Below are 71039 nucleotides of genomic sequence, written 5' to 3'. Positions count from 1 at the left end.
ATCTGCTTGCTTGGAAACAAACCCCAGTAAACATCCCTTTGTCTGCACTTTGGACTTCTGGTCTTTTGCTGCTTGCTGTCTGCATGACAAAAGCCAGGGAAGTGGAAGGGAAAGCCCTCTAACAATGACTCCTTGTTCCTCTCCCTCCAGGCTCAGGGATGGGCAGGACTCCAGGCTCTGCTTGAGGGATCCTAGCACAGGGGCTGGTGGGGGAGAAAGGACTGTAGATTCTGACCTGCACTCTGGAGAGGAGGTAATAAGTGAAGGGGGCATTTTTGATTCCTACACTGCTTTAATGTCCCCAGGACTAGAATTCTGCATTCCATAGGGCCAAATGAGGGGTTGAAGTCTTTTGGGTAATGAAAGCCAGTGCTTCAGGGGAGGCTTGAACTCACAACCTCAGCATAGCTCCTCTCAGCGCTGCTCTATAAGTACTGTGCGCTAACCAATTGTGCCACTGGAGCACTAGCTTCTCAGTATCCTAGGTTGATAAAGGCAAGGAGTCACCCCAAAACATTCTCAGCAGGGTTAAGAGCCAGTATCAACAAGCATTGTAGTTGGTGGTGATGCCAGCACAGGGTGCCCAAGGCAAGCAACAGCGGGGTTCGTTGCCCAGGGTGCGTAGCGCCAATAAACACACCAGGGTGGAGAAGCAAACAACCAAGTTTATTTGAGCTCAAATAAGGTGCAAGGGAGAAATAACAATCTCAGATCCTGCACCCCTAAAACATGCAGTTTCTTCCTTTTATATCCCAGTTGTTTACTACAAAACTTTTTCTTGCTGACTAGCTGATCTCTCACTCCCCCCTCCTTTCCCATCCAGCTGCAGTATCTTTTCTCATTCAATCTTTTGTCTTCCCCCTTTCTCCCCGCTCTCCACTGCTGAGACATGTATACAGTATTCAAAAACGACCTTGAGCTCGCTTCAGCGTGTTACAGCAGAAAACTGGCTGTTACAACCAAAAACTAACTGCTAACACTACATTTTTGCAGCTATTAGTACATTAGGTTACACTAGGTTACACAAAGTGTTTAACATGGAGGAACAATGGTTCATTGAGGCCTGAGCAGGAGGGCTTCATCAGCACTCATGATCGTCCATCCTCCTGAGCTACCGAGATTTATGCCTAGTGACACCAACAACTCCCTCCTTTGAGAATACTCAACAAACTTTTGGCTGAGTGTTCTCACATTCAAAGGATAACACACGATTAAGCTCTAAGGAGCTGGAGTGCTTTACAGCACGCAAGCAAGAGAAGAGTAATGATACACAACACCACACCAGTGATCAGGAGGCGAACAATGCCTTCCCCTAGTTTCCCCAGGTTGAGTAACCAGCCCCAGAGGGAATCAGAAATAGTGGGTTCTCTTTCCTCGGCTTTCCACTGTTCAAAAGTCTGTTCAGCTGACATGATGTGCTTGTTAATATCGTGTGCGTTTTCTGGGACATAAGTACAGCATTCATCCCCTATAAGGGCACACACCCCGCCCTGTGAAGCCACACTTCCACCCAGAAAGTGTCCAAGTATGTCTCCATAATCACAGATCAGATGGTATTCCTGATGCATCTGTAAGGGCAGTGTGCCAAGTCTCGTACTCAAGATCACTTCAAATGGCCATCAGCTGGTTATTCAGGAAATCCTGAATTCCTACACATACTAGATCCCACTGCAATGCCTTGCCAGCCTCAGTGATATTCAATACCATCTTTCCTTGGTGTAGTACTATAATACACCTGTTATTTAACTATTCTCAGGTACTGTCAAAAGGCATTAACGTTAATAGCATAGGAGGGGGTTACATTATTAGTCACTGGAATGATTTCAATACGGGTAAAATTTCTAGTGGCAGAACAAACTCTTCGGGTACTTGTTATTTAAAATCCAATTAGAGAGAGCAATACATGCTGAAGGATTTATCCAGAACACAGGGCACAGCCTGTAGAATAAACCCCCAAACCCAATCAATACCACATTTCCAAGCATGGGTCCCACAAATGTCCTCCGGCCAGTGTATAATTCTTTGTTTCTTCACCAGGGTCAGTTCTTAATGTCCTTTCTAGTCAGGAATTCCTGGACTTTGGCAATTTCAGTGGAGCGAGTGTTTCTATTTCTTTCCCAAAAACAGTCGTGGTGCAGCATCCTACAGGGGAGAAGTTACCAGCACATCACCCTGTAATGGTTTTGCTTTTTCTAGAAAAATTCAAAGGCACAATAGATCTGTCAGTGAACAAGGGAGAGGTTACTAGCACTTCACCTTGTACTTTTTCCCTGCTGTCCAGAAGGCACAGTGGAGCTACAAGGCGAAATAGGCTAATCTTCAGAAGGAGAATTCTCCCAATGTGGAGGGGTCTTTTTGCAGTGAGAATCATGGGTACAGGCAGTCAGTCTTCGGCACTTCACAGTGGTGTTGGTAGTCGGCAGGACTTAATAAGGGCCTTTCCAGCATGGAGCCAAGGCAGTCTTTCGTTGGTGGACCTTTACATCAATCCAGTTTCCTGATTCCAAGGAGTGGCAGGGCTGCTAGGGTCTCTGGGTAACGCTTCTTTACCTGTGGGAAAAGAAACCTAACACATTTCATTAGTGCCTGGCAGTGTTTTGCAAACCTTATAGCTGCATGGGCAAATTCACGCCCTCCTTTTCCTGGTTGTTAGCCAAGTCTTAACTGTGAGCAGTGCCCTTGAATGGAGTCAGTGTTTTATCTATAGCCTGAGCTTGCTAGCTAATTCTTTTTTTCCAGTTAACTCATTCTGTTCTTTTTCCTTTTCCCCTTTTTGGCTTCTTTTAACCTACAAAGGAAACTTCCACTTTTCACTTATACACCTTTTTCCAACAATGAACACATAAATATTGCCATTATACAGTACATTAGTCTTATTATTTAATGAATGTATGCCACATATACCCCTCCACTAAAATAACTTTATTACAGAGCTTTGGAGCAACAAGCCAGGACAAGCACACCCACTTTGAGGAGTTCACTTAATACAACCTCGAGTCCAATAGCTTCCCACCATCCCCAGCCCTCTGGCTAGAAATCTCAGGTAGCCAGAAGGATCCCATGTACAATGTGGGGAGTGGGTTAACTTTTCATGTCCTTGCTTTCAAAGACTGTTGGTATGCAAATTTTAATAACAATTTTTAATTAAAAGATTTGGCCAATGAAGATCCCTTTTCTTACTTAAGGAAATGTATTAGACTTTAGTATATCACATTCTCCTGATTCCAAACCAGACCATCCCACAAAAACACCAAACACAACAACTCCGGCCACGAGACAAACACCACAAGACAGAACACAAAACACAAAACACAATTCCCATTGTGCCAGTAAATGCATGGTACGTTGAATGCTGTTCAGCTGACATCAGTTTTCTCTGATTAACTGAAAGACAAAAAAAAAACAAAAACAGAGGTCTACCCCTTCTGGGCAGACAATCATTGCTTAAAATATACAAATACCCTTGTTGACTTCAGGCAAAACAGAGGAATTCCCCATTCTTTTTTTGGTATGTGTTTCATAGGCAGCCCAGGTTTCAGTGGCTCCTACCTTATCAGTTAGATAATTTGCATTAATACAGATGCTTTCTGGCTTGCTTTTTACTTTTAACTCCTGCTTTCAAACACTGAAAGAAAACATCACCACTTATAGTGCCCTTAGAGCCTAATAAAATTTCAATTACATAGCACTGTCTACATTCTTCAGTTAATTCAACTAAATTGTTCATAGCCAAATGATTGCAATCCAATAATTTCTTTGCCTGAATTTATTAACAAACATTTCAAAGACATCAAGAACTTTCCTCTTTAGCATTTTTACAAAGTTCAACTACTGTTCCCTCCTGCAACTACAGAGTTAACTTCTCGGTCTCCCTTAAATCACTTGCTTGTCTCCCAATAGCCACTTTTATCAACTCAAATCACCATTCCAAGTAAGTCCTGGGTATTTGAAATGCTCATGCTTACACTTACTGACTCCTTCCTTCCACTACACCCTCAAAGTATTTCAACCTGTTTTCCAATCTCTCTGTCTGTTGCCTGCCCGCCTGGGCCCGATCCTGCCTTTCTCGCTGAACCGTCCCTTCCATGGGCACCAACTTGTTCCACTACCAGTTTAGCTAGGAGGGTAGGTTTCTCAACTAGCCCCCACCCCTCCTGGTCTCTTCCCTTAAACATTCTTACTCACAAGACTACCCGAGTCCTTCCTCGTGAGGCTTGCCACCTGGACAAAAACACATGGCCCATTGGGCAAAGGCCATGTATTTAACATATAATCCAAACCCCTTTAGAGGGTTTACCCAGAGACCCACCCATCTGTCTGCTGACTCATAGACTCATAGACTCATAGACTCTAGGACTGGAAGGGACCTCGAGAGGTCATCGAGTCCAGTCCCCTGCCCTCATGGCAGGACCAAATACTGTCTAGACCATCCCTGATAGACATTTATCTAACCTACTCTTAAATATCTCCAGAGATGGAGATTCCACAACTTCCCTAGGCAATCTATTCCAGTGTTTAACTACCCTGACAGTTAGGAACTTTTTCCTAATGTCCAACCTAAATCTCCCTTGCTGCAGTTTAAGCCCATTGCTTCTTGTTCTATCATTGGAGGCTAAGGTGAACAAGTTTTCTCCCTCCTCCTGATGACACCCTTTTAGATACCTGAAAACTGCTATCATGTCCCCTCTCAGTCTTCTCTTTTCCAAACTAAACAAACCCAATTCCTTCAGCCTTCCTTCATAGGTCATGTTCTCAAGACCTTTAATCATTCTTGTTGCTCTTCTCTGGACCCTCTCCAATTTCTCCACATCTTTCTTGAAATGCGGTGCCCAGAACTGGACACAATACTCCAGTTGAGGCCTAACCAGCGCAGAGTAAAGCGGAAGAATGACTTCTCGTGTCTTGTTTACAACACACCTGTTAATGCATCCCAGAATCACGTTTGCTTTTTTTGCAACAGTATCACACTGTTGACTCATATTAAGCTTGTGGTCCACTATGACCCCTAGATCTCTTTCTGCCATACTCCTTCCTAGACAGTCTCCTCCCATTCTGTATGTGTGAAACTGATTGTTCCTTCCTAAGTGGAGCACTTTGCATTTATCTTTATTGAACTTCATCCTGTTTACCTCAGACCATTTCTCCAACTTGTCCAGATCATTTTGAATTTTGACCCTGTCCTCCAAAGCAGTTGCAATCCCTCCCAGTTTGGTATCATCTGCAAACTTAATAAGCGTACTTTCTATGCCAACATCTAAATCGTTGATGAAGATATTGAACAGAACCGGTTCCAAAACAGAACCCTGCGGAACCCCACTTGTTATACCTTTCCAGCAGGATTGGGAGCCATTAACAACTACTCTCTGAGTACGGTTATCCAGCCAGTTATGCACCCACCTTATAGTAGCCCCATCTAAATTGTACTTTCCTAGCTTATCTATAAGAATATCATGCGAGACTGTATCAAATGCCTTACTGAAGTCTAGATATATCACATCCACCGCTTCTCCCTTATCCACAAGGCTCGTTATCCTATCAAAGAATGTTATCAGATTAGTTTGACATGATTTGTTCTTTACAAATCCATGCTGGCTATTCCCTATCACCTTACCACCTTCCAAGTGTTTGCAGATGATTTCTTTGATTACCTGCTCCATTATCTTCCCTGGCACAGAAGTTAAACTAACTGGTCTGTAGTTTCCTGGGTTGTTTTTATTTCCCTTTTTATAGATGGGCACTATATTTGCCCCCTTCCAGTCTTCTGGAATCTCCCCCGTCTCCCATGATTTCCCAAAGATAATAGCTAGAGGCTCAGATACCTCTTCTATTAACTCCTTCAGTATTCTAGGATGCATTTCATCAGGCCCTGGTGACTTGCAGGCATCTAACTTTTCTAAGTGATTTTTTACTTGCTCTTTGCTTATTTTCTCTTCTAAATCTACCCTCTTCCCGTAAGCATTCACTATACTAGACATTCCTTCAGACTTCTCAGTGAAGACCGAAACAAAGAAGTCATTAAGCATCTCTGCCATTTCCAAGTCTCCCGTTACTGTTACCCCCTCCTCATTGAGCAGTGGGCCTACCCTGTCCTTAGTCTTCCTCTTGCTTCGAATGTATTGATAAAAAGTCTTCTTGTTTCCCTTTATTCCCATAGCTAGTTTGAGTTCATTTTGTGCCTTTGCTTTTCTAATCTTGCCTCTGCATTCCTGTGTTATTTGCCTATATTCATCCTTCGTGATCTGCCCTAGTTTCCATTTTTTATATGATGCCTTTTTATTTTGTAGGTCACGCAAGATCTCAAGGGTAAGCCAAGGTGGTCTTTTGCCACATTTTCTATCTTTCCTAACCATTGGAATAACTTGCTTTTGGGCCCTTAATAGCGTCCCTTTGAAAAACTGCCAACTTTCCTCAGTTGTTTTTCCCCTCAGTCTTAATTCCCATGGGACCTTGCCTATCAGCTCTCTGAGCTTACCAAAATCCGCCTTCCTGAAATCCATTGTCTCTGTTCTGCTGTACTCCCTTCTACCCTTACTTAGAATTGCAAATTCTATGATTTCATGATCACTTTCACCCAAGCTTCCTTCTACTTTCAAATTCTCAACAAGTTCCTCCCTATTTGTTAAAATCAAGTCTAGAACAGCTTCCCCCCTAGTAGCTTTTTCAACTTTCTGAAATAAAAAGTTGTCTGCAATGCAGTCCAGGAACTTATTGGATAGTCTGTGCCCCGCGGTGTTATTGTCCCAACATATATCTGGATAGTTGAAGTCCCCCATCACCACCAAATCTTGGGCTTTGGATGATTTTGTTAGTTGTTTGAAAAAAGCCTCATCCACCTCTTCCGCCTGATTAGGTGGCCTGTAGTAGACTCCCAGCACTACATCACCTGTGTTTTTTACCCCTTTTAGCCTAACCCAGAGACTCTCCACCCTTCCGTCTCCTATGTCCATCTCCACCTCAGTCCAAGTGTGTACATTTTTAATATATAAGGCAACACCTCCTCCCTTTTTCCCCTGTCTATCCTTCCTGAGCAAACTATACCCATCCACACCAACATTCCAGTCGTGTGTATTATCCCACCAAGTTTCAGTAATGCCAATAATGTCATAGTTGTATTTGTTTATTAGCACTTCCAGTTCTTCCTGCTTATTACCCATACTTCTTGCATTTGTATAAAGGCATCTAAGATACTGGTTTGATTTTGCCTCCCAGCTTTGCCCTGACCCTCCTTCCTCTCTGCCATTATAGCCCGTGCTCCCTCCTGCTTCCAACCCATCTCCCAGGTCTTGTTCCCCACTTTCCTGTGGGCTTTGCTCACCTGTCCCCGTCGAACCTAGTTTAAAGCCCTCCTTACCAGGTTAGCCAGTCTGTGCGCGAATAAGGCCTTTCCTCTCTTCGAAAGGTGAACGCCATCTGTTCCTAGCAGTCCTTCCTCAAGTAGCATCCCGTGGTCGAGGAAGCCAAAGCCCTCCTGGCGACACCATCTTCGCAGCCAGGCATTCACCTCCACAATGCATCTGTCTCTGCCCGGACCCCTACCTTCAACAGGAAGAATTGAAGAGAATACCACCTGCGCTCCAAACTCCTTAACCCGTACTCCCAGAGCCCTGTAGTCACTCTTGATCTGCTCAGCATCACACCTCGCAGTATCATTTGTGCCCACATGGATGAGTAGCATGGGATAGTAGTCAGAAGGCCGGATAATCCTCGACAAAGCCTCTGTAACGTCTCGGATACGGGCCCCTGGCAGGCAGCATACCTCCCGGGATGAACGGTCAGGGCGACAGATGGGTGTCTCCGTCCCCCTCAGCAGAGAGTCTCCAACCACCACTACCCTACGTTTCTTATCAGTGGTGGCAGCAGACCTCCCAGCCTTAGGGGTACGAGGCTTCACCCCCTTAACTGTTGGGGGTGATTTCTTCTCTCCTGTATCTTTTACCACAACAGGAGGGTTCGCAGCAGTGGTGGAGCACTGCCCGCTGCTAGAAGCAACCAGCTGGCTGTGTCCACCCTGAGCCTCCTCCTCCACTGGTGTGTCAGGTACACCCTGAGGCATCTCCTCTTCCACTGCAGTGTCAGTAGTCCCGTCAACTGGGACAGCACCATCAGCTGTCTCCACATGGATACTGTCCAGGAATTGCTCATGGACATAGATGTTCCTCAGCCAGGCCACCTCCTCCTGTAGCTCTCCCACCTGCTGCCTGAGAGATTCCACCAGTAGGCACCTTTCACATTGGATGCCACCCCCAGCCTGGATATCAGTAAGTGGAAATTGCAAATTACAGTCTTTGCAAGCCCACACCAGAATCTGGGTAAAAGCATCCATGCTTTGGTGCTCTGTCTGGCTACAGGCGCAGGTGGAGGAGACAGAAGCAGTGCTGGCACGGTGTTACGGGTCCTCCTCACCATTTTAAGCCTCCCGCTGTCAAAGTCTCAAATTCCTGTCTACAGCTCTCTGTCCGCTCCTCTTTGCTGTGAACAGAAAGGTTTTCGATGTGGCTCAGGTTATGGGTTCAAGGGACCAATGGGTCACAGATGAGACCGACAAGGGACCCCCCCCCCTTCCTACTCCCCTTCCAAACTCCCTTGCAAAACTCCCTGTTAGCAGCTCCTGTTTGGAAAGCTCCCTGGTCGCTTGTGCGCAGCTTTATAAAGCCCTGGCCTGAGTGAATGCCCCGCCCACTGGTTAAGGCTCAGCCAATTACCAGAGGCTTCTAGCTTTCAAACCTTCCTAGTAGCTCCACCTCCAACTGCCAGCTACAGCACACGGTCCTTCAAACAAACAAACCAAACAGACTGACAAACACAAGCTCAGCACACAGCAAGTAACCCCCAAACACACACACAAACCCAAACACTGCAGACAGTCACTTACCCCACAGATGCTGTCTGTGCTCCTCCTTCACCTGGAGAACTCCCTTGCAAAACTCCCTGTTAGCAGCTCCTGTTCGCTAAGCTCGTTTAAACAGACATTTAAACAGAAAAGAGAATTACACAGAGAGCAGAGGGAATTACAGTTTAAGCCAGGTTTTCCCACCTCTATACACTGACCACTACAGGGGACGGGACAGAAGGATCTCAATTCGACCTCAGAGCTTCCTCGCATGCATGGCTTCCACTCAGAGGAATTACGAACGAGAGGTTCAGTTCCGCCCACACTCCTAACGCCCAAATGAACAGAGCAGAAAAACAACAGTAACCGGTTAAACAGACCAGAACCAGAACCAGATAGCGTTTCCTTATACTATTAGGGCTCACTTTTAATCATGCTTTTCTCAACATATAACATCAACAGTACCAAGCAAAGGAAACATAAAATAACAAGGGTAAAACAAATAGATGGTGCAAATTCTGCAGGGTTCCCCCCTTCTTAATTGCTCACCAAACTGTAACAAATTCCTGTTACCAATCTATCCCTCGTGTCAGGTGATCAGGCTGACACTACAGGATCATTGGGAGAAGATAAAGAAAACACACCATATAACTGAATTTTAAAGCTTCATTAGTCAGGAAAAACATTAATGCCCCAAGCCTAAGCCCCTTTCATACTCACATACATATGTCCAGACTGGCCACTTCTGTGTATAATGTTCAGAGAAGGGAGAGAGGGGGACGGGAGATTATCCTGTATACAACTTGTCCAGAATTTCCAAAATGCTTCCACTCTTGGGAGGGCTGTTCTCTTACACCCTGGAATCTCCTGCGGTGTCTCTTTCAGAGATTCCAGTCCAGGTCAGCTGCCTGTGGTTTCTTTGGTGTCACCAAGCCACACTGGCTCCGGGGTCACAAAGGCATACTGTTGGATCTTACTGGACAGTTAAGCTTTGCAAATGTAATCTCAGTTCTGTAACTTGTATTGCCTTTGGTTCACCTCTGTCAATTTTCCTTTTTCAACAGCAGCTGGGGCCGAAAGCAGTTTTTCTTTGTACTTAGCATAGTCTGCGTTGACTCTTGACCTTGAACGCAGAGCAACTTTCTTTTTATCCCTGGGCCAAGCTGAATTTCAAATTAACCTGTTCCTTTCCTCAATAGACAAATTTGCTCACGCTGTGTCAGGGCTTTTTGGTGATTAAACGCTCCTCTTAGATGTATGATCTTATCTAGATTGAAGTACCTTCTAGTGGGCGTTGTTTAGATGTAAATATTCCAATTCTCTAAATACCTGCAGGTTGTTGAACAATAATGTACATACATGTAATATGCGGGGGTACCCTTAGGGAGTGAGGTGGAATGTTTAGACTTCCCCCCTCCCATTTTCCACTTACACACACAGGGAGGGTGCCCTCTCTGCGCTAGCGGCTCATAAACTAAGGACTTTTCCCTACAGGGTACTCACACAGGAGAGGCTAACGAGGATTTCCACGACCCTCCTACGCCTCCCTTCAGCAAAGAGCGTCGGCTAGTCTCTGGGAGATGGTGCCGCTTACTCTATTTGCATCCAGTGAGATGATCAGAATGTCAATAGCCCACATGGAAAGGAAAAGGGAAGGGAAGATGGGTACACACACTCCTAGACCCAGGTAGCTTCCTCACTGGACGATGCCAGGCCGAGTCAGCCCACCATGAGTCAGACCTCCTAAAGATCCACTAGTTACCGGGCTTGCGTTAGAGTAGTCCTGGTCACAAGCTTTTGCTTCACAGGGTACTCTGGGCGTCTTCCGGTAACAGTCACTCACACTGGCCCCCAGTACCATTCTGCATCTGATCTTGCTTTGCCTTTTTTTCAGTTTATGCTTAGTCATCGGATCCGAACCAAACACCTTCCAATTCACTAGAATGCATTCTAAGAGTATACACTGTACCTGGCAACCCATACCATGCCCTTGACCCATTATATGACGCTCTATTGTCTAATGGGAATTACAACGACTGGGCGTCCCCAGCATCGGGGAAAGGTCCACACTACTGAACTGTTCCTACCTTATCCAAGGGACCGGTTCCCCACTGTCGCCCACAGCCAAAGTCCAGACCACTGGACTATTCTTACCTTATCCAAGGGACCGGTTCCTCACTGTCGCTCACAACTGCTTCTCCACTATTCGAGCACGTTGCACCTTTGTGCCCTCTGGGGTCAGTCGAACTGCATTTCCGACGAGCCCCTGGTGAAGTCACTGGTGTTCACTGGGCATCGGGTCATCGCCACAATCTGTTGACCACCAGGAAGGATCCAGGCAAGGCAAATTTTAGCCTCGAGTCCACCCAGGGATTCCAAGAACTGTGCCAGCATAGATAGTGCCCGAGGCCAACCAAAGCAGTTCTTGGCCCGGTGTGCTCGGCTCGAATAAACACACCAGGGTGGAGAAGCAAAACACAAGTTTATTTGAGCTCAAATAAGGTGCAAGGGAGAATACAATCTCAAATCCTGCACACACATACAAGCGGCTTTTCCCTTTTTAAATTCTTTTTTCTTCCCCCCCCCTTTCCCTGTAGCAATTATGAAAGTGAAGGTTCATTAAGTAATCTTGGCTGCGGCAGCTCATTAGTAAGTTTTTCTTCTGCAAGTTATCTTGTCCTTCAACACGGAGGCCTTATCACTACTGCTTTAGACAAGTTTGACCTGTGCTGCAACTGACAGCTTTCTAGGTCGAGTGGAGTTCAACATGGAGGGGCTTTGGTTCGCTTTGACCTAGAACAGGAGGGCTTCATCGACACTCATGGCCTTCCACCCACCCGAGTTACCTAGGGTTATGCCTAGTGACACCAACACTCCCTAGCTCTGAGAGGGAACTGGGGAGCGGCCCTTCCTGTGGAGGCGGGGCGCTGGGTTCCTTCCCCACCTCTGCAAGGGAAATGGTGAGCGGCTATTCCTGCGGGGGCAGGGTGCTGCCTTCCCTCCCCAGCTCCGCGAGGGGACTGGGGAGCAGCCATTCCTGCAGGGGAGGGGTGCTGGGTTCCCTCCCCAGTCCTGCCAGGGGACTGGGAAGAGGATGTTCCTGCGGGGACGGGGCGCTGCATTCCCTCCCCGGCTCTGCGAGGGGACTGGGGGGCGGTCGTTCCTGCGGGGGCAGGGCACTGCCTTCCACCCCCATTTCTGCCAGGGGACTGGGAGCATTCGTTCCTGCAGGGGCGGGGTGCTGCCTTCCCTCCCCAGCTCTGCGAGGGGACAGGGGACCAGCCGTTCCTGCAGGGGCGGGGAGCTGGGTTCCCTCCCCAGCTCTGCCAGGGGACTGGATAGTGGCCATTCCTGCGGGGGCAGGGCATTTCCTTCCCTCCCAAGCTCTTTGAGGGGACTGGGGAGTAGCCGTTTCTGCGGGGCTGAGTGGCTGCCTTCCCTCCCCAGCTCTGCAAGGGGACCGGGGAGCGGCGTTCCAGCGGGGGCAGGGCGCTGCCTTCCCTTCCCAGTTCTGCCAGGGGACTGGAGAGAGGCCGTTCATGCTGGGGTGGGGCACTGGGTTCCCTCCTCAGCTCTGCCAGGGGACAGGGGATCGGCCATTCCTGCGGGGGTGGGGCGCTGGGTTACCTTCCCACCTCTGCCAGGGGACTGGGGAGCGCCCGTTCAGGTGGGGGCAGGGTGCTGACTTCCCTCCCCAGCTCTGCAATGGGACTGGGGAGCAGCCATTTTTGTGGGGGCGGGGCTCTGGGTTCCCTCTCCAGCTCTGCGAGGGGACTGGGCAGAGGCCGTTCCTGAGGGGATGAGGCACTGAGTTCCCTTTCCACCTCTGCCAGGGGACTGGGAAGCGACCCTTCAAGCAGGGGCGGGGCATTGCCTTCCCTCCCCAGCTCTGCCAGGGGACTGGGGAGTGGTCGTTCAAGCAAGGGTGGGGCGCATGATTCCCTCCCCAGCTCTGTGAGGGGCCTGGGCATCGGTCGTTCCTGCGGGGGTGGGGTGCTGGATTCCCTCCCCAGCTCTGCCAAGGGACTGGGGAGCAGCCGTTCCTGCGGGGGTAGGGTGGTGCCTTCCCTCCCCAGCTCTGCCAGAGGACGGGGGGGCAGTCATTCTTGCGGGGGCAGGGCGCTGCCTTCCCTCCCAAGCTCTGTGATGGGACTGGGGCATGGACATTCCTGCGGGGGCAGGGTGCTGTGTTCACTTCCTAACTCTGCCAGGGGACTGGGGAGCGGCCGTTCCTTTGAGGGGCGGGGCACTGCCTCCCCTTCCCAGCTCTGTGAGGGGACTGGGGAGCAGCCGTTCCAGTGGGTGCGGGGCGCTGGGTTCCCTCCCCAGTTCTACCAGGGGACTAGGGGGCGGCCGTTCCTGTGGGGGAGGGACGCTGGGTTCCCTCCCCAGCTCTTGGTGGGGCCTGGGGAGTGCCTGTTGAGAGTGGGGGCTGGGCGCTGGGTTCCCTCCCCAGCTCTACCAGGGGACTGGGGGGCGGCCGTTCCTGCGGGGGCAGGGCACTGCCTTCCGCCCCCAGCTCTGCCAGGGGACTGGGAGCATTCGTTCCTGCGGGGGCGGGGTGCTGGGTTCCCTCCCCAGCTCTCGGTGGGGCCTGGGGAGCGCCTGTTCGAGCGGGGGCTTGGCGCTGGGTTCCCTCGCCAGCACTGGGAGGGGACAGGGGAGTGGCCATTCGAGAGGGGGAGAGGCGCTGTGTTCCCGACTCAATTCTGGGAGGCGACAGAGGAGGGGCAGTTCCATCGGGGGTGGGGCGGTGGCTTTCCTTCCCAGCTCTTGGAGGGGCCTGGGGAGTGGCAGGTCCAACGGGGACGGGGCGCTGGGTTCCCTCCCCAGCTCTACCAGGGGACTGGGGGGCGGCCATTCCTGTGGGGGCAGGGCACTGCCTTCCGCCCCCAGCTCTGCCATGGGACTGGGGAGCAGTCATTCCTGCGGGGGCGGGACGCAGGGTTCCCTCTCCAACTCTTGGTGGCGCCTGGGGAGTGCCTGTTCGAGCGGGGGCTTGGCGCTGGGTTCCCTCGCCAGCACTGCGAGGGGACTGGGGAGTGGCTGTTCAAGAGGGGGCGGGGCGCTGTGTTCCCGACCCAACTCTGGGAGGCGACAGGGGAGGGGCAGTTCCATTGGGGGCGGGGCGGTGGCTTTCTTTCCCAGCTCTGGGAGGGGCCTGGTGAGTGGCGGGTCCAGCGGGGGCGGGACGCTGGCTTCCCTCCTGTCATAAACAGACGTTTAAGGGTTAATGTCTCTTTTACCTGTAAAGGGTTAAGATGCTCAGTGAACCTGGCTGACACCTGACCAGAGGACCAATTGAGGGTCAAGATACTTTCAAATCTCTATGGAGGAAAGTCTTTGTTGTGTTGTTTGTTTTGTTCTTTTTTTACTCTTGGGGCTAAGAGGGACCAGACGTACAACCAGATTTTCTCCAATCTTTCTGAATCAGTCTCTCATGTTTCAAAATAGAAAGTATAGCCAGGAAACGTGGATTAGTCTTATGTTTGTTTTCTTAGCTTGTAAATGTGTCTTTTGCTGGAAGGATTTTTACCTCTGTTTGCTGTAACTTTGAATCTCAGGATAAGTCCGGGAGAGGTCTCTCTAAGCTATATAAATCTGAATACCCTGTAAAACATTTTCCATCCTGATTTTACAGAGCTAATTTTTACCTTTTCTTTCTTTAATTAAAAACTTTCTTTTTTAAGAACCTGATTGATTTTTTTCCTTGTTTTAAGACCCAAAGGCATTGGGTCTGAACGCACCAGAGATTGGTGGGGGGAAAAGGAGGGGAGGGAAGGTTAATTCCTCTGTTTTAAGATCCAAAGAGTTTGGATCAGTGTAGCCTCTCAGGGTAACCCAGGGAGGGGAAAATCTGGGGTGAAAAAGAGGAGGGGGGAAGGCTAATTTCTCCTTGTTTTCAGATCCAAGGGATTTGGGTCTTGGGTTTCCCAGGGAAGGTTTTGGGGGAACAGGAAGTGTGCCAAACCCTATATTTTTGGCTGGTGGCAGCGTACCAAATTTAAGCTGGTGATTAAGATTAAAAGTGATCCTGCAGGTCCCCACTTTTTGGACGCTAAAGTTCAAAGTGGGGAAAGAACCTTCAAACCCCCCCAGAATGGACCTTGCCTGGGCAGACTCGCTGTGGGAAGCGCACGGAGGGTCAGAGGATGCTGAATGCTCCAAGGAGAGACCCAGGAGGTGAAGATGTGTGAGCTTCTTGCCCTAAAAAAGTCTGCTCCAAGGGAGAGGAGGCTCCTCAAAGTCCTGACTGGATTGGTGGGGAGCAGTTCCAGAGCATCGCTCGGTGACTCCATGACAACTGGTGGCAGAGGTGGGATGTACTGCACCCCGTGAATGGTGCTGCTTGCAGTAAGTGACTGGAGAACAGTGATACAAAGGAGGGATAATAAGAACCAGGCGTGCTGATGGCTCAGAGAGGGATGGTTTCAGGGAGCGGTTAACCTCTGGGAGTGTGTGACCAGTGAGAAGGACTGTTGGAGTAACAGGGTCCCCCTGAGGAGTGCAGCGGACAGTCTCAGGGGCAGAGGAGCTTGCCGCTCTACCCTGGGAGAGAGGATATTTGCAGTAGCAGGGTCCCCCTGGGGATTTCAGGAGCAGTTCCAGAGGTGGAGGAGGCTGCAGCTCGACCCTGGCAAAGAGGTGGTGACCACGAGAAGGGCAGGCACACCAGGGGTTCTTCTTGGAAACCATGGGGGAGCCAAGAGCATACAGGCCTGTGAGTCCCAGAGCCACTTGGGAACGGTAAGGTAATGGCCTATCACCATCTCCTTGAGAAGGACATTGTGATCCTGTGCACAAAGAGAGGGTTACGGGCGGGGAAGTTCACCAAGGCACAGTTAATCGTGCAGTTGGAGGAGGAGAACCCCTCTGAGCAGCAGATTCCTGATCCAGATGGAGCTACAAGAGGATTTGGGAGCAGCTGGAGCAGCAGCCAGACATCCCCGAGAGTCTGGTCTCCAACCAGATGAGAGTTTTCAGGATTGGGTTCCCCATCAGGGGATCGGAGACGGATGGGATGGGAGCAGAGTCCGAGAGAGCAAGAGGACCATGAGAGAGAGCAAGAGCCCAAGGAAAAGCTGCAGGAGAAACAGTAGCAGCATGAACTGGGGATGGAGGAGCGGATAGACATAGGGGGCTGCCCAGGGGTCAGTGGGGAGACACGCCTGGGGTGGCGAGACCCTGGGACAGAGAGAACTGTGGTGGTGCAGCCGCAGAAGCTGAAGGGCTGTGGACCTGGGTGAAGGTCCCCAGGGTGAAGCCCCTCGTCCTGCCTGTGGCCCAGATCCCTGTGCAGACACAGGAGGAGTCGGGCTGGCTGGTCGTTGGGGTTCTCCAGGATATCGGCTGGGATGCCCTGTTGGAGAGTGACTGTGTCTCTTTGGGACAGGATCCAGGCCCTGCTCCTGTAATGGCCGAGGGTTTGAATTCAAATCCAGGGAACCAATTGGCTAGGATGGAAATGGTCAGTGAAAATGCAAATAACCTGGCTGGCACGGGGGAGGGGCTGCTGGGCTCAGGGTACCTGCCTACCTGTAACCAGCCCCTTGGGGCTGAGTGGGAGGGAGAGATACTCTGCGAGAGGACTGGGGAGTGGCTGTTCCTGCAGAGGCGGGGCGCTGGGTTCCCTCCCCAGCTCTGTGAGGGGACTGGGTAGCGGCTGTTCCTGCAGGAGCGGGGCCCTCCTTCCCTCCCCACCTCCGCCAGGGGACTGGGGAGTGGTTTATCGTTCGGGGTTGGGGTGCTGCCTCCCCTTCACAGCTCTGCTAGGGTACTGGGATGTGGTCTTTCCTGCGGGGCAGGACTCTGGGTTCCCTTCCCAGCTCTGCCAGAGGACTGAAGAGCGGCCGTTCAAGTGGGGGCGGGGCACAGCCATCCCTCCCCAGCTCTGCAAGGGGCCTGGGGAGCAGCCGTTCCAGCGGCGGAGGGGCGATGCCTTCCCTCCCCAGCTCTGTTAGGAGAATGAGGAGTTGCCGTTCCTGTGGGGGTGGGGCGCAGGGTTCCCTTCCTAGCTCTGCAATGCGACTGAGGAGCAGCCATTCTAGCAGAGACGGGGCACTGGGTTCACTCCTCAGCTCTGCAAGGAGAATTGGGAGAGGCCATTCCTGCGCCTGCGGGATGCTGTATTCCCTCCGCAGCTCTGCGAGGGCACTGGGGAGCGGCCGTTCCTGCGGCGGCGGGGCGCTGTGTTCCCTCCACAGTTCTCCGAGGGAACTGGAGAGCGGCCGTTCCAGTGGGGGTGGGGCGCTGGGTTCCCTCCTCAGCTCTGCTAGGAGACTGGAGAGTGGCCGTTTCTGCTGTGGCGAGGCACTGGGTTCCCTTCCCAGCTCGGTGAGGGCATTGGGGGTGACCTTTCCAGCAGGGGCGGGGTGCTGCCTTCCCTCCCCTGTTATACGAGGGGACTGGGGAACGGACGTTCTTGGGGGGGCAGGGCGGTGCCTTCCCTCCTCAGCTCTGTGAGGGGAGCGTGGGGCCGCTATTCCATAGGGGGCGGGGCCCTGCTTTCCCTATCCAGGTCTGCGAGGGGACTGCGGACCGGCCGTTCCTGCGGGGGTGGGGCGCTGGGTTGTCTCCTCAGCTCTTCGAGGGAACTGGGGAGCAGTTCCAGTGGGGGTAGGGCGCTGCCTTCCCTCCCCAGCTCCGCCACGGGACTGGGCAGCGGCAGTTCGTACGGGCGCGGGGCACTGGGTTCCCTCCCAAGCTCTGCGAGGGGACTGGGAAGCCTCCGTTCCTGCAGGGGCTGGATGCTGCCTTTCCTCCACAGCTCTGTGAGGGGACTGAGGAGCGGCCTTTCCTATAGGACGACCGCTCCCCAGTCCTCTTGCAGAACCGGTGAGGGAAGGCAGTGCCCCGCTCCCGCTTGACCGGCCGCTCTCCAGTCCCCTGGCAGAGCTGGGGAGGGAACCCAGCGCCCCACCCCCTCAGGAATGGCCGCTGCCCAGTACCTTGGGAGAGCTGCGAAGGAAAGGCAGCGCCCCGCCCCCGCAGGAACGGCCACTCCACAGTCCCCTCGCAGAGCTGGGGAGGGAAGGCAGTCCCCCTCCCCCCTAGAATGGCCTCTCCCCAGTCCCCTGGTAGAGCTGGGAAGGGAACCCAGAGCCCCACCGCCTCTTCAACTGACTTTCCCCAGTCCCTTTGCAGAGCTGGGGAGGGGAGGCAGTGCCCCACCTCCACAGGAACGGCCACTGCCCAGACCCCTCACAGAGCTGGGAAGGAAACCCATCGCCCTGCCCTTGCAGAATCATCTGCTGCCCAGTCCCCTCACAGAGCTGGGGAGGGATGGCAGCGCCCTGCCCCCGCTTGAACGTCTGCTCCTGTCAAAGTTAGACTCAGGACTCACAGGGTATGGCTATACTTGAAATTTCAAAGCGTTGCCGCGGCAGCACTATGAAATGTGAATGTGGTTGGAGCTCCAGCGCTTGGATAGAGCTCTCCCAGCGCTGCACGTAAACCACATCCTCTACGGGTGTAGCTTGCAGCGCTGGTAGCTGCACTCCGAGCGCTGCTGCACTAATTACACTGAGGCTTTATAGCGCTGTATCTTGCAGTGCTCAGGGGGGTGTTTTTTCATACCCCTGAGCGCGAAAGTTGCAGCGCTGTAAAGTGCCAGTGTAGCCAAGGCCACAGTTTGTCAGACTACTCTGTTTTATTAGCACAGCTCTCTGCTAATAACATCCAGATAATGTGAGCACCATGCAAGACACAAGCTATCTTATTTATACAGATAAAAGAGCGGTAATTAGACAAAGGGACAAAGAAAGGAAAACAGTAAAATTCAGCTGGGGCACAGCATGCATATCTACTTCCTTACTAACTCTTATCGATCTAAGGCTAATACTTCACCAATTGCCCTTAAACGGTGCAGTTGTTCTATGTTAATGTCTGTATTCCTGACACCTGGATTGCAGCATTCTAACAATTTTGCTTAAAGGTACAGACAGCATTTCTTTAATCCTTTCTATTTTCACAATATAATTCATTCTACTTTCACAATCCCTCCTTTTGGTCAAGAGCATGCCATGACCAACAATTACTGGGTTCCACAAATTAACCATTCCTTATCTCTTTGTTCATCAGCGATATTCAAAATCTTCATATTAGGCCTCCCTGAAACAACCAGTTTCCTATGCCAGAGAAACTGAACAGGTTACTTAGGCATTTCCATAAAGAACTTGGCTCTACTTGGGGAAGATATGCGATTTGTTCTAAGTGGCTAGTGCGATCTATTACTTCATTGCTATCATCAGGTATAAACAGATAACATTGTTTTCCAATGAGAGAACAGGTCCCTCCTTTGGCTGCCAGCACTATGTCTAATGCCTGACGGTTTTGGAGGGCCACCTGTCGGATCGCCCCTGTTTCTTTGGCCAGGGCTCTTAAACTTTCTCCGGTTTTATTTGCCATTATTTTAACTACTGCTTGTAACCTCAGGAGCCTTTTTGCCTGGTCTATTACTCCCCCAAGTGGGATAAAGGAACTGCCAATAGCCTCTTCCCAGGTGTCATGACTGTTCCATATTGTGTTAAACGGACAAGGTCCTCCAGTGAGGTCTGGGGAGTTGAATGGGATAGCCAGGACAGTAACACCAGTTTGAGAATGGGCTGGGATGTGGCTGCAGACCCAGCATTTAGAAATAATAAGGGTCTGAGCTATCCAAACTTGCTGCTGGATAAAAGAATTGTCATTGTTGTGGACTCCCCAGACCTTAAGACACCAGCAGTTGAGGAACAGGCACCACCAGAGGTGCATGTTGGAGGCTGGGCTCTTCTGGTTCTGACAACCTCAACTGAGGAAAGCGCAGTCACAGTTTTAAGTCCACCAGGCAGCAGGTGCTAGGCTCACTACTGCTTCTTCTTGGGCCTTACTTTAGGTTGTCGTCTGCTTCTGGCAACCCTTATGAGAAAGTAGATTGTAAAGTATTGCAGGCTGTTCCTCTACGTCTTCTTCTGGAGTCACAATTGACTGCGTGGTCCTGAGGTGATGATTGGTTCACTGAGGGTGGTGCATTTTTACACGGCGAAGCATGTATCCACTCTGGGATGCCAGACAGTTTAACAGCCGTCGGGGTAGTAAGCAGTGCCTGGTGATTCTTTGATGTTATTTAAATCTCTTTACTACTTCTTCCTTGACTCTGGCTATAACAATGGCCTTCACACCTTATCTTTTCCTGATGCATACATTCCTCATTCACACAAATAAATTGAGAATACAAACAGTAGTATTTTATATCGAGCAAAAAAGCAGTGCAAATTAAACCTTGCTAAGTTTTACAATTAATAACCAAGACAATTTACATCGAGACCCAGGCCTTCAATCTTTCTCTAATTTACTTAACATAGACACAACAGAGAATCCTGTCTCTTACTACCTAAATTGTAAAACAAAGAGTTAGAGAGGGTCCAATTTGTAATGTATATGGGAAAACAGAATCTTATAGTCCCAGGGGGTCATTTCTTTCTGCTATTTAAAAAAGGTGAGTAGCAGGATGAAATCAAATTATACTTTAATTCTTATGGGACATTATAAAATCCTGCTCCTACAAATCCCTCTATTGACACTAAGATTATTAATCGCCAGTGTCACTTCCTATTTAGTCCACGTAATAGAAAATACTGAAAGGTGATTTGGGCCTGTGGCTTTAGCTTTGCATACATTTGTTTTATCCACCAGCACATTTGAAACATTTCAATTAAACACATACAATTTAAAACCAAAAACAATTAGGGGTAGTAACATTAGTATGCCAGTAGTTGTGGGAGACCATCCAGTAAATATGTTATACCAATGGTAGGCTGTTATGTTTTTCTGCAGTGGCAATTCTTAACATGTCCTCATTTGCGTGTATAATATGAATGGTCCAGTTTTCCACATTTTTTTTTCTAGGAACTATGTTACCTTTTAACAGATGATTGGTAACTGTTTGCCATTCAATGCCAAGATTGATAGAGAACTCAACTAAATCAGTGCTTACAGTAAGCTGAGACTCTTTTGTTGTTGTTGTTGTTGTTGTTGTGGCAAATAGTAAATGTGATTATTGGTAAACACAGTACTTACACTACATTTACATTTGTCTTCTGGTGCATTGCTAACACTTTTTAAACACTTTTCCCCAAGAATTAACACATACACATAGCCCATGATACAGTACTTTGGATTATCTGAAAGACAAAAATAACATTTTTCTACCCCTTTTGGGGTGGCATTGATTATTACTTAAAAGATTTCTTTCTTTTACAAATACCCTTGCTGATTGCAGGCAAAACAGAGGAATTACCCCCATTTTTTTGCGTTTTTTGTTCTATAGGCAGGCCAGGTTTTAATGGGTTTTACTTTTTAAGGGTTATGTGGAAATTATTCCACTGTTTAGTTACTAAATTTATGAGGTGGTGTACCTCCAGTTTTATCTCTTATATAGCAGACCAAGTTTGTAATGTTTTTTCCTGCTGTGTTAAGCTTTAAGTTTATTCACAGGTAATAGCTGAGAAGCATCATTACCATATTACTTTAAAGGATTTTTCCAAAAATCATACACACTACAAGTTGTTACAGGGGTTTTTACTAACATTAAAGTTATTTTAATGTTTAATATTAACAGTAACATTAGCATCAAATCTATTAAAGGTATGTTGTTATACCATGCCTTTTATGTAGGCAATTTGTTTGCTGACCAGATATTTTCTTTATTTGCAGCTGCTTTTGTGCTGGCAGTTCTCATCTTTCTTTATCAGTTAGGTAATTTGCATCAACACAGGCTTGGCTTTTGGATTCAAAGCCATCAGCAGAGCTCAGAGACTCTGTCTTAACACACAGGGATCTGAAAAATAAAACACAGTGTAGAACTGATAAATGAAATTGTTTTCAATTGTTCACTTTATTAATGTAACTTCTGTTCACCATTCACTACACTTGCCTATACTGTAACTTCTGTTCCATATTGTAATTCAAACCCCATTTTAAAACACTCACTCCATTTTGTAAAAGCTTCCTCCAACCTTCATTTTTGCAAACCCTGCTGTAATCTTATTAGTTTAGTTTAGATGTGTGAATGAGGTATGTATGAATGACGGAATCAACCTCCAGTCCCAGCCTGTCCTGATGAGATAAAGTTCAAATACCAACAGCTGAAGACCTAGACAGCAGCCCTAAACAAAGTAAGAAGCATCCACCCTAAAAAGAAAAGGACAGCAGAACAACAGAAAGAAGATCAAAGCCAGGTCCAAGGCTGAAAGTCACACCTGCAATTGATGGGTGATCAATCTAAATCCAGAGGCAGCGTGACACAGCAAGACCTATAGACTTTGAATCCAAACTAAAAGCCTATAAAAAAGAAGGGTGAGATGAGAAACTCTGGGTAACATTCTGCTGCCAACATGGAAGAACATCGGTGTCTGCCCAACAGAGATCCAGCTCAGCCTTGTGCCCAGCTTTCCTGGCCAGTTAGCTGCCACAAGCTACGAACCCAAGCTGCAAAATCAAGCCATGAACTTAAGCGATCTTCAGGACTGGTAACTATGCAGCAGCTGCAGAACACCTGATGGATGTGTGTGTGTGTGTGTGAGAATGTGTGTGTGTGTGTGTATGTGTATAGGTAATAGGTATAATGTGTGTGTATAAGAATTAAGATATTAGTTATTAGTCATAAATTGTTATCATAATAAATGTGGCATCTTTGTCTTGTTCCCTTTAATAAGATCCTGCTGGTTTTTACTGGTCTAATATAATTGGTATAACAACAGCCTATTGCGGCTCTTTTTGGAGCCCTAATAGGATTTTAATTCAGCAGCAAGTTTCATTTGCATTTTTTTTTACCCCTTTCTACAATATACACTGCACATGTTCTAGGGAAAATGCACATTCCTTCTATACTATAACTTATTAAAAACATTAGCCATATTAATTTTTACATAAAGTGTAACTGTTTCTTTTGTTCTTACAGAGTTTTCATGTACCCTTATCAAAGTGACAGTCTGATTACACAGAGCCATTTTAAGGCTCAGTGTTTTTAACATTGCTTCTTTTTGTTTTCTGCACCTCACCTCTGCTGTTGCTTCAGAGGGTCACTGTTAATTTCTTATTCTTTCATGACAGCTCTTATCTGCTATTGTTACCAAAAAAAAACCCCAAACAAACAAAAAGACTCCAGAATCTCTACCAATTCTCCTGATTTTGACTGCCCTATTGCAGCCAGGACTTGATCTTTATTTAAAAACATTTTAATTTTGTGAAGAATCAAGTTACCCCTTAAGGGTTAAATGCTAAATCCCAAAGCCAAACAACACTAATTACTTGTGTCTTGCAAAAAGATTTGTCAGTTTTGCAATTTTGAATTAAAGAGTCAAATGAATTTGTAGTGGCATTGAAAACAAAAACAAAATCAATTTATCTTACACCTACAAAACAGGAGTTTTACAAACCAGATGTGCTGGTTTAGATTCTTAGAACTTTACATATTTTCACAGACAAGTAGATACATACACATTTTCTTTTCCTTAACATTCCTTTACACTGCTTTGTTTTTACATAGCTGTATATATATTTGGATTATTTACAGTCATTCTTCTGGAAAAGGGCCCATTTTCCCTTCAGAATGGCTGCAAAGAAACCACGAATTCTCTCTCTTTAATATGGTCCTTTTTAACATTTTCACAAAGTTTAACTGCTTAATTCTCTCCAGCCTCTGTAGAGTTAACTTTTCACTCTCTTTTCTTAAATCACTTGTTTATGTCCCAAAATGACACCTTTATCACCTCAGATTTCACCATTTTAAGTATTGTTCCAGGGGTTCATACCTGCACTTACTGTTTTTTTTTACTGCTGACACTATTCCCTTAGGGCTTTCAACCTCTTTCTTTATCTGTTGCTTGCCTGTTTGTCTGGGCCCAATCCTGCTTTTTCCAATGAATCGTTTGTGAGTGATATTGTGGTCATTTCACAATTTTGAAAGAAATGTTCAAGGAAAGGGACAAGAAGGGTGGGGGCTAGTTGAGGAGCCCACCCTCCTTGCTGAATTGGTAGTGGAACAGTAAAGAATCAGTTTTTGAGGCAGACAACAAAGGGGAACAGAACAAGGGGCTTTTTGTCCTTTTTACAATGAGATGGGAGTATGAAGGGTGTTGGATCGATCTGGGGTTTGGAGAACGGGGTAAAGGGGAGTGCTCGGTCTGGTGGTGGGAGAGGAGGCTTTAAATAAAGCTTTTAACTTGTTATTTGAATAATTGAGAGAGGCAAGTTTTGATTTTGTCCACCTACGATTTGCCTCTTCCCACCACTGCATGAAACAATTAACCTCTCCTTTAGCCAATTTAGTTTTAGGTTGGCCGAGTTTGTCTTTTAAGACGTCCGCTCAGTCTTTGTTCCGAGATTTTAACAGTGGCCACTGAGTTTTGGGATCCCCCTGAGTTAGCCTACACCATTTTTCCAGAAATTTATGGGAGTCTGGACCCTTTTTACAGGAGTCGGGACCCATCCTAAATACATAAAATGAGCCAGCGTTCATTTAGGGAACTGTCCCGACTTAGACGTCTGGTTACCAATACAGGAGGACTTCACACACCAATCACACAAGAAGGAAATTCAGGTTCATCAGAGCGATGCCTGCTGCAACACACAAAAGGAGCCCACAGGCTACTGCCTCAATTGCCCTTGCTTTCACACTAGGGGTTTCACCCAAAGTGTGGTGTGGCTGTGATTGTGCAGATTCCACTCACTCAGACCGGGAGGACAAGTACCCCTTGGTCAGTTGATCCCCAGACAGAGACGGCACCCAGACTCAAACACTCCACAAGAGGATGGATAGACACAGCGACAGGACAGTCCTCAGTCCGGACAAAACACAGAAATAATTACCTGACCAGATTCCTGATGTCAGATCCCGGAATCCCTAACAGAACAGAGTGCGAACCAACAGGTTCGATGGCGTAGATTTCACTGTGGTCGTGCGCCTTTCTGCCCTAGTGGAGGACCGCTCGGGCCAAATGCCCAGGTGCCGGCTGCCACGGTCATCCTACAAAAACGGTCAGGAATCACATGGCCCCAGTGAAGACGGTTGCCATCTCGGTGGAACCTCCAAATTGTCAAAGTTAGACTCAGGACTCACAGTTTGTCAGACCACTCTGTTTTATTAGCACAGCGCTCTGCTGACAACACCCAGATAATGTGAGCACCATGCAAGACACAAACTATCTTATTTATACAGATAAAAGAGCAGGAATTAGAGAAAGGGACAAAGAAAGCAAAACAGTAAAATTCAGCTGGGGCACAGCATGCATATCCTACTTCCTTACTAACTCTTATCGATCTAAGGCTAATACTTCACCAATTGCCCTTAAACGGTGCAATTGTACTATGTTAATGTATGTATTCCTAACAGCTGGATTGCAGCATTCCAACAATTTTGTTTAAAGGTACAGACAGCATTTCTTTAATCCTTTCTATTTTCACAATATAATTCATTCTACTTTCACACTCCCCTGGCAGAGATGGGAAGGGAACCCAGTGCCCCTCCCCCGCTTGAACGACCGCTCCACAGTCCCCTCGCAGATCTGGAGTGGGGAGGGAGTGCTCCGTCCCCGCAGGAACGGCCCCACCCCAGTCCCCTCGCAGAGCCGGGGAGGGGAGGTAGCGCCCTGCCCCCACAGGAACGGCTGCTCCCCAGTGCCCTAGTAGAAGCGGGGAGGGAAGGCAGTGCCCCACCCCCGCAGAAACAGCCGTTGCCCAGTCCCCTCATAGAGCTGGGGAGGGGAGGCAGCGCCCGACCCCTGCTGGAATGAGCGCCCCCCAGTAACCTGGCAGAGCTGAGGAGGGAACCTAGCTTCACAACCCTACAGGAACGGTCGCTCCCCAGTCCCCTGGCAGAGCTGGGAAGGCAACCCAGTGCCTATCCTCCACAGGAATGACCGCTGCCCAGTCCCCTCAGAAGGCTGGGGAGGGGAGGCATCACCCCGTCCCAGCAGGAAAGGCCGCACCCCAGTTCCCTCGCAGAGCTGGGAAGGGAACCCAGTGCCCCACTCCCTCTTGAACTGCCGCTCCCCAGTCCCCTTGCAGAGCTGGGGAGGGAATCCAGCGCCCCTCACCCGCAGGAACGGCTGCTCCCCATTCCTCTCCAGAGCTGGGGAGGGAAGGGAGCATTCCATCCCCGCTGGAATGGCTGTTCCCAGAACCCCCGCAGAGCTGGGAAGGGAAACCAGTGCCCCGCCCCCGCAGGAACGGCCGCTCCCCAGTACCCTAGAAGAGCCGGGGAGGGAAGGCAGCACCCGTCCCCCACTGGAACGGTCACTCCACAGTCCCCTCGCAGAACTGGGGATGGAACCCAGCTCCCTGCCCTGGCATGAACGGCTGCTCCCCAGTCCCCTGGCAGAGCTGGGGTGAGGAGGCAGCTCCCCGCCCCCGCAGGAACTGCAGCTACTCAGTCCCACTGCAGAGCTAGGAAGGGACCCAGCACCCCACCCCCACTTCAACGGCCGCTCACCAGTCCCCTCATAGAACTGGGGAGGGAACCCAGTGCCCCGCCCCGGTATGAATGGCCACTCCCCAGTCCCCTGGCAGAACTGGGGTGGGGAGGCAGCTCCCCGCCCGTGCAGGAACGGTTGCTCCCCATTCGCATCGCAGAGCTGGGAAGGGAACCCAGCACCCCACCCCCGCTTGAACTGCCGCTCCCCAATCCCCTCGCAAAGCTGGAGAGGGAACCCAGAGCCCCGCATCTGCTGGAACGGCCGCTCCCCATTCCTCTCGCAGAGCTGAGGAGGGAAGGCAGCATCCCACTCCCGCTGGAATGGCTGTTCCCAGTCCCCTCGCAAAGCTGGGAAGGGAACCCAGGGCCCCGCCCCCGCAGGAAAGGCCACTCCCGAGTCCCCTCGCAGAGCTGGGAAGGCAACTCAGTGCCCCACCCCAAATTAAACTGCCGCTACCCAGACCCATCGCAGTGCTGGGAAGGGAACCCAGCACCCCACCCCCGCAGGAACGGCCACTCCTCAATCCCCTCGCAGAGCTGGGACGGGAACCCAGCGCCCCACCCCGCAGGAACGGCCGCTCCCCAGTCCCCTCGCAGAACTGGGGTGGGAACCCAGCGCCTCGCCCGCCCAGGAACGACCGCTCCCCAGTCTGCTCGCAGAGCTGTAGAGGGAACAAAGCGCCCTGCCCCCACAGGAATAGCCACTCCCCAGTCCCCTCATAGAGCTGGGGAGGAAATCAAGGGCCCCGCCTCCGCTGGAAGGACCGCTCCCCAGTCTCCTGGCAGAGCTGGGGAGGCAATCCAGCGCCCCACCCCCGCAGGAATGGCCAATCCCCAGACCCCTCACAGAGCTGGAGAGAGAAGGGAGCGCCCTGCCCCCGCTGGAACATCTGCTCCCCAGTCCCCTTGCAGTGCTGGGAAGGGATCCCCGTGTCCTGCCCCCTCATTAACGGCCGCTCCCAGTCCCCTCACAGAGCTATGGAGGGAAGGCAGCACCCCCCCAGGAATGACTGCTCCCCATTCTCCTCGCAGAACTGCGGAGGGAACCCAGCACTCCACCCCCGCTGATACAGCAGCACCCCAGTCCCATTGCAGAGCTGGGGAGGGAAGACAGATCCCTGCCCCCCGCAGAAACAGCCGCTCCCTAATCCCCTCGCAGAGCCGGGGAGCGAAGGCAGCGCCCCGCCCCCGCTGGAACGGCTACTCCAGAGTCCCCTTGCAGAGCTGGGAAGGGTGCCCAGCGCCCAGCCTCCGCAGGAATGGCCACTCCCCAGTCCCCTCACAGAGCTGGGGAAGGAAGGCAGCACCCAGCTCCTGTGGGAACGGCCACTCCCCATTCCCATCGCAGAGCTGGGGAGGGAACCCAGCGTCTCACCCGCCCAGGAATGGTGGCTGCCGAGGCCCCTTGCACAGCTGGGGAGGGAACTCAGTGCCCCGCCCCCGAAGGAACGAGAGCTGTCCAGTCCCCTAACAGAGCTGGGAGGGGAACCGAGTGCCCTGCCAATGTAGGAACGGCCACTCCCCTGTCTCCTCGCAGATCTGGGGAGGGAGCAAATAGCCTCGCCCACCCAGGAATGGCTGCTTCCCAGTCCTCTCGCAGAGCTGGGGAGGAAATCCAGCGTCCCGCCCCCGCTGGAACGGCCGCTCCCCAGTCTCCTGGCAGACCTGGGGAGGGAACCCAGGGCCCCGCCCCCACGGGAACGGCCGCTGTACAGTCCCCTGGCAGAGCTGGGAAGGGAACCAAGCGCCCCGCCTCCGCTGGAACGGCCGCTCCCCAGTCCCATCGCAGAGCTGGGAAGGGAACCCAGTACCCCACCCCGGCAGAAATGGCCGCTCTTCAGTGCCCTTGCAGAGCTGCGGAGGGAACACAACGCCTCGCCACTGCTGGAATGGTCGCTCCCAAGTCCCCTCTCAGAGCTGGGGAGAGAAGGCAGCGCCCCGCCCCCACTGGCACAGCAGCACCCCAGTCCCCTCGCAGAGCTGGGGAGGGGAGGCAGCACCCCAACCCCGAAGGAACTGCCGATCCCCACTCCCTTTGCAGGACTGGGTGGGAATCCAGCGCCCCACCCACCCAGGAACAGCCGCTCCCCAGTCCCCTCGCAGACTTGGCGAGGGAACCTAGTGCCCCATCCCCGCTGGAACGGCTGCTCCCCAATCCCCTCGCAGAGCAGGGGATGAAACCAAGCGCTCCGTCCCAGCAGGAACAGATGCTCCTCAGTCCCATGGCAGAGCTGGGGAGGGAAGGGAGCGCCCAGCACCCGGAGGAATGGCCGTTCCCCAGTCCCCTCGCAGAGCTGGGGAGGGAACCCAGCGCCCTTCCCCTGCTGGAATGGACACTCCCCAATCCCCACGCAGAGGTGGGGAGGGAACCCAGCACTCCGCTCCTGCAGGAATGGCTGCTCCCCAGTCCCTTAGTAGAGCAGGGAAGGGAACCCAGCACCCTACCCCCTCTGGAAGGGCCGCTCCCTAGTCCCCTTGCAGAGTTGGGGAGCGAAAGCAGCACCCACCCCCGCTGGAATGGAGGCCCCACAGTCCCCTGGCAGAGCTGGGGAGGGAACCCAGTGCCCCACCCCCACAGGAACGGCAGCTCCCCAGTCCCCTCGCAGAGCTGGGGTGGGAAGGCAGTGCCCCTCCCCGCAGGAACGGCTGCTCCCTAGTATCCTTGCTGAGCTGGGGAGGGAAAGCAGCACCCCGCCCCCACTGGAATGGTGGCCCCACAGTCCCCTGGCAGACCTGGGAAGGGAACCCAGCGCCCCACCTCCGCAGGAACGGCCGCTCCCTAGTCCCCTCGCACAGCTGGGAGGGAATCCAGTGCCCCGCACCCACAGGAATAGCTGCTCCCCCTTCCCCTTGCAGACTTGGGTAGAAAAAGCAGCGCCTCACCCCTGCTGGAATGGCGGCGCCACGGTCCCATCGCAGAACTTGGGTGGGAAGGCAGCAACGCGCCCCACAGGAACGGTTGCTCCCCAGTCCCCTCACAGAGCTCGGGAGGGAAGTCAGTGCCCGGCGCCCGCAGGAACGGTCTCTCCCCAGTTCCCTCCCAGATCCGGTTAGGGAACCCAGCGCCCCGCTCACGCTTGAACGTCCGCTCCCCAGTCCCCCCAGAGAGTTGGGGAGGGGTGGCAGCGCCCCAAACTCCGAAGGAACAACCGCTCCACACTCCCTTCGCAGAACTGGGGGGGAACCCAGCGCCCCACCCACCCAGGAACGGCTGCTCCCCACTCCCCTCGCAGAGCTGAGAGCAAACCCAGCGCCCCGCCCCCGCAGGATCAGATGCTCCACAGTCCCCTAGCAGAGGTGGGGAGGGAACCCAGGGCCCCGCCCCCGCAGGAACGACTGCTCCCAGTCCCCTCACAGAGCTGGGAAACGAAAACTGCACCCTGCTCCCGCTGGAATGGAGGACCATCAGTCCCCTCGCAGAGCTGGGGAGGGAACCCAGCATCCTGCCTCCACTGGCATGGTGCCGCACAGTCCCCTCACAGAGGTGGGGAGGGAAGGCAGCACTCCGCCCCAGCACGAACTGCCGATTCCCCAGTCTCCTGGCAGAACTGGGGAGGGAATACAGCACCCTGCCCCAGCTGGAACGGCCGCTCCCCTGGGCCCTTGCAGAGCTGAGGAGGGAACCCAGCGCCCCGCCCTCACTGGAACGGCCGCTCCGCGTTCCCCTCGCAGAGCTGGGGAAGGAAGGCAGCGCCCCGCCCCCGCAGGAACGGCCGCACCTCAGTCTCCTGGCAGAGCTGGGGAGGGAAGGCAGCGCCCCACCCCCTCTGGAACGTCTGCTCCCCAGTCTCCTCGCAGAGCCGGGGAGGGAAGGCAGTGCCCGGCCCATGCTGGGATGGCGGCTGTGCAGTCCCCTCGCAGAGGTGGGCAGTGAAGGCAGCCCCCAGCCCCCCCAGGAACGGCCGCTCCACAGTCCCCTTGCAAGCTGGGAGGGGAACCCAGAGCCCCACCCCCGCTGGAACAGCCGCTCCCCAGGCCCCTCGAAGAGCTGGGGAGAGAACCCAGTGCCCCACCCTCACAGGAACGTCCCCTCCCCAGTCCCCTCGCAGTGCTGGGGAGCGAACCCAGCACCCTACCCTCACTGGAACGGATCTCCGCAATCCCCTCGCTGAGCTGGGGAGGGAAGGCAGTGCCCCGCCCCCACTGGAACGGCCGCTCCCCAATCCCCTCGCGGAGCTGGAAGGGAACCCAGCGCCCCAACCCCGCTGGAATGGCCACCCCCCAGTCCCCCAGCAGAGCTGGGGAGGGAAACCAGCACCCTACCCGCGCTGGAACGGCCGATCCCCAGTCCCCTGACAGAGCTGGGAGGGGAACCCAGTGCCTGGCTCCCGCAGGAACGGCCGCTGCCCAGTTTTCTGGCAGAGCTGAGGAGGAAACCCAACGCTTTGCCCCTGCAGGAACGGCCGCTCCCCAGTCCCCTGGCAGAGATGGGGAGGGAATGCAGCGCCCCACCCCTGCAGGAATGGCTGCTCCCTAGTCCCCTGGCAGAGCTGGGGAGAGAACCCCGCACCTGCAGGAACGGCCACTCCCCAGTCCCCTTGCAGAGATGGAGAGGGAACCCAGAGCCTCACCACAACAGGAAAGGCTGCTCCCCAGTCCCCTCATAGAGCTGGGTAGGGAAGGCAGCGCCCCGCCCCCGCAGGAGTGGCCGCTCCCCAGTCCATTGGCAGAGCTGGGGAGGAAACCCAGTGTCCCGCTCCTGCTCGAACAGCTGCTACCCAGTCCCATCGCAGAGCAGGGGAGGGAAGTTAGTGCCCCGCCTCCGCTGAGACACCCGCTCCCCAGTCTCCTTGCAGAGCTATGAACGGAAGGTAGCGCCCCACCCCTGCTGGAACAGGCTCTCCCCAGTCCTCTCGCAGAACTGGGGAGGAAGGGAAGCACCCTGCCCCCACAGGAACGGCCACTCCCCAGTCCCGTCGCAGAGCCTGGAAGGGAACCCAGTACCCCGCTCCCACAGGAATGGCTGGTCCCCAGTCCCCTGGCAGAGCTGGGGAGGGAAGCCAGAGCCCCGCCCCAGCTTTTACAGCAACTCCCCAGTCCCCTCCCAACCATTGGGGTGATCTGTAGAGGTATCCCTCTTTGGGGAAGCTGAGGAACTTGCTGGCCACAGTGCTGAAAACCCCCTTGGGGAAGGCTGCAGAGACAGAGTCCTGCAGGAGAAGGGATTCCTGTACCGGGAATGGGCTCCCCAATGGGAGTAGAACTGGGGGGAATCGAGAGGCAGCTGGTGATGTCCCAGGAATCCACAGGGTTCTTCCCTTTCGAGCTGCTGGACGGGAGGAGAGTGAGGGAACCCCTGAACCTGGAAGGGAAGGATTGGGAGGAGAAAGGGGAAGACCCCCTGGGGGATCTCTTCCCTGAGGTGGGACCCAACCTCCCCGTCAGGTGTTCCCTGTTCATAGTCACTGGGAAAGCAGCCCAGAAGCTGAAAAGAGAGGTCAAGGACATGCTGCCTTTAAATGTGATCCAGCCATTTTACAGCCCATGGGCCTCACCCGTGGGGCTGATCCCCAAGGGAGACAGGATGATCTGGTTTAGTGGGGACTATCGAAAGCTTAAAGCCATCACAGTGTCCAATGCCTACCCCATCCCTAGGCCTGGGGAGATTCTAGACAAGCTGAGGGGAATGGAGAACATGGCCCTGGCATACTATGACATGTGTGTCTTTAGCCAGACCTGGGAGGAACAGGTGTCCCAGCTGAAGAGGGGGCTGGGCTGCCTCAAGGAGGCAGGACTGACGGTAAAAGCTGAAAAGTATAAGGTGGGCACGGCACAGGTGTTGAATCTGGGCCAACAGGTGGGGAGCGGCTGCCCAAAAGCAAAGCTGGCCAAAAGCCGAGAAGGGGGGCTCTTAACCAAGAGAACCCGAATGGCAGCCCAGAGTGCTGGTGTCATAAACAGATAAGAAAAGTTAATAGCACAGAAGTACTTTATATCTCTTTGACTGTAAAGGGTTAACAAGAACAATGAGCCTGTCTGTCACCTGACCAGAGGACCAATCAGAGGACAGGATACTTTCAAATCTTGAGGGAGGGAAGTTTTTGGACTGTGCTGTTAGTTTTGGTTGTTGCTCACTCTGGGGGCTCAGAGGGACCAGATGTGCAACCAGGTTTCGCTCCAATATCTCCAATACAGGCTCTTATAAGTTCAGACGAGTGAGTACTAGGTAGATAAAGCGAGTTAGGCTTATGGTTGTTTTCTTTATTTGCAAATGTGCATTTGGCTGAAAGGAGTTTAATTGCGTATTTGGCTGAAAGGAGTTCAAATTTGTATTTTTGCTGAAAGGATTTTAATTTGTACTTGAACACTTAGGTTGGGAGGGTGTTCCCAGTGCCGATAGCTAAAAAACCCTGTACCTATTCCATCTTAAATTTACAAAGATAATTTTCACTGTTTTTTCTTTCTTTAATTAAAAGCTTTTCTTGTTTAAGAACCTAATTGTTTTTTTATTCTGGTGAGACCCCAGGGGACTGGGTCTGGATTCACCAGGGAATTGGTGGGGATAAAGCAGGGAAGTGGGAGAGAAAGGCTAATTTCTCTCTGTGCCAGGATTACTTTCTCTCAGAAAGAGTCTGGGAGGGGGAAAGAGAAGGAGGGAGGAAGGTGAATTGTCCTCTCTGTTTTGTGATTCAAGGAGTTTGAATCACACAGTGATCTTCCTGGGTAACCCAGGGAGGGGAAGCCTGGGAGAGGCAACCGTGAGGGAAAGTGTTTACTTTCCTTGTGTTGAGATCCAGAGGGACTGGGTCTTGGGGGTCCCCGGGCATGGTTTTGGGGGGACCAGAGTGTACCAGGCACTGGAATTCCTGTTTGGTGGCAGCGCTACAAGTACTAAGCTGGTAACTAAGCTTAGAGGAATTCATGCTGGTACCCCATCTTTTGGACGCTAAGGTTCAGAGTGGGGAATTGTACCATGACAGCTGGGAAAAGACTCAATCCCAGTTTGAACCCCAGGGGTATTGGGGTGCCAAAAGTGTTCGGGCTGCATAATCCTTCCCACGTGCGACCTGCGAGTGCCATCAAGCACACCTGACCTAAGATCCCTCCTGCTGATCACTGCCCCTTGCAGAACCCCCCCCCGCCAGCACCTCTCAAACCTCCCTCGCTCATTCCTTCCCCCTGCAGACACCCCCCAGCCAGCCCCTCTCAGATCCCCCCACTTACCGCCCCCGCAGGGACCCCCCAGCCAGCGCCTCTCAGACCCCCCCGCTCATCCCCTCCCCCGCAGATAACTCACAGACAGTGCCTCTCAGACCACTGCCCCTCAGCACCTTCCCGCAAACTCTCGTGTCCCGCACCCTCCCCCGCGTGTCCCACCTCTCCCTGGTCCACCTCGCCCCCCCACCCCGTCTGCGTCCAAGTGCCCCCCATCCCATGTCCCACCCCCCCGGCTCTGTGATGTGCCCCCTGCCTGCGTCCGACCTGCCCCATTGCCCTGTGACTTGCCCAACCCCAGGGTCCAACCGCCTCCCGACCCACATCCCGCCCCTTCAGATCCAACCACCCCGCATCCCACAACCCAAGATCCGATTGGACCCTGCGTCCCGCCCCCCCCTTGCATCTGATCGTCCCCTGTTCCCCCTGTCCTGATCTACACTCCCTTCACGTACCTTGAATCACGGACTCACAGATCGTGCCCACCCATGGCCTCGTGTGGTCTGTGGGGTGTGTCACTTTCAGTGACACAGCCCTTCTCGAGGGTCCACTCTCACTCTGGATCAGGCCCCTCCACATCATGGAGCCGCACCTCTCTGAGCCTTAGCACGTCTGTCTCTGCTGTGGGCCCCCTCAGGGAGTCCACACGACCTGGACCCCCCGAGCCTCCTCACCCCCGAAGGGGTTGATGCCTCCTGTTCTCTAGCCCAGAGTGACTTTCAACCAGCATAAAACAGGATGGTTTATTGAGAGTTGAACCCAGCACAGGAAACTCTCAGTGTCTCAAGCCTGGCCTCCCTCTGCCCAACACATCCCAGTCTCCCTGGAGCCAAGTGGTGTGACGAACTGAGACTGTTCTTACTGTGGTCTGCGAATACTGTGTTGGTGCCTCAGTGTCCCCATGGCAGTTCTTAAGTATCTAGCAAACCAAAGGGCCAGTTCACCGAAATGCCTGGCACTCTGTCTCCTAGCCACTGATGGCCTGAGCCCCTCCTCTGCAAAGGTGCCAGCTGAAAGTGTTCGAGACAAAGGGATCAGGTGACCTCCTGGCCCGGGAAAAGCAATTGAGAGAGGAGGAGGGGCTGAAGAAGGTTTGGCAGTCTGGAGCTGGCTGGGAGAGGAAGGGAAGGATAGACAGGGCTCTGACTCCCCACCCCAAATGGGGCTGTGGTGCTCCTGGGGCCCCAAGTTGGACCTAACTGGGGAGATCCTGTTGTCTGGGCCTGCAAGACCTGTCTTGGACTGTGTTCCTGGCATCGAAATAAACCTTCTGCTTTACTGGCTGGCTGAGAGTCCTGGTGAATAGCAGGAAAAGGGGTGCAGGGCCCCAACTCCCCCACACTCCTTGACAACTGGTGGCAGAGGTGGGATTTACTACACCCCGTGGACGGCGCTTCCTGCAGTAACTGACTGGGGAGCAGTAAAACAAAGGGGGACTGACAAGGACCAGGTGGGCTGAAGAGTCAGAGAGAGACGGGGTCAGGGGGTGATTAACCCCTGGGAGTGTGTGACCAGAGAGAAGGACTTTGCTGTAACAGGGTCCCCCGGGGGGATTGCAGGAGCGGTCCAAGGGGCAGAGGAGTTTGCAGCTCAACCCTGGCAGAGAGGGGGTGACCGGAAAGAGGGCTGGTGCACGAGAGGTCTCCCTGGAACCGGTGGAAGCTGAGAGCACAGGCCGGCGAGTTGCCAGCAGGAAGATTTATGCTAAGCACCTTAGGAAAGACCTGGTGGAGCTGTGAAAGCAGAGGGGGCTGTGCATTGGGATGTTCACCAAAGAACAGCTAATTGCCCAGATGGAGGAGAAGGATCGCTTGGGTGAACGGAGCTTGGTCCATGAGGGAAGCTGCCCAGCGGACACAGCGTGGGCCCTGGGGCCTGACATGGCTGGGAGGGGCCAGACTGCTGCCGAGAACCCCCGAGACCCTTCCCACCTATACCGAGGAAAGAGGTTGAGGGAAGCCCAGTGAATACCGAGGGCACCCTGACCCCGATGGCCAGCAGGGGATCGTCCCGGCGGAGCTCCCCGTCCTTGGAATGGATGTGGATGGAACATGACAGGGAGCTGAGACGAGAAGAGCTTGAGTTAAGGAGGCAAGAACTGAAGGAGTGGGAGAATCAGTGTAAACATGAGGAGAACCAGCGCCAGCATGAGCGGGAGGAGAAGGAGATCCAGCATAAGCATGAGCGGGAGCTGGACTGGCTGAGGAGCAGTGGGGCCCTGGTTGTGGTGAGTGAGTGGGGACCCAAGCCTACAAAGAGCTTTGATAAATGCTTCCTGACTCGGCGTAAGGAGAGGGAGGACATAGACACCTTCCTGACGGCCTTTGAGAATGCCTGCGAGATGCACAGGTTTGACCCTGCAGACCGGATCCCATTTCTCACCCGTTTACTGGACTCCACAGCCGTGGAGGTGTACAGCCGAAGAAAGGGGCGGAGGCAGGGGACTACGAACTGTTCAAACAGGCCCTGCTCGGCGAGTTTGGGCTGACTCTGAGATGTACCGGAAAACGTTCCAGAGTCAGCGTAAAACCTGTGAGGTCACATACCTACAACTAGTCAACCGGGCACAGGGGTACGCGCGCAAGTGGACAGCTGGGGCCTAAACTAAAGAGGACCTGCTTGACCTATTCACACTGGAGCACCTGTACAAGCAGTGCCTGTCTGACTTGAGGCTGTGGTTAATGGACCAGAAGCCGGAGAACCCACAGCACGCAGGCCAGCTGGCCGAACAATTTGTGGACAGTCGGTCAGGGGGTAACAAGGAGGAGTCTTGAAAAAGCAGGCCTGCCTCAACGCAGAGAGAGAGTCACCATGGGACCTCCCAGAGGAGGCCTACGGAGGAGCCCCACCAAAAGGGAACATCCAGCCTCAGGTCCATCTGTCCCACTCGAAGGGACCCAAGAGACATGGGCTGCTATCACTGTGGCCAACGAGGCCACATACCGGCCCAGTGCCCCAAGCTCAGGGACAGACCGAGCAGACCCAACCCACAGAGGGTTGACTGGGTAAAGATCCAGTCGGATGAGAGGCAACATACCAGGAAAAGGGGAGCTGGCAGTGTACCACCGGTGAAAGAGGGAGGAGGTCCCCAGATCAGCTCCTCTGGGGGGCTGGATGCTCCAGGCTCTGAGTTTTTGGTTTACAGGGTGGGAGCGGGGCTGCCCCTCCGGAGGAAGTGCCTTGTTTCCCTGGAGGTAGATGGGAGGAAGGTCACAAGGACACGGGCGCAGAGGTGATGATGGCCCGGCCCGAGGTGCTGGCCTCAGATCAGATGGTGCCCGACACCTACCTGACCCTGATGGGTGTGGGCGGGACCCCATTTGAGGTGGCCGTGGTGAGGGTACACCTGAAGTGGGGGGCCAAGGAGGGCCCCAAGGACATAAGGGTACACGCACATTTCCCCACGGAGGTGTTAATGGGGGGGGACCTGGAGCTCTGGCCAAACAACGCCCAGGGTGCCCTGGTTGTGACCCGTAGTTAGAGTCGGCACAGGACACAGCGCCCGGACAACTGGGAAAGTACTGTGCCCTTGGCGCAGGACCCTAACCTGGTGGGGAGGGAACGTCCAGGGACACGGCTTAGAGAGGCTGCGGCCTCAGACCCAGCCGACGAGAGAGAGCAGGTCCCCATCCCTGTCCCAGCTGCTGAGTTCCAGGCCCAGTTGCAGAAAGATCCCTCCTTGCGGAGGCCAAGGGACCTGGATAACCTCAGTGCGGTACAGTCCACGAGGAAAGTTGCAAGGAGAGGTTCCTGTGGGAGAGGTGGCTTCCGTGTCCAGCTCTGGGAGGGGCGTGGGGAGTGGCGGTTCCAGCGTGGGTGGGGTGTGGCATCCCTCCTCAGCTCTGTGGGGGGTCTGGGGAGTGGCGGTTCGAGTGGGGGTGGGGTGCTGGCTTCCCTCCCCAGCTCTGGGAGGGGCGTGGGGTGTGGCCGCTCGAATGGGGTCGGGGCGCTGGCTTCCCATCCCAGCTCTGGGAGGGGAGCGGGAAGTGGCATTTCGAGCGGGGGCGGGGCGCTGGCTTCCCTCCCCAGCTCTGGGACAAGCCTGTGGAGTTGCAGTTCCGGTGGGGCTGGGCTGCTGGTTTCCCTCCCCAGCTCTGGGAAGGGAGTGGGGAATGGCAGTTCCAGTGGGGGTGGGGCACTGGCTTCCCTTTCCAGCTCTGGGAGGGGCCTGGGGAGTGGAGGTTTGAGCGGGAGAGGAGGTCTTTGCCTTCTCTCCCCAGCTCTGGCAGGGGCCTGAGGAGTGGCAGTTAGAGCGGGGAAGGGGCGTTGCCTTCCCTCCCCAGTTCTGGATGGGGACTGGGGAGTGGCGGCTCCAGCGGGGGTGGGACGCTGGCTTCCCTCCCGAGCTCTGGGAGGGGAGTGGGCTGTGGCCACTCGAGCGGGGGTGGGATGCTGGCTTCCCTCCCCAGCTGTGGGAGGGACCTAGGGAATGGCAGTTGAAGTGAGGGCAGGCAGCGAGCTCATTGCTTTGGTCACAGCCTCAGAGCCAGCGTGAACCCCCTCTCCAGTGTGTGTGGGGGGGAGCATCTCTCCCTCCCACTCATCCCCAGGGGACTGGTTACTGGTAGGCAGGTATCTGGAGCCCAGCAGCCCCTCCCCCCGCCAGCCACAACATTTGCATTTTCACTGACCATTTCCATCTTACTCAATTGGTTCCCTGGATTTGAATTGAAATCCTCGACTGTTACAGGAGCAGGGCCTGGATTCTGTCCCAAAGAGACACAGTCACACCCCAACAGGGCCTCCCAGCCCATATCCTGGAGAACCCCAACGACCAGCCAGCCAGACCCCTCCTGGGTCTGCACAGGGATCTGGGCCATAGACAGGACTCATAGACTCATAGACTCATAGGTCAGAAGGGACCAATATGATCATCTAGTCTGACCTCCTGCACAAGGCAGGCCACAGAACCCCACCCATCCAATTTTATAACAACCCCTAACCCAGGACTGAGTTATTGAAATCCTCAAAATTGGTTTGAAGACCTCAAGCTGCAGAGAATCCACCAGCAAGCGACCCGTGCCCCACTCTGCAGGGGAAGGCGAAAAACCTCCAGGGCCCCTGCCAATCCGCCCTGGAGGAAAATTCCTTCCCTACCCCAAATATGGCGATCAGCTAAACCCTGAGCATGTGGGCAAGACTCACCAGCCAGCACCCAAGAAAGAATTCTCTGCAGTAACTCAGTTCCCATCCCATCCAACATCTCCCCACAGACCATTGAGCAGACTTATCTGGTGATAATCCAAGATCAATTGCCCAAATTAACGATCCTATCATAACATCCCCTCCATATACTTATCAAGCTTTGTCTTAAAGCCAGAAAAGTCTTTTGCCCGTACTACTTCCCTCGGAAGGCTGTTCCAGAACTTCACTCCCCTAATGGTTAGAAACCTTCGTCTAATTTCAAGTCTAAACTTCCTAATATCCAGTTTATACCCATTCGTCCTCGTGCCTACATTAGTACTAATCTTAAATAATTCCTCTCCTTCCCTAACGTTAACCCCCCTGATATATTTATATAGAGCAAGCATATCCCCCCGCAGCCTTCTTTTGGCCAGGCTAAACAAGCCAAGCTCTTTGAGTCTCCTTTCATAAGGCAGTTTTTCCATTCCTCGGATCATCCTAGTAGCCCGTCTCTGAACCTGTTCCAGTTTGAATTCATCCTTCTTGAACATGGGACACCAGAACTGCACACAGTATTCCAGATGGGGTCTCACCAGCGCCTTATATAACGGTACTAACACCTCCTTATCCTTGCTGGAAATACCCCGCCTGATGCATCCCAAAATCGCATTTGCTTTTTTAACAGCTGTATCACATTGGCGACTCATAGTCATCCTGCTATCAACCAATACCCCAAGGTCCTTCTCCTCCTCTGTCGCTTCCAACTGATGCGCCCCCAACGTATATCTAAAATTCTTATTATTAATTCCTAAGTGCATGACCTTGCACTTTTCACTATTGTATTTCATTCTATTTCTATTACTCCAGTTCACAAGGTGGTTCAGATCTTCCTGAATAGTATCCCTGTCCTTCTCCGTGTTAGCAATACCCCCCAGCTTTGTGTCATCCGCAAACTTTATTAGCACATTCCCGCTCTTTGTGCCAAGGTCAGTAATAAAAAGGTTAAATAAGATCGGTCCCAAAACCGATCCTTGAGGGACTCCACTAGTGACCTCCTTCCAGCCTGACAGTTCACCTTTCAATACGACCCGCTGGAGTCTCCCCTTTAACCAGTTCCTTATCCACCTTACAACTTTCATATTCATCCCCATCTTTTCCAATTTAACTAACAGTTCCCCATGCGGAACCGTGTCAAATGCCTTATTAAAATCTAGGTAAATTATATCTACCGCATTTCCTTCACCCCAGGGACCGTCACCCAGGTCCCACAGCCCCTCAGCATCTGCGGCTGCACCACCACAGTTCTCTCTGTCCCAGGGTCTCGCCACCCCGGGCATGTTTCCCCACTGACCCTTGGGCAGCCCCCTATGTCTCTCTGCTCCACCATCCCAAGTCCATGCTGTTGCTGCTTCTCCTGCAGCTTTTCCTCAGGCTCTTGCTCTCTCTCACGATCCTCTCACACTCTCAGGCTCTGCTCCCATCCCATACATCTCCGATCCTCTGATGGGGAACCCAGTCATGAAAACCATCATCTGGTTGGGCACCAGATTCTCGGGGATGCCTGGCTGCTGCTCCAGCTGCTCCCAGATCCTCTTGTAGCCCCATCTGGGTCAGGAATCTGCTCCTCAGAGCAGTCCTTCTCCTCCAACTGCACGATTAACTGTGCCTTGGTGAACTTCCCCATGTGTAACCCTCTCTTTGTGCACAGGATCACAATGTCCTTCTCAAGGAGATGGTGATAGGCCATCACTTCACCGTTCCCAAGTGGCTCTGGACTCACAGGCCTGTGTGCTCTTGACTCCCCCCTGGTTTTCAGGAAGAACCCCTGGTGTGCCAGCCCTTCTCGTGGTCACCACCTCTTTGCCAGGGTCGAGCTGCCGACTCCTCCGTCCCTGGAACTGCTCCTGCCATTCCCAGGGGAACCCTGCTACTGCAAAAATCCTCCCTCCCAGGGCAGAGCGGCAAGCTCCTCCGCTACTGAGACTGCTCGCTGCAGTGCTTAGGGGGACCCTCTTACTCCAACAGTCCTTCTCGCTGGTCACACACTCCCAGAGGTTAACTGCCCTCTGAAACTGTCCCTCTCTGAGCCTTCAGCACACCTGATCCTCATTATCCCCCCTTTGTTTTACTGCTCCCCAGTCACTTACTGCAAGCAGCACCATTCACGGGGTGCAGTACATCCCGCCCCTGCCACCAGTTGTCACGGAGTCAGCCAGGTTCACTGAGCTTCTTAACCCTTTACAAGTAAAAGAGATATTACCCCTTAAACGTCTGTTTATGACAGGACGGAAGCCAGCGCCCTGCCCACGTTGGAACTGCCCTTCCCCTGTCCCCTGTCCCCTCCCACAGTTGGGTCGGGAACACAGCGCCCCACCCCCGCAGGAACGGCCGCTTCCCAGTCCCCTCGCAGAGCTGGGAAGGGAACCCAGTACCCAGACTTCGCAGGAACGACAGCTGCCCAGTTCCCTCGCAGAGCAGGGAGGGGAACCCAGCGCCAGCCCCCGCTGGAACGGCCACTCCTCAGTCCCTTCACAGAGCTGGGAGGGGAACCGAGCACCCCGGCCCCGCAGGAACGGCTGATCCCCAGTCCCCTCGCAGAGCTGGGGAGGGAACCCAGCGCCCACCCCCACTGGAACGGCCGCTCCCCAGTCCCTTCGCAGAACTGGGGAGGGAACCCAGTGCCCCGCCCTCGCTGGAACAGCCGCTCCTCAGTCCCCTCACAGAGCTGGGAGGGGAACTGAGTGCCGAAGGAACAGCCGCTCCCCAGTCCCCTCACAGAGCTGGGGAGGGAACCCAGCACCCCGCCCCCGCTGGAACGGCCACTCCCCAGTCCCATCGCAGAGCTGGGAAGGGAACTCAGCGCCCCACCCTCTCAGGAACGACAGCTGCCCAGTTCCTCACAGGGCAGGGAGGGGAACCCCGCGCCCCGCCCCCGCAGGAACAGCCGATCCCCAGTCCCCTCGCAGAGCTGGGGAGGGAACCCAGTGCCCGCTCCCGCAGGAACAGCAGCTCCCCAGTCTCCTTGCAGAGGTGAGGAGGGAAGGCTGAGCCCCGCCCCCACTGGAACGGCCGCTCCCCAGTCCCCTCGCAGAGCCGAGGTGGGAAGGCAGACCCCCACCCCCACAGGAATGTCTACTCCCCAGTCCGCTCGCAGAGCTGGGCAGCAACCTAGCGCCCTGCCTGTCACGGAGTGCGGGGGAGTCCGGTCCTGCACCCCTCTTCCTGGACTCACAGTGACTCTCAGCCAGCCAGTAAAACAGAAGGTTTATTGGACAACAGGAATGCAGGTTACAGCAGAGCTTGGAGGCACAACCAGGACCACTCAATCTATTTCTTCTGGGTGTTCAGGGTGCTTGGATCCCAGCTTGGGAAACCCTGAATTCCAACCACCCAGCCCAAAACAGAAACTGAACTGCCCTTCCTCCAGCCGGCAGATTCCTTTGTCCAGCTTCGCGGGAAAAGGTGCTGACACCCTCCCCCCGTACCTGGCTCAGGTTACAGGCTTAAAAATCCTGTCCCTTACCTAATGTCCTCCCCAGCTCTCCCATCCCCCACACAGACAGTCCCTACTACATCACATCTCTTCCCCCTTCGAGACTGAACTCAGTGGGGTCACTCTGCCCAGTGACCTGAGGAAGTTCAGGACCCCTCTCCGGGACAACGCATCCGCTGTCAGGTTGGCACTTCCCTTCACTTCATAGTCCTGCAGGAGCACGCTCCACCTCAGGAGCTTGACGTTGGCTCCTTTCATCTGGTGCAGTCAGGTCAGGGGAGAGCGGTCGGTGTACATGGTGAAGTGTCGCCCAAAGAGATATGGCTCTAGTTTCTTAAGGGCCCACACCATGGCCAGGCATTCCTTCTCGATGGCTGCGTAGTTCTGCTCCCGGGATAGCAACGTCTTGTTCAGGTACACGATTGGGTGTCTCTCCCCCTTTTCATCCTCCTGCATTAGCACCACCCCTAGTCCCGTGTCTGAGGCATCAGTGAACACCATAAAGCGCTTGTCGAAATCTGGGTTTGCCAGAACTGGGCCAGTAACCAGAGCCTCCTTCAGCGCCCGGAGAGCCTGCTGGCACTGTTTGGTCCAGACCACCTTGTCTGGCTTCCCCTTCTTGCACAGCTCAGTGATGGGGGCAGTTATGGGCCTAAAGTAGTACACGAACCTTTGATAGTACCTCACCAGGCCTGGACCTGCTTTTTGGTTTGGGGAGCAGGCCAGTCTCCGATCACATCCACCTTGGCTGATTCTGGCTTTCGGCAGCCACTCCCCATCCGATGGCCCAGGTAAGATACTTCAGCCATCACCACCTTACACTTCTCAGCCTTTACGGTTAACCCAGCCTCTCGGAGTTGGTCCAGCACTCCTTTAACCTAGGACACGTGGTCCGCCCAGGTCCGGCTAAAGACGCAGATGTCGGCAATATACGCCACAGCAAAACTCTCCATCCCCCTCAGTAGCTGTTCTACCAGGCGCTGGAAGGTGGCCAGCACTTCCTTGAGGCCGAAGGGCAGGGTCAGAAACTCATAGAGCCCCAGAGGGCTGATAAAGGCCAATTTCAGCCTGGCACCTGCGTCCAGCGGCACTTGCCAGTAGCCCTTTGTCAGATCCATGGTGGTGAGGTACCGAGCGCCTCCCAGCTTGTCTAGGAGCTCATCAGGCCTAGGCATGGGGTTGGCAACATATATGGTGATGACATTGAGCTTTCAATAGTCTACACAGAACCAGATAGACCCATCCCTTTTGGGGACCAGCATCACTGGTGACGCCGAAGGGCTGGAAGACGGCTGGATCACCCCCAAAGCCAGCATGTCTCTGACCTCTTTTTCTAGGTCCTGGGCAGTTTTCCCGATGACCCGAAAAGGGGAACATCTTATAGGGGGATGTGACCCGGTCTCCATCAGGTGGACAGGTGGGGAGCCAGAACCCCATGGGGGGCTGTGGTAGCAGGGGACTGGGTCCCAGGCTGGGAACAGGGACCCCATGGGGGGCTGTGGTAGCAGGGGACTGGGTCCCAGGCTGGGAGCAGGGACCCCATAGGGGGCTGGGTCCCAGGCCGGGAGCCGGGACCCCATGGGGGTGGTAGCAGGGGGCTGGGTCCCAGATACAGGGGCAGGGTCCCTGCTGCATCACCCCAGGTGTCCCTACCGGCAGGGGTGGAGGGTGTCCCAGTCCCATAGGGTGAGGAAGGAGCACTCCCCCATTTAATAGGTGACTCCCATGGTCCTGTGTCTCTCAGCTCACGTTCCCCCACCAGTGCCCCCCTCCCAGGAGCCTGTCCCCCCCATGGTGGGGACATGGCACCCTTGACTGGTGTGGGAGCTGTCTAGCCCAGGGGACCAGGGGTGGTGTGTGACATGAGCGTGTCTTGGCGACCTCCCCACATCTCCCCACCCCCATCCCAAGAGCCGCGGCCCAGGAGATATAATGTGGCCTCCCGCAGCCCTGCACCGAGCAGCGTCTCGCCTTCCACCTGATCAGCGGTGCCGCCAACGTCATCGGGCCCAAGATCTGCCTGGAGGATTAAATGTGAGTTGCAGGTTTGGGGTTCAGCATGGGAGGTGAGAGAAGGCAGCATGCTAATCAGGGTCAGAACTGTGGGGTGGACCCAGGAGTCCGGGCTCCCTCCAAGCCCACTGGACTGCACACCCCTCCCAGAGCGAGGGAGAGATCCAACGTATCCTGGCTCCCCTGTAGGTGGTGGGTGGGCCGTTCTCACCTCACTTTCATTCTAGGATAATGAGCAGTGTGAAGAACAATGTGGGGCGGGGCCTGAACATGGCCCTGGCGAATGGTGAGGTGGGGAGGGGGAACATTGTTGTGGGGCACTGGGCAGGCCAGAGGGTATGAGGGGACTGGGGAAGAGGGGGGCTGCAGAGGGTAAGGGGAGCTTGGGAGGGGGCAGTGGGGCCAGGAAAGGGGAGCTGGTCTGGGGAAGGAGGGGGGCTGCAGCGGGACAGGCTCTGACTCTCTCTCTGGTTCCAGGGGTCAATGGGGAGCTCATTGATGCCATGTTCTTCGACATGTGGGCTGGAGGTGAGAGGGGGGCAGCACCTGAGGATGTAGGGGGGGAATCTTTGGGGGCTCCAGGTGAGAGACCCTGGCGCAGGGGTGGGGTGTCTGTGAGAGGCAGGAATGTGTGGGGGGAGGAGGCTCGGAAGCCCTGTGGGGCAGGAGGGCAGGGAGTCATGGGGCAGCCACTGAGGATGTTGTGGGAGAGGCTTGGGGGGCGGGGGGAATCCATGGGGGCTCCAGTTGGGAGACCCTGGTATGGGAGGTCTGTGTGATAGGCAGGAACCTGGGGGGAGGCTCAGGGGTACCCCGTGGGTCAGGGGGGTCCAGGCCTGCACTCACCCTGCATCTTTCACCCCAGACGTCAACGAGCTGCTGAAGTTAATTAGGATGCTGCACGAGGGAACCCTGGTGTTCGTGGCCTCATACGACGACCCAGTCACCAAGTGGGTGTGGGGTGCGGGACCAGTGAAGCCTTTCCCCTCTGAGGGTGCCGGCTCCCATTCAGCCCCAGGGCGGGGACTGGCTGACATATGGGGGTGGGAATGTGGCCTGGGGCCTCACCCCTCTGGGAGTGCTGACTCCCATCGAGCCTCAGGGCCAGTGTTGAGGGGCCTGTCTGGCTAGGGGGGCAGGATATAGGTCCTCTCCCCTCTAGGGGGCACCAGCTCCCATCCGGCCCCAGGGCGGGGACTAGCTGCCATGAGGGGTGGGGTGGGGAATGGGGCCTGAGGTCTTTCCCCTCTGGCAGGTGCTAGCTCCCATCTAGCCCCAAGGTGGGGGCCCTGGTTGGCTCGGTGCAGGGCCCTGATCCTCCTGCTGAGCCAGGGCTCTGCCCCCCGGATGAACAAAGAGACGTGGAGGATTTTCAGCGAGCTTGGCAGCAGTGTGGCCAAGGAGCTTGGATTCCGTGACAGCTGGGTCTTCGTGGGGGTCAAGGGGGTGCAGGACAAAAGCCCCTTCGAGCAGGTGGGCCCCCCACCTTCCCGTTTCCCCCTTTCTGGGGGCCAGGCCCACTCCTCTCCCCATCCCCAGCTGATTGCCTTCCCAAGGGCAGACCTGGGGTCAGCTAGCGGGTGTCCTGTCATGCCTGCAGAGATTCCCATGAGTGGAGGCCTGGGGGAGGGGGGAATGGGTCACAGCTTGTGTGGGGGAAGAGTCTGGGGCCCCTGGGACTGAGGGGGTAGAGAAGCTGGGGGTGTGGGTCACAGCTTGTGTGGGGGGAGAGGCTGGGGCACCTTGGACTGGTTTCAGCTCAGAGACTAGATGAGCCCGGGGTGGGTGCACAATGCTGGGGGGCTGTAGTGGGGGGGCTGCAGGACTCTATGCAGGGGGCTCTGTATAGACCCCACTCATGTTGTGATGAACTCTGTAATAAATGCTGCAGTAGAAACCCCTGCCTGTCTGAATATAAGCAGGAAAAAGACCCTCCCATCCCTTCCCCAGGCTGCAATCCACCCCTTGGAGCTACCCCCACTGGAACCTCCCCCAGCACAGCCTGCTGGGATCAACCTTCTCCCAGGACCGCCCCCATATACAGCCTCCCTCTCAGGAACTCTCCTTTCCCTTTGGTTAATGAGCCCTGCGGCCGCTACGCAGCCCTCCCTGGGATCCTCCTTCCGCCCAGTATGGGAGATGGGACTTTTGCAAAGACCCACAAACAGCGTCTCCCAGAATCCACCTCTGCAGACCCCCTACCCCCCCAAAGGGACATGTGCTCCATGCTAGCAGGTGAAGAGTTAACAGGCAGCTGAGTGGTCCAATTAGCCCATCCTGGAGAGGGATGGAAGGCAGCTAATTAAAGATGAGCAGCAGCTGGGGAGGTGCAGGCTTGGCTCCTATAAAGGAAGAGGATGAGGGTACACTTCCTGGAAAGCGGAGGTGGAGAGAGAGGGTTGTGCTGGGAGCTGGAGCCCCGCCCCGCCCCGCCCCGCCCCGGTGTGTGTTCCTATATTGCTGGAAAGCCCCCTTCCATCAGTGCAGTCTCTGTCCATGCTGTGGAGTCACTCTAGTGTGGTCTGTTCCATAGACACCCCTGTGGCCAGGGTTGTAGGGTGGGCCCCTGAGGGAGGGACAAGGAATTGGGGGGTGACCTTCATGGAGGTGGAGCTAATTTCACAAGTAATTTTATATTTTTATTTTTAAAAACAAAAATGTATTTAATTATAAAAAATCTCCATTTTTTAGTTAAAAATGTGATCCTCCCTTATTTTGTGGCCCCTTCCTGGGGGGACATAGATGCCTGCAGTATTGGGAGCAGCTGAGTGGGGGTTTTGTTAATGCTGGGGGGAGGCATAAATGCTGGAAGTACCCCCTTGTCACTCCAGCCCTTAATATTCTGTTGCCCCCATGCACTGGAATCGATGTCCCAGCACTGAAGTGGGGCAGGCTGCACCAGGAATGCTGGCAGAGTCACTGCCTGAGAGCTCGTATTTGAGACAGGTGTCGGAGGGATTCCAAATGCCATGTGTAGTACAGGTTTGGTTGTGCAGGGGATGTCCGCACTTCAAACACCCCATCAGTGCCGTGTCAGCTACCTATGCTGACAGGGGGCCGGGGGGAGCTTTCCCATCGTCATAGGTAATCCACCTCCCCGAGAGGCTATAGCCCGGTTGATGGAAGAATTCTTCCATCTTAGTGCTGTTTACACCAAAGGGATGGGTCAGTGTTGCTGCCTCTCTCAGGTTCTTCACACTGTAGCTGCACTGATGTAAATTCCTGGTGCAAACCAGGCGTAAGAGATTGTGGCTGGTATGCCCCGACAAGCATGCTCGCTCTCCCCCTCCCCACCCGTGGGACGCTGACTGGCAGCTGAGCTATTAACACCTGCGTAGGCTCATCCACACAACAGCTCTGAGGACTGACTCTGCTGAGCGCCAGGAGTTCAGCGACGGTGCAAAGCAAAGGGGTGTGCGCCAGTCATGGTCCGGACCCAGCAGAGAAGAGAGGCAATGGGCTGCACCTCGTCGCATTTGAGCTGCAGGTTGTTTGGGGACATAATCTGTCCAAGGTTTGTACATGGGGCTCAGGGCTCTGTTGGGAGCAGCCAGCCCAGCATGGGGTCAGCCAGCTCACGCTGATGTTTGCCGAGGTGGGGCGAGGCCCTCGGCTCATGCAGGACTTGGGGCCAGAGACCCCCCCCACTCCTAGGATGTTCCTGGGGCTGCTCCTCTGGGTGGCGCTCTGGGGGGGTCGAAGTAGCTGCTGATTTCTTAGGAGCTGCGGTGACAGCGGCCGCAATTCAGCCCGTGGGCAGCGATCCTGAGGTTCCGGCTGCCTCGTGAAGGGCAAGGAGCAGCCAGAGCTTGAGGGAGAAGCCTGGTGCTGGGGGCCAAGCAGTGGCTGCGAGGGCCGGGTGCGGACGGGCAGCGAGGGGGCTGGCGCGGAAAGACGCCCCAGCTCCAGGTCCCTGTGGGCAGACCGGGAGGGAAACCGGGGTTCCGGGCAGAGCCGGTGTCCCAGCCCCGTCCTGGCTCCTGGTTCAATCAGTGGCGGGTTCAGCAGCTGGTGAGTTGGTGCGCAAAGCCCCCCCCAGGGGACTCCCAGCCCCGGACCAGGACACAGCGGGACCAGGTTCCCCCCCCCGGCTGAGAACTGGCCATGGACCTGGCGCGGCCGCCTGGCAGGCGCAGCCAAGAGGCGGCCAACAGCGCGGTGATAAAGCAGGGGGCGGCCCCCGCTCAGGGAGCAGCGGTGGCTGCTGCCTCCGAGCAGGGAAGAAGGCGGGGGCCAGCGCCAGGCAGGGGGAAGCCCCCTGTGTTCTGCTGCGGAGGTGCCCCAGAGGGAGTGAACCCAGCAGGCAGTGACCAGGGATCTTTGCTGCCAGCCATCTCCACCCCCCTGACAGACAGAGGCTGGGGACCCCATTCCTTACCCAGCCTGGCTAGTTATCCAGTTCCCTTGTAAACCCCACTTATAACTTTTCCTTTTCCCCTTTCTCCACATGACTCATGGTTTTATAGACCTCTGTCATAGCCCCCCTTAGTCACCTCTTTTCGAAGCTGAAGGGGCCTAGCCTCTTTAATCTCTCCTCATATGGGAACCTCTCCAAACCCCTAATCATTTTAGTTGCCCTTCTCTGAACCTTTTCTAGTGCCAGATGATCTTTTCTGAGATGAGGCGACCACAGCTGTATGCAGTATTCGAGATGTGGGCATATTATGGATTTATAAAAGGGCAATAAGATTGTCTTATTTGTTATTCCTGAGACTAACATCCTGTTTGCTTTTTTGACAGCCTCTACAAACTGTCTTATTGTAGCTAAATCAGCCCTTATCATATTGTATGTATAGCCAGAGTTATTTTGTTGCCCAAATCATTTAGTTTTGTGAGATTGTTGAGCAGTTTGAGACAAGGCACAGGCTGTGGGGCTTGGCCACAGGCCTTCTCCCCTGGCAGTCAGGGCCATGGGCAGACAACGGAATTTGGGCAGGGCAGAGGCTTGTCTCCAGCTGGAGAAAGAAAGGTAAGTTGGGGATATGGGGCACCCCTGCCCCCCAGGGAGAGGGAGAGTAGCCTGATCTCTTTCCCAGTCCTTCTGGGATAAGTTGGAGGAGCAGGTCAGGAGAAGGGCTAGCCAAAAACTCCAAAGGTAGTAATAAAATGTTTTTTAAGTACATCAGAAGGAGGAAGCCTGCTAAACAACAACCAGTGGGGCCCCTTGATGATGGAGATACAAAACTTAGCTTCAGTCTTTACAGCTGAGGATGTTAGAGAGATTCTCAAATCTGAGTTGGCTTTTGTAGGTGACAAATTGAGGAAATGTGAAGTTGCAGAACTAGTCATTAAGGTTTCTCTCAGAATGATAGTTAAGCCCAAAGCAAAGTGTGAAGAACTTCAATCATTTTTAGATTCTCTTTGTTCCCTTATCAATTTTTTACATTTCCTAGGTTCTGGTTTATGTTAAGACCCTCTTGTGTGGTTATGGTTATCATCCCTGCATTTCAGCCCAAGATGCCACCTGAAAGGGGTTGCTCAGAGCTGGAGGCATTTCCCATCCTTTATTCCAACATACGAGACTGGGCTTGCAGGTCATGCTGACAAGGACAACTACAACTGTGCACCAAGGGACAGAACAAAATGGTAGTATAGGCTGCTAACAGAGTAGGGAGCATACTGGTCCCATATGAGGAGAGATTAAAGAGGCTAGGACTCTTCAGCATGGAAAAGAGGAGACTAAGGGGGAGGGAGGGAATATGATAGAGGTATATAAAATCATGAGTGATGTTGAGAAAGTAGATAACTTTTCCTTATTTACTTATTCCCATAATAGACAGCAGGTTTAAAACAAATGCAAGGAAGTTCTTTAAAAAGCATTCTTATGAGCCAGGCTGGTGCCCATACTGCATTAGCCACTCAGTGAATTCAAGCCAGCTTTTTGTGCAAACAGGTTTTATTCCATAACACCAATCCACCATCATACCGGCTCAGATATATAGGCAGCAAAGAACCAGAGGGAGGGGTGTGTGTGGTGTCTCGAAACTCAGCTTCTCCAGCCATCCTCACCAGAGTTGTGTCTCCCAGATCTCAGAGATGGTCTGGCTGGCTCGCTGCAAGGCCTGATGGGAGACAGAAGACATTAGCAAAGGTAGGGTGGCAGAGAGACCTGACACCCCCCCTCCTCCCTCACCTGGAGCAGCCCAGCAGCCTCCTTGCGCTGCTGTGCCATGTCCTCTGACTCTGTAAGCAGCATGTCCAGCAGCTGCTGCTTGTATAGCTGTCCAACCAGCTGGCTCGGCAGATGGTCCTTGACATAGTTCACCAGGAAATGCATGATTGTCTTGAGGACGCTGTGGAGGATGGGCAGAGGTCACAAGGGCACCCATCTCAAGCCCTTTCAATTCCCCATGGCCCTTAAGGGTCCAGGAGAGGGGCTGCAGCCTCACACTTTTGTCTGTCGTTCCCCCCCACACCCTCAATCTTACCTGTCCTGGATCCTTTTGCGCACAATGAGGAAATAGGATTTGATGAGTCTGCAGATCACCTCACAATCTCGCTGCTCCTGCTGGCTCAGGTTCCATGTGGCCGGCATGGGCTGTGGGAAAAGAGAGAGGGCATGGGCCTTCAAGGGAAAGCGGGGGGGTCCCACCACGCAGGGCCTTCTCCCAGGGATAACAGTAGTAAGGTTATAAAGCCAGGCAATCTCCAGTTCCAGTAGCACAACGTTAGGATCACACGCAAAGGTCAGAACATTCTCCAACGAGGTCCATCAAAGCTGAAGCTAGAGACATTGAGACTGGAGAGAAAGCAGAAATCATTAAGAGTGAAAGAATGGAATGTGGTGCGTTGTCCAGCACTGGCCAGCTTTTCCCTAGGAATAACTTTGGGGCAGTTCTCTGGCCTATGGGTGTTGCAGGGTGTGTGTGTCAGACTAGATGATCAAAATGGTCCCTGCTGGCCTTGGAAGCAAAGCAGCTCTGAAAAGGCGCAATGGGAGCCAGAGCACTGAGGTTGGCCCAGACACAGCTCTCCTGCTGTCACTACTCCACTATCACCTGCCTGTGTGGGAAGGGTGTAACTCAGTGTGTCCAGCAGATTGACAGCATGGGAGCGACTGGGGCTGGAATACAAGCGGGGTTGGGCATTCCCTTGGGCTTCTCCTCCATGCCAGCATCCTCCACTTTGTCACTCTTCCAACGCCGGCTCCCCTCCGCAGGGGGGTCATTCTGGGGACAGCAGAGACCAGCTGGCCACGTCAAGAGGGGTGACACTGGTATCCAGTGGAGGGGGGGGGGGGAAGAGGCTCAGCAGTGGGATATAGGAGCAGAGAAGCATTACCTTGCTGGTGCTGACAGAGGCAGACACCAGCGCTGTGTCCAGGAAGTCCGGGTGCTTGGTGTTAATATAGGCAAGCTCGATTGCAACAAGATTATGAACCTGCATGGGAGAGAGATGGGATGGGGCCCAGCATGGTGGATTCAAAACAAAACAAGATTTAATTTAAACTCAATAAATGTGATTTTGGTTGTGAAACTGTTTAAAGTAATATTGAGAGTATTGTAAGCTTAGCCCTTAACACAAGTTGCCAGAATTGTAATGGATTTTAATCAAGAGCAGTACATGCTTGCTGCTGACATCTTAAAGGACATCAAACCGCATGTCCTCTTAGGATCATAGACCTGCCAGAGTTGGAAGGGACCTTAGCAGGTCATCTAGTCCAACCCCCTGCTCAAAGCAGAACCAATCCCCACACAGATTTTTGCCCTAGATCCCTAAATGGCCCCCTCAAAAATTGAACTCTCAACCCTGGGTTTAGCAGACCAATGCTCAAACCACTGAGCTATCCCTCCCCCTCTTACACTTAACTTTCATTCAAAGGACATAGTGAAAGGCCTGTGTTGAACAGATCAGTTTTCAGTGCAAAACATATTTTGCTTGACATTTGTTCTTCTGGACCCAGCACATTTAAAGGTAATTTAATTTTCTTACTTGTAATTTGTGTCAAGCTCTATTTGGATGGAAACTGGAATTCCATTTAAAATGCCCAGAAACAGCATTTAATTGTTTTTATTAATTATCTAGTTAATAACAAGGCATCATTCACCATTTTCTAATACCAGAAAATTAAACTCTGAATAAATGTAGGTTCAACTACATAATTGTTTAAATAAACGTGTATAACTCTAGTGTATCCACCTGCTTTGCAGAAAGAAGCACCACACTTAGTGTAAAGACTATATTTAGCTGCAAATTAACATGGTTTATTGGTTATCAGCCAGTGAGAATCCAACTTTTTTTTAAAGTGCATTTTCCCACTTGCTGATTTAAATCCAATCAGTCTCCCCTAGGACAAAGACTTCAGCCCCCACTCCCATATCAGGCCCCTACCCTGCATGGATCCCAGATGTCCCATAGCAGCCCCCTCCCCCTGGGGTGTTACCATCTCATTGGTGATGGGCAGCCTCTGCCGCAGGACGCCTGTCACCACCTCCACAATCGCTTCATGCAGTTTGGGGAAGCGCAGCAGCTCCTGGTGCGGGGGGTGGGGTAGAAAGAGGAAAGATCTTGGAAATGTTGAAACTTCAAAAGATGGCTATTGAGATGTGCTGGACAGAAATGGGCCCACAGCTTGGCCAGAGACTGCTCCAGCTGTGTTTGATGACTGCAGGCCAGAGGTAAAAAAAGTAGTTATGCCACCTGATTGCATGCTATGTTATTTTACTGTCAGAGCCCATGGGGGTCAGGGAATCCAACCCCAGCTGCGCAGCACCCAGGTTACAGGGCAGGGGTCACAGAACCCCTCGCTGGTCTGGGTGGACCCCCCAAACCATCACACACACCCCAGGGGGATTGCACAAACTGGGTCAGAGCAGGCCTGAGGCGCCCAGGAGATAGAGAAGGGTCTTTGGTATCAGGTATCAAGGATGAATGTAACCCAGAAACAGACATGAGACCATAACCAGGGGGCAAAGCCAGCAGGCACTTGGGAGGGCTCAGGGAGAAGATGGGGGACACCAGGGGCACAGCAGGTCTGGCGACGGGGATGGTTTCACGCTGTTCTCACTGTAACGCTTTTATCTGAGATGAATGCACTGTGCAGCAGGGAAAGCTGGATGGGCTCCGCTAGCCCCGGCAGAGCCCCTTGGGGAAAACGTGGGGCAAACCACAGGCACTGGCCTAAGGTCAGACACTCCCCTGGGAGGCACCTGTGTGTTATAGGTGAAGCAGGGATGGATGATGGGAGCTGGGTTGTGGGGGGAGGGGGTCCCAGGTACCCACATGTTGTACATGGAGCAGGGATGGATGATTGCGGGGGGGCACCTGTGTGTTGTAGGTGGAACAGTGCTGAATGATGTGCACGAGGAGCTGCAGCGCCAGTTGCACACAGCGCAGGCTCGGGTCCTCCAGACGCTTGATCTGACGTTTCACCAGCAGCTCGAAGGAGACCTCGGGCATGAAGAGGGCGGGACGGCGGCCCTGAGGGGGAGGCAGGGACCCCATTAGAGGCTTCTCCAGGCTGGTGGGGAACGTTGGGTTTGCTGCCCCCTGCAGCCCCTCCAATCCCCCAAACTCCAGCACAGCACCCCCATCCCACCACCAAAGACATTCTCCAGAACCCTCCTCCCCCTCAACTCCAGCCTCTCCCACCTCTCAGCAGACCCCCATGCCCTACATCTCCACAGCCCTCCCCCCGGAGTCCACCACCCTCCTACCGACCTGTTCACCACTCCAATGATGCCCAGTTTGACAGGGATGACCCAGCCCATCAGAACGTCCATGGCGTCCGTCCCAGCGTCCATCAGGTCCAGCTTGGTGACCACAGCCAGTGTGCGGCATCCTGCAGGAGGGGAGAGGGTAGGGATGATCAGGCAGGCCCAGGCTCAGAGATGGAGACCTAGGCCCAAGCTACACTTACCCACCTAGTGACCTGGGTCAGGGTGTGAAACCCCAAAGGGCGACCTAACCCCCAGCACAGACACTGTTGTGCTGGCAGACCAGTGTTTCTGGCACTAGGTGGCATTCCTACAGCACCAGGAAAGCCCCTCAATCGGGTACCCATGTCTGGGCCGGCACAGCCGCTGGAGCCCACACAGTGCAGCCAGGGCAGGAGGCAGACCCCCAGGAGGTTTTAGAGCAGCAGGGCAGGGGATTCAGCCGACACAGACTCTGACCTAAGCCTGGCTTTTCTTCTCTAGCCTGGGCCCTCTGATCCCAGACTGCAGGGCTCCAACAAACATCAGCAGGTTTTGCTATGGCCGCCCTGCATCTCTCCTGGTCCCTGCTGCCTGCAGCACTCCTGGCAGGGCTGAAGTCTCCGCTAGGGACCCAAACTCCCCTAGAGTGGTGGACAGCCACAGAGAGGAACAGGGGGGCTGGAGCCCAAGGGACTTACAGGGGAACAAAGCGAGAGCCTCGCACATTAAAAGGGGCGGCACTCCCTAAAGAGAGACTGTGAAGGCTGCAGCACCAAACACTCAGTAAATACACTGCATCCCCCTTACCACCTGCCTCCACTCCCAACATGCAGGGCTCACAGCCCACTAGCTCTCAGCCCCACCCATGCCCTGGGTCCCCTGGGGGAGCCCCTCACATCAGTACCATCGGGGTCAACATCCCGGGCCACCTTGAGCGCCTCAGAGGTGGCCACGTCGGTGTTGGCAGCTGTCACAACCAGGATCAGGCAGTTCGGATTGGAGACGTAGGATAGGATCATCTCCCGCACCTGGCCCTCAATGTCGGGGGGCTGGTCCCCCACAGGCACCTGGAGAGGGGAGAGAAGAGTGAGTGCAGGCTCCTGCCAGACAAGATACAGGTGAGCCCGGACTGCGGGGTTCTCTCTCCAGCTCTGGGATGACAGCAGGGGCAGGTGGTTAGAGCAGGAGGGGCTGGGAGCCAGGACTCATGGTTATAGACATCGACTGGCTGAGGGTCCATAGTTGGGAAGGTCTCCCAGTGAGAACAGGAATAAGCCAGATTTTGGAAATATCCCTTTAGCGGCAGCTTTGACAGACACCCACAGTGGGGCATTACCCCTCCCCACCCCATCCAAGGATCCCTCCCCATCCTATCCCTCAATGCCATGGGGCACCCGCCTCTCACCTTGATGATCCCCGGTAGGTCGACCAGTGTCAAGTTCAGGACATGTGGGGAGTAGATCTTCAGATACAGGGGCTCCGGGCTGATCCCCTGCAGGGCAATAACCAATAGAGTTATAGTAGAGGGTGCTGGGAGCCAGGACTCCTGGGTTCTCTCCTCGGCTCTGGGAGGGAGAGTGGAGTCTGGTGGGTGAGAGCAGGGGGGGCTGGGAGCCAGGCCTCCTGGTTCTCTCCCCAGCTCTGGGAGGGAGAGTGGGGTCTGGTGGGTTACAGTAGTGGGAGGCTGGGATCAGGACTCCTGGTTTCACACACAAACATTGGGGAGGTTTTGTCACAGGTGTTCATTACCTTGTTGGTTCCTGTCGTCCTCTCGGTCTCAGTCTCAATCTCCTGCTGGATCTCACTGAAGTCGGTGAAGGTCTGAGAGGGGACAGGGAGGCATGGCGGGCCCTGAGACACGCTCCATGGCCCCAGTGGCACTTCCCTCTGCCCCGAAGCTGACAGTACATGGACAGGGGGCATGTAATGACCCACAGCCAGGATGGGTAGGGGAGGCTGCCCCCATCTCCAGCAAAGGACAGGGATGGGTGCTGGGAATATCACCCCCATCATTCCTTGACATACAGGTCAGGAAGGGGCATCCGCCACCCCTCTAATTACCATGATTGCCCCCTAAGACCCAGACAGGGGTTGAGGTGGCCACCCCCAGATCCCGAGCAGGGTCCCTACCTTGTGCTTGCAATGAAGGAAGGTTGCCCACTCTTCGGCCAGGGTACCTGCACGGAGAGCCAATTTGCGGTCACTCTCAGCCCCCCAGGGTGTGGACAGGGCTTCAGGGGCTTGCGCAGCCCCACTGAAAGCAGCTGTTTCGGACCCTGGCTCCCCATAGGAATCATTGGCTTCAACCCACAGACACGGGCTCCCCAGCAGCAGGGAGAGAGGGAGTCACAGTGAGCCAAACATCTCATGGTCTCACCACCTCAGCCCTTGGGGTCTCTACTCTCAACCTTCCAGAGCAGGGAGGGGGTGGGAGGCCTCCCAGTGAATAGTACTGCAGAGCAAGGGAGAGAACCCAGGAGTCCTGGCTTCCAGCCCCCCACTCCCACTCTAACCACTATACCTCACTGCCTTCCCAGAGCTGGGTTACACCCAAGGAGTCCTGGCCTCCCACAACCTTCTGCCTCCTGTCCCCTCAGCCCAGGGAGAGGCCACCATGCCTCCCAGCACCCCCTTACTTGTCTCTCCACTGGCTGCATGTTGCCGCTCCTCCAGAAATGGCACATTCACCAGCTGCAAGACCAGGGGCCGCCGGGTGACAATGCCTGAGCCCTGGGGCAGGAAGTCACGACCCACAATGCTCTCCAGAACTGAGCTCTTCCCGCTGCTCTGTGAGGAGGGGAGAGACGGGGTTAAGGCTGGAAGGGACAGGAGGGTGAGGGGCAGCCAGACGTGGTGGGCAGAGGGAGAAGAGCAGCCTGTGGCTTCAGAGATTAGAGAGTGTTGGCAGGGTCTCACCTGGACCCCAGTGGGGCAGCTGGATCCCCTCAGGAAGGGAGGGATTGGAGTCTCACCTGGGCCCCAATCACCATGACCTGGGGCAGCTGGATCCCCCCAGGGACAGAAGGGTTGGATGGGGGGGGGTCTCACCTGGGCCCCAATCATGATCTGGGGCAGCCAGATCCCCCCAGGAAGGGAAGGGTGGGATGAGGGGGGCAGGGGTATCACCTGGACCCCAATGAGGCAACTGGATCCCCCCAGGGCGGGAAGAGTGGAGTCTCACCTGGGCCCCAATCACCACGATCTGGGGCAGCTGGATCACCTCGGCCCCTACCGTGTTGAAAATCTCCTGCAGTTTGTTGATAACGGGGATCAGAGTCTCCATGGCAGGGCCGGATGCGCGGCTCCTCCCTACAAGGGGACATGGGGCACCCCCTCAAATCAACCGTGAGCCAGTACAGCCCCACAGCCAAAAACAGAACCCAGGCATCCGGCCTCCCACCGCCCCCTCAGACACGGAGCAGACCTAGGCATCTGGGCTCCCCGCCCAGACATGGAGCCGACCTAGGCGTCCAGGCTTCCCCCGACCCTCACAGACACGGAGCAGACCCAGGCGTCCGGGCTTCCCCCACCCCCAGACACGGAGCGGACCCAGGCATCTGGGAAGGGTTCGCTCTGCTACCTGCGCTCAGGCCCCAGCTCCAGCCCCATTCACTCCCCAACCTAGAAGCACTGCCCCGCCCCCCTCCGCTCCCTATTGGTCCGAGACCCCAGGAGTCCCATCGCTATTTGCGGAGGGGCCATCAATCACTGCTCAATGCCTTTCCTCTAATCCCATAGCAGGAGAGTGGCTCGGCGTGAGGACTGAGACTGGAGGGTTATTGGCTCGTTCTCACACCAATCAGCGGGGCCATGGTCTCTGCGGCAGCTATGTTTGAAAGGGGCAACGTGAGGGCAACATTGGCCAAACAGGGCTGTCTACGCAAAAGAATAAATGGACTAAAATCCGACATCAGGAGTTATAACATTCAAAAACCAGTAGGAGAACACTTTAACCTCTCTGGTTACTCAAAAACAGACCTAAAAGTGGCCATTCTTCAACAGAAAAACTTCAAAACCAGACTCCAAGGTGAAAGTGCAGAACTGGAATTAATTCGCAAACTGAACACCATCAGATTAGGCCTGAATAAAGACTGGGAGTAAATACTACTTTATTCTTTGCCCCCATAATATACAGATTAGCAAAGAGAACTTGGTTCAAAACCCAAATTCAAAACCTCAAACTTCAGTCCCTGAAATCTGAAGCTATGTACATATACAAGAGCTATACACAGCAAATCCAAGCAAGGGCACTCTATTGGCAACCAGATAATGCGGCTCACTAGGCTGCTCTTTATGAGTCTGGTTTTAAAAAATAAGCAGTAACGCAGCACTAAAAGTAATACAGTTACAACATGACACTTAATGGTTCAGGGGAAAAAACCTCAGGCAATTGCTAGGAATTCAGTATGAAAGAGAGAGGAGGAGGAGTTAAGGGAAAGAAAACTATTTTTAATCCCTGTTCAGGAAAAAAAAGCGGAGAATACAGGGCCACTGAACTCTCACTTTAGTTAACACAAGTAGGTTGTGTCTACAGATTTCTGAGGAGGACTCGGACTCTGAGGGGAAGTAGCCAGGAAAACCAGCCATTGTGTAGGGACACTAAGGTATATCCAGGGTGACACTGATGAGCTCAGGGGGGGTTATTGTTCTGCCTGATGTATTAAAGACATGGAAGGGACAAGCAGTCAGCTCGCTACCTTGTGGGCCTAAACTGGCAATTCTCTATGGCATGGTCTACACTGGGCGGGGGGAGAAGGGGAACTGATCTAAGTTATGCAACTTCAGCTACACACATACAACCAGACCTCCCTTCACTCCTTAGAGACCAGGATGTTCTTTCAGCTTTCCTGCGGCACGGGCCCTTCACATTCAGAGGAGCAAGCTGGGCACACACCCTATGGATCTGTTTTCTGGGAAGGGGTGTACAGTACACAGCCATTTAGAATTTGGCTCTTGATGTCTGTATTCTAAACCCAATTATTAATTCCTAGCCAGACAGACCTCTCACCCTACACTATGCCACACCATCCATCCAACCCCAGCCCTTCCTACCAACCCCACACTGCGCCATGATGTCCAGCTTCCCCCCCACACCTGCCCCACTCACCCACTATGGCGCCCCCGCCCTTTCCACCTCAGTCTTGGCTGGTTAAACTGTACTGGGAGATCCCTGCCACGGGCCAGTCTGTCCTCAATCCACCAAGGGTGATGGCAGAGGCCCCAGCCACCAGACCCCTTTCATCTCCAAAGGCTAGAGCAGGAAAGAGGGAGTGGGCAGGGGGTCTACAGGACAGAGGAGCTGAGGGTAGATGTTCGGGGGGGGTCTAGGTCAGCGGTCTTCACCCTGGAGTACATGGCTCCCTGGAGGTCTGCAGAGCATGTCTGAGATGACCAAGGTGGTCTGCACCTCCATTTGAAATGCTTGGAAGGGTCCACAAATGAAAAAGGTTGCAAACCACTGGGTTACAGAACAGGATGTTAGATCAGGGTGGGTGTTGGGGAGGGGTTTACAAATGGAGGAAGTGGAAGGGTCGTGGTATTGGGGAGGGTCTGAAGGGAGTGCCAGGGGGTCAGAGGGAGGATAGGGGGCTAGAGAGGTATTGGGGGGCTAAAAGTTGGGCTGGGAACTAAAAGAGTGGTGGGGGGGCTAGAAGAGGGAGGGGGTGGGAGGTATTTGGGGGGCTAGAAGAGTGGGGGAGGATGGGAGGTATTTGGATGAAGGAAGCTAGAAGAGGAAGAGGTGGGAGGTTTTGGGGGGGTAGGACTAGAAGAAGGGTGAATTTAGGGGGAGAGGAACTAGAAGACAAGGAGGACGGGAGGTATTTGGGGAGACGGGGTCTAGAAGAGGAGGGGTGGGAGTGATTGGGGGCAAGGGACAAGAAGAAGGGAGGATGGGAGATATTTGGGGGGCAGGGGGCTAGACAAGAGGGGTAGAAAGCATTTGGGGGGAAGTATTTGAGGGCAGAGGGAAAGAGAGGGGGCAGCAGGTATTTGGGGCAGGAGATAGAAGGTGGTGGGAGGTATTTGGGGGGCAGGGGTAGAAGGGGGCTGGCAGGTATTGGGGAGGGGCTAGAAGGGGGGATAGGAGGCATTCGGGGGCCAAGGGCTAGGCAAGGGGGCAGGAAGTATTTCAGGGGCAGGGAGTATTTGGGGAGGGGCGTGTGGAGAGCATTTGGGGGCAGGGGTAGAAGGGGGTGGGAGGTTGTAATAACCTTAGTCCCAGATTTGGACCTTAGCGTCCAAAATATGGGGGTTAGCATGAAAACCTCCAAGCTTAGTTACCAGCTTGGACCTGGTACCTGCTGCCACCACCCAAAAAATTAGAGTGTTTTGGGGCACTCTGGTCCCTCTGAAAAACCTTCCCTGGGGACCCCAAGACCCAAATCCCTTGAGTCTCACAACCAAGGGAAATAATCCTTTTTCCCTTCCCCCCTCCAGGTGCTCCTGGAGAGATACACAGACACAAGCTCTGTGAAACTACACAGAGTGAATCTCCCTCTCTGTTCCCAATCCTGGAAACAAAAAGTACTTTCCTATTCCCCCAGAGGGAATGCAACATCAGGCTAGCAATCCAACCCACAGATCTCCCTTTGATTTCTTCCTCCCACCAATTCCCTGGTGAGTACAGACTCAATTTCCCTGAAGTAAAGAAAAACTCCAACAGGTCTTAAAAGAAAGCTTTATATAAAAAGAAAGAAAAATAAGTACAAATGTTCTCTCTGTATTAAGATGATACAACACAGGGTCAATTGCTTAAAAGAATATTGAATAAACAGCCTTATTCAAAAAGAATACAAATCAAAGCACTCCAGCACTTATATTCATGCAAATACCAAAGAAAAGAAACCATATAACTTACTATCTGATCTCTTTGTCCTTACACTTGGAAACAGAAGACTAGAAAGTAGAACTACTTCTCCAAAGCTCAGAGAAAGCAGGCAGGCAGAAAACAAAAGACAAAGACACTCAATTCCCTCCACCCAAAGTTGAAAAAATCCGGTTTCCTGATTGGTCCTCTGGTCAGGTGCTTCAGGTGAAAGAGACATTAACCCTTAGCTATCTGTTTATGACAGAGGTATTTGGGGAGGAGGCCGGAAGGGTATTGAGGATGCAGGGTAGAAGGGAATAGGAAGCATTGGGGGGCTGGGGGGGTATTTGGGAAGCTCAGGGAGGACCCCCCGCCGCCTTTACCTGCTCCCGTTCCGGACTGCGCCACCTGCTGCTCAAAAGCCGCCTCCCGAACGCCTCAGGGTCACGTGACGCCCCTGGCGAAGCTCCGCCCCTCCCGATACAGCCAATAGGAAGAGGAAACAGAGCCCTGACCAATCGGAGCAAAAAAAAAACACCCCCGCTCCCCTGTGATTGAGTGCGAGGGTGGGTGCTGCCTGGAGTGATCACACCCCCGCTCCAGGGTGTAGGAGGGACCAGACCCCCCCCAGAGTGGAGCGGGGGTGCAGACACTCAGGAGCTGGTGGCACTTTGCACAGCCAATGCTGTGATGAGTTGATGAGTCTCAGCCTTGAGGGCCAGGTGCTCCTGATGTCACCCACCTCCCGGCCCCCCAGCTTGTCTAGGGGGCGCCTCCCTTTACCCCCCTGGGAGCTGGGGAGCCAGTGGCAGTGGTTGTGTAGGGGGCCATGCTAACAAACTAACCCCTCGCACCAGACTCACTCGATCCTTCTTGAGGACTTTATTCTGGTGAGGGGGACCCTGATTTCCAGCCTTCCCTGGGGGAAGCTCCCCGAATGGGCTCTCTGCTGCGGAGCTGCAAGATCCTCCCACTCCCCACAAGCAGGGGTTGGGAGTGGGGTAAGTGCCCCTGAGGCAGTCACATCCCCCCCCCACCGGCTACATTCTGGGAATCCAGGCTGGGAGGCAGAGGGCTCTTCCGGTCGTGGGGTTCCCTGCAGCCTGGTGGCATTCACAAGGAGAACCGAGATGGCCTGACACCCCAACCCCTCTACGAGCTCCCGCCCGTGCCTACCCCCCATGCCTGCTGCCTCTTGAGCAGCCATCCCTACGGTCTCCTCAATCCCTCCCCCCAGCTGTCTCCCCTCCCCCCCGCCCGCTCCTGTGATATCCCCCTCTCTACACTTTCTCCCTGCAGCTTGCCCCATTCCCTCCCTGAGTCCCAGTTTCACTCCCTGACATCTCTCCAACCCCACCTTGCCCCATCACAGCCCTTATCCCCCTCTAGTACCCTGGGCTCTGCTCCCTGTGGTGCGCTTAAGAGGCCCCCACTCCCTAGCCACTCCACTCACCAGAATTTGAAGCTGCTGGCTTTGAGGAAGGGGGGCCTGGGCTAGGCCAGCGGCTTGGGCAGATCCTGGTGAAAGAGAGAAGAGCGGGCAAGGCTGAGAGGCCCTTCCCTTGTCTTGGGGGAGGGCAGGGGGTCCTACAATTTGGCCCAGCATCACCTTCGCACACACAGAGGAGACATCAGCTCCCAAAAGGCCGTGCTCCATGTCCAGTCCCGCAGGGATGAGACCAAAATCCACCAGTGACCCCCCACACCACTACCCCCATCAGCAGTCAAGCCGGGGAATCACTCCCTTCTCTCCTGCGAGGGCTGCAGAACTCCCTGCCCCCTGCAACACCAGCTTCCTCGCCATGTACCCCGGAGTGGGTTCAGATAAGGGTGGGTTTATTCTTTCTGTTCCTCAGATCTAGCCCTCAGTCCCAGTCTGCCCATACGTGATCCAGGATCTGGAGCAGTTGGCTGCTTACCCAGGGGTACCAAGGAGCTGCCAGGAGAAGAGACTAGGTTCTCCAAGGCTCTGCATCCATTCACATTGGTACCCATCTCACACATGGGGAAACTGATACATCAGGGAGGGCGATATGGGCTGCACCAGATCAGATTGGGAGTCTGTGGGAGAGCCAGGAATAGAAGCCTGGAGTCCTGGCTCCATGGGCTGCTTGGGACTCCTCCATTTGGGGAGGCTGGGTGCTCCCGGACTGCAGCCTTGCCCCAAGGCTCACTCCCGCTCAGCATCCCCTGGGCCCTTCTACCCACCGCCCATGCCTGGCTCTCAGTCTCCCCTGGTCTAACCACTAGACCCAGCAGGGCTGGAACAATTTTTATAGTGCGAGGTGCTGAGAGCCAGTGAACAAAACTGTGTTAGGCCTGAATAAAGATATAGCAGACAAAACCAGATATGCCAACCTGACCAAAGTCAGGCTAACAGAGGTTTGTGGGTAATCCCTGAGTGGAAAACACTGAGAAGCAGCAGCATGTCTCACAAGTGCTGGGAAAAAGTAAGATAAGAGAGAAGCTGCATTCCTGGCATAGTACCAGATGTGCTGTGTTCGGGTAGCTCCTTCGAAGAACTGATAAGAGCCCTAGTTTCCCAGCCTCCTTGTTTTCACTCCCTGCTTTTGTTCTTTGTTTGTTTTTAACTCCCCTACATTTCTAACTTTAGGCATGCATGTATACTAAAGGTGTCTAGTTTCTAGTTGTTAGAAGAAGGGGGTGGGTTGCTCTAGTGAATAATTTATGACGCGACGGAACTGTCTATATAGGCTTATACTAAGATGTAGAGGGCGGGCTGGTTCTCTCTGGAGACGAGCTGCTCTCTATTGATGCGTGCACTTGTCAATAAAGAGCTTTTGATTGGACCTTGCTGGTGTTGCCTGTCTCTCTCGCGGTCAGACAACGTACTTTGCTGTCTGGGTTAGAGTCCCTGACATCTTTGGCGACTCCGCCGGGACCTGTCTGACTCTCCGGCGGGGGATCGGACTCTGAGGCAACGCAGCGCGCATCCTCCGGTTTAGAGGAGCCTTGCCTGGTGATCTGATCTCTGCGTTGGCGATAAGGCGTGTTCTGTGAACCAGCTGAAGCTCGTAGAAATCCAGCGAGGTCCACCTACCCGTTGAGCAGGGTCCAGGTTGTCGGGGTTAGAGTCCCTGACAACTTAGGTCTGGGTTAGAGTCCCAGTCCAGGTCTGGGTTAAAGTCCCAGTCCAGATTTGCGCAGGATCCAAGTTGTCTGGGTTAGAATCCCAGCCTGGGTTTGAGTCCCAGTCCAGGTATTCGAGTCCCTGGAGAGGTAAGCAAGAACTCAACGTGGGGAGGTGGGGGTTAGAGTCCCTTTACCTCGACCCGGGAAAGAGGGGTTAGAGTCCCTTCACAAAGAGGGGTTAGAGTCCCTTCATTAAAATGGGACAAGTTGGCAGTAAGCGCCCGGGGGACGCCCTGTTGTCTCTGATACTTAGAGATTGGAAAGAGATTTCTGAGACAGCTGGTCTAGTTAAATTTAAGATGAAAAATCTGTGTTGGATCCAATGGCCATTATTTACCTTTTATTTGTCCCCGACTAGAGACTGGCTGGAGGGTGAAACCTTTTCCACAGATAGGATGAACTCCTTAAGGGATATTTTGGTTGATCTTAGGCCGGGACAAATGGATTACTTGTTTGTATGGTATAACTATGAACCCATGGAGGGATGGATAGCTTTTGAAGCTGTTTGTATGGAGAGCTCTTGTAAAAAAATCCCCCACCATATGCCCCAGAGCTGCACCGGGAGGAGGACAATTTTGTTCCTGTTCTTCCCCGTCTGGTGGAGTGCAAGGATTCAAAAGCAGGTTAGGGACAGTACAGGGACAGAGGAGAATCAAGGGGGAGCTCAGAGTGATGTTCCCTCATCTTCAGAGGAATCAGGCAGCCTCACCCCCTCTGTGCAGCCTCCAGCCAGCCTTTCGCAAACTTGGTCAGGGACTGCTTTTCAAACACCCCCAATATTACAGCAGCCCTCATCCTTGCCCTTGTGGACCCCCACTAGGTTACTTAACTCCATGAGGGAGAATGTTTCTGAGACACCCCTGATATTACAAGCCTCATTGAGAACTTATCTGGTTCCACTCGTTGCTGGGGGACATGAGATGGTTTTTACCCATACCCTGTTTGCAACTTCAAATTTGTTTAACTGGCAGTGCACTATGCCTCACTTATGAGACAATCCTGAGGCAGTGAAAAGAATGTTCTGCACAATCTTTTTCACTCATGTGCCCACTTGGGCAAATGTAAAGCAGTTATTAGATACTCTCATGACAGAAGATGAAAGACAAAAAGTAAAAGAAAAATATGCAGCTCATTTGAATGCACCTTGGCTAATTACTGACCCTAACTTGAATCCCAATAATCCAGCTCAAAAGACAAAGTTGAATGGATTTTTGAAAGCTGTTTTGAATGGTATTAGAGATGCAGGGGAGGCTACTCCAAACTGGAGCAAGGTGACTGCTTGTGTTCAGCATCCAGATAAGCACCCCTCTAACTTTTGTGCTCGACTGATTTGTGAAGTTAGAAAGCATGGGAATTTAAATCCTGAAACTGATCATGGAAAGGAGATGGTTAAAATGGTTTTCATGTCACAATGTTCAAAGGATATTGCAAAGAGATTTAGAGAGCATCCAGATGGTACGCAAGGGAAAAGTTTGTCTGAAGTAGTTAGCATTGCTACTAGAATGTTTAATGGGAAAGAGAAAAAGAAAGAAAAAGACATAACGAATGGGTTAATTTAAAAATCATCTTGGCCCAGGGATGGAAGGAGGGGGTTGCTCTGCGTTCAGGGTCAGGAATCGGTGCGGACTGTGCTTGGTGCAGGGAGGGGCTGCTTTCGGCCCCAGCTGGCTGTGAAGAAAAAAATATAGACAGAGGCAAAGCAAAGGAAATACAAGTTACAGAACTGAGATTACATTTGCAAAGATTAACTGTCCAGTAAGATCCAACAGTGTGCCTTTGTGACCCTGGAGTCGGTGTGGCTTGGTGACACCAAAGAAGCCACAGGCAGCCGACCTGGACTGGAATCTCTGAAAGAGACGCCGCAGGAGATTCCAGGGTGTAAGAGAACAGCCCTCCCAAGAGCAGAAGCATGTTGGAAATTCTGGACAAGCTGTATACACCTTCCACCTCTCCCCCTCCTCTGAACTTTATACACAGAAGTGGCCAGTCTGGATGTACGTATGTAAGTATGAAAGGAGCTTCGGGCTTGGGGCATTAATATTTTCCTGAGTGATATGAGAGCGTTCCCAACACTCTCCGTTGTTGTTTTATTATTTTATTAATGAAGCTTTAAAATTCAGTTATATGGTGTGTTTTCTTTATCTTCCCCCAACGATCCTGTAGTGTCAGCCTGATCACCTGACATGAGGGATAGATTGGTAACAGAAATTTGTCACAGTTTGGTGAGCAATTAAGAAGGGGGGAGCCCTGCAGAATTTACACCATCTATTTGTTTTACCCTTGTTTTTTTATGTTTGCTTTGCTTGGTACTGTTGGTGTTATATGCTGAGAACTGCATGAGTAAAAGTGAGTCCTAATAGGATAAAGAAACACTATCTGGTTCTGGTTCTGTTCTATTTAACCAGTTACTGTTGTTTTTTTGCTCTGTTCATTTGGGTGTTAGGAGTGTGGGCGGAACTGAACCTCTAGTTCGTAATTCCTCGGAGTGGAAGCCATGTGTGCGAGAAAGCTCTGAGGTTGAATTGAGATCCTTCTGTCCCGTCCCCTGTAGCGGTCAGTGTATAGAAGTGGGAAAGTCTGGCTTAGACTGTAATTCCCTCTGCTCTCTGTGTAATTCTCTTTTCTGTTTAAGTGTCAAACAGATGAATGAGTCTCTGGGTAAACCCTCTAAGAATAGTCCTTCAAATTATATGTTAAGTAAATGGCCTTTGCCCAATGGGCCATGTGTCTTCGTCCAGGTGGCAAGCCTCATGAAGGAGGACTCGGGTAGTCTTGTGAGTAAGAATGTTTAAGGGAAGAGACCAGGCAGGGTGGGGGCTAGTTGAGAAGCCCACCTTCCTAGCTAAAATGGTAGTGGAACAAGTTGGTGCCCATGGAAGGGACGGTTCAGTGAGAAAAGCAGGATCGGGCCCAAGCGGGCAGGCAACAGACAGAGAGATTGGAAAACAGGTTGTAAAACTTTAAGGGTGTAGTGGAAGGAAGGAGTAAGTAAGTGTAAGCATGGGGATTTCAAATACCCAGGACTTACTTGGAATGGTGATTTAAGTTGATAAAAGTGGCTGTTGGGAGACAAGCAAGTGATTTAAGGGAGAGTGAGAAGTTAACTCTGTAGTTGCTGGAGGAAACAGCAGTTGAACTTTGTAAAAATGCTAAAGAGGAAAGTTCTTGGTGTCTTTAAAATGTTTGTAAATAAATTGAGGCAAATAAATTAATTGCAATCATTTAGAATTTAGTTAAATTAGCTGAAGAATGTATATAGTGTTATGTAATTGAAATTTTATTAGGCTGTAAGGGCACTATAAGTAGTGATGTTTTCTTTCAGTGTTTGAAAGCAAGAGTTAAAAGTAAAAAGCAAGCCAGAAAGCATCTGTATTAATGCAAATTATCTAACTGATAAGGTAGGAGCCACTGAAACCTGGGCTGCCTATGAAACACACAAAATATGGGATAATTCCTCTGTTTTTCCTGAAATCAACAAAGGTATTTGTCTATTTTAAGCAATGATTGTCTTCCCAGAAGGGGTAGACCTCTGTTTTTTTGTCTTTCAGATAATCAGAGAAAACTGATGCCAGCTGAACAACATTCAACGTACCATGCATTTACTGGCACAATAGGAATTATGTTTTGTGTTCTATGTTCTGTCTTGTGGTGTTTGTCTTGTGGCCGAAATTTTTGTGTTTAATATTTTTATAAAATAGTCTAGTTTAAAATCAAACAAAAAGGTTAAATTAAAATGCAGATACTTGTTTTGTTCAACTTGAAATACAAAGTGTTTAGATAAATCAGAAGAATGTGATATACTAAAGTCTAATGCATTTCCTTAAGTAAGGAAAAGAAACTTTATTGGTCAAATTGTTAATTGCAAAAATTGTTGTTAAAATTTGCATACCAACAGTCTTTGAAAGCAAGGACATTAAAAGTTAACCCACTCCCCATATTGTACATGGGATCTTTCTGGCTACCTCAAATTTCTAGCCAGAGGGCTGGGGATGGTGGAAGACTATTGAAATAGAGGTTGTATTGAGTGAACTCCTCAAAGTGGGTGTGCTTGTCCTGGCTTGTTGCTCGAAAGCTCTGTAATAAGGTTATTTTAGTAAAAGGGTATGTGTGGCATATATTAAATAATAAGACTAATGTACTGTATAATGACAATGTGTAGGTGTTCATTGTTGGGAAAAAGGTGTATAAGTAAAAAGTGAAAGTTTCCTTTGCAGGTTAAAAGAAGCCAGGAAGGGAAGAAGGACAAAGAACAGAATGAATTAACTGAAAAAATAAAATAAAATAAAATAGCAAGCTCAGGCTATAGATAAGACAGTGACTCCATTCAAGAACACTGCTCACATTTAAGACTTGGTTAACAACCAGGATAAGGAGGGCTTGAATTTGCCCACGCAGCTATGAGATCTGAAAAACACTGCCAGGCACTAATGAAATGTGTTAAGTTTCTTTTCTCACAGGTAAGGAAGCGCTACCCAAAGACCCCAGCAGCCCTGCCACTCCTTGGAACCAGGAGACGGGATTGATGTAAAGGTCCACCAACAAAAGACTGCCTTGGCTCCATGCTGGAAAGGCTCTTAAGTCCTGATGACTACCAATACCGCTGTGAAGTGCCAAAGACTGACTGCTTGGACCCAAGATTCTCACTGCAAAAAGACCCCTCCACATTGGGAGAATTCTCCTACTGATGATTAGCCTATTTCACCTTCTAACTCCACTGTGCCTTCTGGACAGTAGGAAAAAAGTACAAGGTGACATGCTAGTAACCTCTCCCTTATCCACTGACAGATCTATTGTGCCTTTGAATTTTTCTACAAAAAGCAAAGCCATTACAGGGTTATGTGCTAGTAACCTCTGCCCTGTAGGGATGCTGCACCACGACTGTTTTGGGAAAGAAGAAGGAACACTCACTCCACTAAAATTGCCAAAGTCCAGGAATTCCTGACTAGAAAGGACATTAAGAACTGACCCTGGTGAAGAAACAAAGAATTGTACAGTGACAGAAAAAATTTGTGGGACCCATGCTTGGGAATGTGGTATTGATTGGATTTTGGGGTTTATTCTACAGGCTGTGCCCTGTGTTCTGGATAAATTCTTCAGCATGTATTGCTCTCTCTAATTGGATTTTAAATAACAAGTACCCGAAGAGTTTGTTCTGCCACTGGAAATTTTACCTGTATTGAAACCATTCCAGTGACTAATAATGTAACCCCCTCCTATGCTATTAATGTCAATGCCTTTTAAAAGTACCTGAAAATAGTTAAATAACAAATGTAATATAGTACTACACCAAGGAAAGATGGTATTAAATATCACTGAGGCTGGGAAGGCATTGCAGTGGGATCTAGTATGTTTGGAGATTCAGGATTTCCTAAATAACCAGCTGATGGCCATTCGGAGTAATCTTGAGTACCAGACTTGGCCCACTGCCCTTACAGACACATCAGGAGTACCATCTGATCTGTGGTCATGGAGATATACTAAAGACTTTCTGGGTGGAAGTGTAAACATTTACAGTGCTCCTTCCAAGCATTTGGACCGGGGGGTGTGGGCTTCCACATACCAAATCCTGACGGGTCCATGGGGAGGATGCACATGGGACTGGATTATTCACCGAAACATCTGGGAAATTAGACCACTTGGTATACCTAACTGATTTATAGTCAGTGCCCCAATCCCTTAGTTGTCAGACAAACAGGATTCCACTCTTTTGTCCATGCACTCATTCCTGGACTGTGGGTGGCTAAGCTCAAGAGAGCAGTTGTAAATATTTCTGCAGAGCTTGAAAAAAACAGCTAATGCATTAATAGACGCTTTCCAAAAGTTGCAACGAGAGACTGATGAAGTAGCAGAAGTAACTTTGCAAAATAGACGTGTGCTAAATGCCATGAATGCTGAATTAGGGAGGGGCTTGTGCTCGCATCGGGGGAACATGTTGCTTTGCTGTTAATCACTCTGGCTTAATTGACAAAGATTTACAAGCTATTAAGAATGTTGCTGTTGTTTTCGATGCTATATCTCTTGATCACACTTTTAGTTTTAAGGACCTCCACTCAGACCTTGGGTCATGGTTTACTAGCCTCCCCCGTACAATTGTTAGATGGATATGTGACCCAAGAGTCCCATTATGGTCCTCTAGGGACAAAGGGGGGATTGTTAGGCCTGAATAAAGATATAGCAGACAAAACCAGGTATGCCAACCTGACCAAAGTCAGGCTAACAGAGGTTTGTGGGTAATCCCTGAGTGGAAAACACTGAGAAGCAGCAGCATGTCTCACAAGTGCTGGGAAAAAGTAAGATAAGAGAGAAGCTGCATTCCTGGCATAGTACCAGATGTGCTGTGTTCGGGCAGCTCCTTCGAAGAACTGATAAGAGCCCTAGTTTCCCAGCCTCCTTGTTTTCACTCCCTGGTTTTGTTCTTTGTTTGTTTTTAACTCCCCTACATTTCTAACTTGAGGCATGCATGTATACTAAAGGTGTCTAGTTTCTAGTTGTTAGAAGAAGGGGGTGGGTTGCTCTAGTGAATAATTTATGACGTGACGGAACTGTCTATATAGGCTTATACTAAGATGTAGAGGGCGGGCTGGTTCTCTCTGGAGACGAGCTGCTCTCTATTGATGCGTGCACTTGTCAATAAAGAGCTTTTGATTGGACCTTGCTGGTGTTGCCTGTCTCTCTCGCGGTCAGACAACGAACTTTGCCATCTGGGTTAGAGTCCCTGACAACTGTAAACCCTGTCAAGAATGGAAACCACTTCAAGCCAGCTGGTGCACCACGACTGGCCCTCACTCCCTTCCCAGAGCTAGCGGGACCCGGATACCCTGGCTCCCAACCCCCACTCTAACCACTAGACACCACTTCCCTCCCAGAGCTGGGGATAAGAACCAGGAGTCCTGGCTCCCAGCCCGACTGTGGCTCAACCTGAACATCGCTTACCATCAGGTTGGAGGGGACGAGTCATGGACGGCGCGTACCATGGGCTGGGGCAGGCTGTGTCTCCCCAAACAGGCCAGTGTAGCCCTGCCCATGCTCTGCCCAGAAGGCCCCCTCCTGCTCGCCCTTCCCTCTTGGCCCCAGCCCAGGCCGGCTGGCTGCTCCTCCCCAGGGCAGCGTGCTGGAGCTGGGACTAGGGTGTCCATGGCCAGCCTGTGGCTGGGACATGAGGTGGCTGGGGGGCACCTGGGGATACCCACCATGTGCTTGCGAAGGAAGGGCTGGGGGGGCTGTGTGCTGCCTGCCCTGCACTCAGGAGCTGGAGGGGCCGTGCACTGTCCGCCCACCCAACATTTGGGGACTTGGGCTCACGGGTGGAGGGGGGCGCATGTGTCCCCCACCGAGCATGCTAGGGGAAGCCACAGGGGGGCATTCTGGTCTCG

At 53.0% G+C, this 71039-nt stretch overlaps 2 pseudogenes; one reads left to right on the top strand and one right to left on the bottom strand.

The window, feature by feature from the left end:
* The first annotated feature begins 43916 nt into the window (after positions 1-43916).
* Positions 43917-48082, top strand: LOC127033564 (protein FAM3A-like; annotated as a pseudogene).
* Positions 48083-49758: 1676 nt separating this feature from the next.
* LOC127033563 (dynamin-1-like protein) lies at positions 49759-57310 on the bottom strand (annotated as a pseudogene).
* Positions 57311-71039: the final 13729 nt, after the last annotated feature.

Source organism: Gopherus flavomarginatus, chromosome 13 (assembly GCF_025201925.1).
Source record: "Gopherus flavomarginatus isolate rGopFla2 chromosome 13, rGopFla2.mat.asm, whole genome shotgun sequence".
Lineage (NCBI taxonomy): Eukaryota > Metazoa > Chordata > Testudines > Testudinidae > Gopherus > Gopherus flavomarginatus.
This window is presented reverse-complemented; position numbering and strand designations above follow the sequence as displayed.